This window comes from Mytilus galloprovincialis, chromosome 3 (genome assembly GCF_965363235.1).
Source record: "Mytilus galloprovincialis chromosome 3, xbMytGall1.hap1.1, whole genome shotgun sequence".
NCBI lineage: Eukaryota > Metazoa > Mollusca > Bivalvia > Mytilida > Mytilidae > Mytilus > Mytilus galloprovincialis.
In genome coordinates this window covers 2110939-2183027 of record NC_134840.1, presented here as the reverse complement: position 1 = coordinate 2183027, position 72089 = coordinate 2110939, and the positions used below count along the sequence as shown (strand labels likewise).

The following is a 72089-nucleotide window of genomic DNA, read 5'->3' as shown; positions in this document are numbered from 1 at the left end:
ACAGGTATCCCAATGCACGACAAAAATGAACTGTCAGATGACACTGAAAAAATCATTCAAAATTTTATGACAACTGAATTGAAAATGTCAACCTTACCAGAGTTTCATAGGGCTCATCGTTTTGGAAAGGAGTACACCGAAAAACATCCTGACGGGTCAATTAAGTTTATTACTAAACCTATAGTGTGTAGATTTGTGAATTACAAACAGAGAGAACTAGTACGAAAAGCCGCTCGTGAACTTAAAGATACGAAATACGGCATAAACGAACAGTTCCCAAAGGAGATAAACGAGCGCAGGAAGGCTCTGTGGCCCCACTTTCAAGAGGCACGCCGACAAAAGAAAAAGGCTTTCTTTAAGAGAGACCGGCTATTCATTGACGGGAACGAGTTTTTACCGAAAAACAACACACACGTTATGGATACAGACGAAAGACAGACGCGTGCAAGCTATCCACAAAAAGACCAAGGTGCTAGACCAAAAGAATTCAACCGGCCGAAAAATTCACAACCCCGTAGAGGACCCCGAAAAGGCCCGCACTAGGTATACCGTGGAGGATTAAACAGTACCGTTAGAAATGACCAGTGTAAACAAACTAGCGACCTTCACTCTTGTTCATTACCTGTAAATAAAGATATTGATGTTCACAATAAAACTATTGAAATCCCTTCATTAAATGTATGTGGTATTAAAACGAAACTTTTGTATCCGGAATTTAAGTCATTATTAGATAAACATGACGTTTTAAGAAATATTTAGACAAGTATATTAAATATATTCAGTCAGATTGCCAATTTGTACTTTGGTTTAGTATAGACAAAAAAGTTTTAAATTTACCAAAAGATGCTATTTTTGGAATTATATATATCCCACCGATAAATACTTCATATACATCAGAAGATGCATTTACTGAAATTGAATTTGAATTACAAAATTTTTGTAGTAAAACAAACTATATTACTATGCTTGGCGATTTTAATAGTCGCACGGGAAATTTGTCTGATTTTTATAACATTGATAAAGATAGTTCTTTTGAAAATTAAGTGATGTTGATGTTTTAGATGAACTTGGTATACCAAGGCTTAGAAATAGTATAGATACTGTAGTAAATGGGTATGGAAGAAAATTTATTGATTTTTGTAAAAATAACAGAATGTTCATTCTTAACGGTAGACTGGAAGAAAACAAAACAGGTAGTCCAACTAGTACAAATTCTAGCGTAATTGACTATGCGTTGAGTTCTACTCATTTTCTATACAACATTTGTAAACTTGAAGTGTTAAATTTTTGTAAACTATTTTCAGATGTACACTCTCCTTTGTCTCTTCAATTGTATACAAAAAATGAAGTAAATGACAAATTGTTAACAGAAACATTTTGTTGTGGTGACGAAAGAGTTAATAAATGGAAAAATGAAAAAAATGTAATGAGTATAAGAACAATATAGATAGAAATAAAGTTGATGATATATGTAATAGATTGTCTGCATATGTAAATGATGTAAATAATGTTACTAAATATGATATGAATAACATTGTTACTGATATTTGTGATACTTTAACCGAATCTGCCAAGGCAACATTCGGAACTTCGACATTTAATAAAACTATGTTTAAGTGCTCAAAGAACCAGTTTAGTAAAGACTGGTACAATAAAGATTGTAAAAAAGCGCAACGAGAATTTAGAAAATCTAAGAGGTTATACAAACATTATGGGTCGAACATTTTTAAAGAACGACTTAGACAAAGTGAATTATATTATAAAAAAGTTATGGATGTTAATATTAAGAATCATAATACTGAAATGAGTAAAAAGATGAAGGAATTAAAAACAAAAAAATCCAAAAGAATTTTGGAAATTGTTCAATAGAGGTAGAAAAAGAGAGAAAAGCAATATTTCACTGCAAAACTTATTTGATTTTTTCAAGGACTTAAACAAAAATAATGAGTTTTTGATAGAAAACGATGTAAATTCTGATACAGTAAATGACAATTTGAATTGTCCAATAACCCGGGATGAAATTTTGAAAGCTGTAAAAAAAGCTAAAAATAATAAATCACCGGGTGAAGACCAAGTTATTAATGAATATATTGCTTCTTCTCTTGATTGTATGGTTGATATTTATGTACATTTATTTAATATTGTATTTGATACGGGAATCCTGCCTGAGGCTTGGCTTATTGGAAATGTTATACCTATTTTCAAAAACAAGGGGAGTAAATTAGACGCAAAAAATTATAGGCCGATTACACTTGTTTAGTTTTCTGTAATTAGTTAATACTTTAGTTTCTTTGTGTATATCTCTTTCATATTCATTTGATAAAATTTACTGTTTGCAATAGCATGAATTGTTCTATATAATAAGAATGTTCTTATCCCGGGCATAAAAACAATGCCGTATTTTGCGAAACCTTTTCAACTTTTGATCTTCAGTGCTGTACAACTTTGTACTTTTTTCACTTTCGATCTTTTATATCTGGGCGTCACTGGTGAGTCTTGTGTGGGCAAGGCGCGTTTTTGGCGTATTGAATTTTAAACCTGATGCTTTTTGTTATCTATTAATCATGTTTTTCTGTGTCTTATATGTTCTCCTATTTATTTGTATTGTAGTCCTGTAATATTATGTTGTCATTTCAATGTTATATTTAACTTTGCCATTAAAGTGCGAGGTTTGGCATGCCTTAAAACCAGGTTCAACCCACCACTTTTATTCCCCTTTAAAAGTGTCCTGTACCAAGTCAGGAAGATGGTCATTGTTATATATTGTTCGTTTCTCTTTGTGTTGCATTTTAACGTTGAGTCGTTTGTGTTTTCTCTTATTTTTGAGATATTGAGATAAGACGTGGCACGGTACTTGTCTATCCCAAATTCATGTATTTGGTTTTCATGTTACATTTGTTATTCTCGTGGTGTTTTGTCTGATGATTGGTCTGTTTCTGTGTGTGTTGCGTTTCGATGTTGTGTCGTTGTTCTCCTCTTATATTTAATGCGTTTCGCTCGGTTTTGGTTTGTTACCCCGATTTTGTTTTTTGTCCATGGATTTATGAGTTTTGAACAGCGGTATACTACTGTTGCCTTTATTTGTCATGTCTAGGGAAAGTTTTCACGTCAATTCTTAACGACAGACTTGGGGATTTTGTTGAAAATTATAACACCTTAAATGAAAACCAAGCAGGTTTCCGGCAAGGTTATTCCACAACGGATAATGTTTTTTCATTATATGCTTTATTTGAATTATTACGGGTGAAAAAGAAGAAATTATTTTGTGTATTTGTCGACTTCGAAAAAGCTTTTGATTTTATTCATCGAAACTCATTATTTTTCAAACTGATATTAAACCATGTGAACGGAAAATTTCTAAGAATTATTAAAAATATGTATGATGATGTCAAATCTAGAATTGTTCATAATTCAGAAGTTTCTGATGTCTTTGCTTGTGAAACAGGAGTGAGACAAGGGGAAAACCTTTCTCCTTTACTTTTCTCCTTGTATCTAAACGATTTACAAGAATTTTTAGAAAATTCTAATATTGAAGGAATTCAGTCTGTAACAAAAGATATTGAAAATGAACTTTTTGTATATTTTAAATTTTTTCTGTTATTGTATGCTGATTATACAATACTACTTGCTGAATCTAGCCATGATTTACAATGTATGTTGGACAAATTTTCAGAATATTGTAAACAATGTAAATTGAAAATAAATATAAATAAAACGAAAATTATGATATTTTCAAAAGGTAGAATACCTAGAAATTTGTTATTTAATATAGATGGAAATGAAATTGAGATAGTCAGTAGCTATAAATATCTTGGTATTATTTTTTCTAGAAGTGGCTCATTTCTTTCCACCAGAAAATATCTACGTGACCAGGCGATTAAAGCAATGTATGCTGTAATAAAAAAATCCAGATTAAATAACTTGTCGATCGAGTGCCAACTCGATATGTTTGATAAGGCTGTTGTTCCTATACTAACTTATGGGTGTGAGATATGGGGATTTGAAAATTTAGATATTCTTGAGAGAGTTCATTTGCGTTTTTGCAAACATATATTGAGGTTAAAAAATTCAACCCCCAATTTTATGGTCTATGGGGAATTGGGAAGATACCCTATTTCAGTTACCGTCAAGTCACGTATGATTAATTTCTGGTGTCGTTTACAAGAAGGGAAAGAGAGCAAACTATCATGTTTATTATATAAGCTGTTATATGTAAATCTCAATAACTATGGTTATGATAGTAAATGGATATTATATATAAAGAAAATTTTTGATGACTGTGGAATGTCAAATATATGGCAAAGTCACAACCTATTTGAGAAAAGTTGGGTTGTATTGAGTGTTCAGCAAAGATTAAGAGATCAGTTCATTCAAGAATGGTCAACAGAAATGAACAATTCGCCCAAGGGGCTGTGTTATAGATTGTACAAAAATATTTTTAAATTTGAACACTATTTATCAGTACTACCATTTAATCTATTAATAACCTTATGTAAATTTAGATGTGGGAATAACCGTTTGCCCATTGAGACGGGAAGGTGGCGCAACATCCCAAGATCTGAAAGATTGTGTCACCTTTGCGCCTCAGCTGACATTGGTGATGAATACCATTATATCATGTCATGTAATTATTTCAAAGATGAAAGATGCAAATACTTACCACAATATTGTAATAAAAATATAAATGTTATCAAATTCAAACAAGTATATTCAACCCAAAATATTGTTGAGCTTGAGAAACTTTGTAAATTTATTAAATCTATTTCTGTGAAAGTCTATCCTCCTGGTTAATACAACTATGTGTTTATTTATCATTTGTGTAAATATTTATCATATTAATTTGTATTTCACACATGCTATATCTTATATATGTAATATATATTATTGTAATATCTTCTCTGTAACTATGTATTTGGTTTATGCAGAGACATATATACATATGTCTCTGGTTTATGAGAATAAAGATCATTCATTCATTCAGAAAGGTTATATATATAGTGCTATAACGTACGTGTTTGTAAATTAAGACCCTATTTACTCCAACAATAAACAGATAAATCAGTTAAATTGATTTAACGATACGATGAATTACATTGATAATCATTTCTGTCAAAACAAAATTTGACGGAGGAGTTACATTTCTTATCCCAGTTAGGGGTCATGCATCCATAATTGTCAACCATTTTCCAAAGTGTACAAAACGTACACTTGGGGGGAGGGGGTTAAAAAATCAACATTTTTACCGTACGCTTTTTTTTTCTTTTCCAGAATTTATTTCGTTTCCGTAGGGAAGGTCGATGTATAAAATCGAGAATTGGCTTGGGTGTGTTTCTCTTCTCATTTCTTCTTTATTATTTTCACTTGATGATATTTTTTTCGAGAAAACTAAATCTTTCAAAAATGTAAACTTGTAAATTTTTTAAACAAAAAGTTTGCAAGCATTTCTCAGTACCCCGATTGTCAATTTCACCTGCTTTATTATAGATCGTTATCGTTTCACTCTGTTTAATTAACAAAACTGATGGAAACATTAAATTCTTTGAATGTTTTGATTTTGACAAGACGCCATTTTGTGAAAAGATTTTAAACTGGTCCTTCGATTAATTTCCTTGTAATGTATTCCAAAACAGTAAACCAGTAAACCGGAAGTAAACTTATTTTTCTTAGTATAAGCCTCCTTTAATTAGGAGCACCTCCATATGAAGTTTAACCTTAACCTTAAAAATTATCCAATATAACACGTTACAGTATACATACACAAACGATAATAGTGCCTTGAATGGCATATTTACAGGGACTTTTTAAATAGAAATACAGGCGGGAAATTTAAAAACTGAAAATGTTTTAAAACATTACACTTTTATTGATTGCTGTCTCAAGCTCTGATTCCATCAACAACTGTCAGTCCATACTTTACCAATGCAATATAACCATGCATTTCCCTTTCTTTGATTCTCAGCATAGTTTATGTGCCCTTTTGTTAATCTTTTGCATGCTCTAGGTGCCCTTTTTCATTGGAGTTCCCACTGTGTGATAGGGGAAACACTAATCTTTGGAGTCTTTATTCTAACAAAAAACAAGCATCACAGAAAGATGTCATCAAATAAAACAGTCAGATATGTTTAATTTATTTTCAATGCAAATTTCTATATTAAACTAAAATATAATAAACATGATCTTCTTTTTATTAAGAATGATTGATTGATTGATTGCTCTCTTGAAATCTGAAAATGGTTGATGTACACTTATTGAGGGAGGGTGGGCGGGGGGAGGGGTCTGAAAAAGTGTACGTTTTGTACACTTTGGAAAATGGTTGACAATTATGGATAACCCCTTAGATAGTGGGAACCAAATTTTAAATTGGAATAATTTATACTATCTTATCAAATTAACCAAAGACTTGTTTCTTCACACAATACACTAATAACACATTTTTATTAACCTCTAGTCCAGTTCTAGATATGTTTTGCATGGTTTATTTCTCTAAACTTTACAGATTATATTAGTAAGCACATACAGACACATGATAGATTGTTGTTTGCTTCAAGTCCAGTAACGAATAGTTCAATACATATTTTGGAAAAAATTTAAAATGACCTAGTCAATTACTAACAAATGATGATTTATTGGATAGGGAAGGCGAACTTTGGCTTTGTAACAAGGAACATAAGGAGCTATTACACCCTACACATGTCTTCGATTTTAACTCTCATTCCGACAGAACGTTGCTTCGTCTTTATACATCCCTCACAGTCAACTAGACGCTCATTTATAGAAGAATTGGAATTCTTTATATTTAGATATACTAAGACCCCGTTCACACTAGGACATTTTTATCGATTTAAACTAGACCGGTTCACTTTAAATCGGTTTAAGGGCTAATGTGAACGCATTGAATCGATCTTCAATCGGTCTAAACTAAAACACCAAAAGAGGTAGTTTAGTTTGAATCGATTTAAAGTAAATCGATCTTACTTTAGATGTGAACGCAGAGATCGGTTTAAACTAGTACGATTGAATCGAAAATAAAGTATGCGCATTTATAGCGGCAAAACTATCTCAGAGGTTCGTTGTTTAACCCATATTTCTCTGTTAAAAGACCTTTAAAACAAATTGTAAACATGTTGTCTTCGCTATAGCATAGATTTGCAAAATCTGTGTCTTCTTTTCTTATGATTATATCTTATGTTGATTTTTTTTCTTTACAGGAATCGCAGTATTTCCGGCGTCGTGTTGTAACTTCGATGCTACAGTTATTTTTTTTCAAAATTAAAGAATACTGCAATAACACCAGTATCAAAATTTTAAATTGTGATTCAAGAGAAACAATAACTTTATCCAATTTTTTTTTTCCAAGTGTGTGTATCAGTGTATCAGCACATGAATTTGATAAATCAGTTCTATTTATACACAGCGTTTACAGTTTTACGGGCAAAAAGGTCTAAAATTTAGAAACAAATTTCCTTTTGTAATAAGCTCTGACCCTATTCTATTTTGTGGTTTAGCGACTGCATAGAATAAGGTATAGTTTTTTTGTCATTGGTATTCAGCTAGTTCATTTATATGATTTTTAATTTAAAAATTAAAAAATAATTACACCATTACTAATTCAATTCTATATTAATATCTACTAAACTATATATAAAATATTAATTTTCGCGAACCATTTAGGTCACGGAAATTCCAAAATATGGCATCAGTAAGGAGAGTTGTGCAAATAATGTAAATACACAGAACCCCATCCAAAATTTCTTTAGCTAAAAGTATTCATCATTTTCTATTTTATATGTACTAACAACATTCCATTTTTCTATAATTTCGATTAAAAAATTCCAAAATCTGAGTTAAAATAGGTCGAATACCCAAAATAAACATTTTCTGATTGGTTGAAGTACTGTGGCGTCGATGATAAGCATAGCAAGCCTCGATATAAAGCACACGCTTCACAGGAATAAGGAGAGTTTTACAAATAATGTGAATACACAGATCCTCCATCCTATTTATGTTTTGCTGAAAATGTTGCAGTGTTCATCATTTCTGTTTTGATTCTGCTAACAACATTCCATTTTTTCTATAATTCTGATTTAAAGATGTGGAAACCCGTAATAAAAATAGATGGCCTCAATGATTTAAAAGCAACGTAAAAAAATCCGTTAATAGAAACATGTTGAACTTCGACCCTGAGTTCAACCGGGGTTAATAAACCGATTCACAAATAAAGATCTCCTTGCGCTTAAATGTAATTCTTAGTGAAGTATACGGGTAAATTCGTTTACGGAAATTTATACACACTTTATCATTAATATATTACCAGGCTTTTGCATATTCACGTTTTTTTATGTTCAACTTTAGTCAAATACAATTCTATACATTTTTTTTTACGTAAAGCAATAGGAGTAAGAATATTATTTCGCGCCAATTTAACCAGCATCATCACCATTATCAAAATTATTTACCGTTATCTTTGTGAAATTTCAGTTATATAGTTTATTAATTAGAGAAATTTTGGTAAGTATTACTTATTAATGTTAAGGTTCTACTGATGTGCTTCTCTAGACCTTTTTGACGGTCAGTTTTATCCCATTTATCTCAATATTATCCCCGATGAAAGAAATGTCAACCCGACCTATTCGTGTCAAAAGTGAAAATCGATTTATTTGATGAACTAATTTCTTCATAAACTGTACATGCATTATTTCTGTATTATTTGATAACCAATCACATTCACGTTGCATGTTTGCATGATAATGGGTTATGTAATTATGTATTAGTGGATTGTAAGGGCGTTGCAACATGTGAGGTCTGCGCGTGATCACGTGACATTATTTGTAAACACACATGCTCCCCGTGTAACACGTGTCTGTATTATCCTTTCAAAGTGTTATGAATATTTCAATCACTTTTTAAGGTCTTTCCTCTCCGCGAGGAAAGACCTTATTGTTTTTCTCCTGTTTTTTTTTTCATCCAGCATTTGTTTAACATGGCCTCCCCTTGTTTCTATTGGAGTTATCAAGACCAAATATGGACCATCGGTAGACCTCATCATAAAGTATTACCAGATGAGGCTGTGTAGGATTTTTCATCATCCCCTTTAGAAGTTATCTCCCTTTTATTGGTTTTTTTTCGACATGGACCCCCTCGTTGTTTTTGAAGATATCATGACCTTATTTGGACAATAGTTAGATCTCATCATGATGTGTTACCATATGAGGCTGCTAAGGATTTCATCATTCCCTATGAGAGTTATGTCCCCTTGAAGCAATTTCTTTCTTTTACATTTTTCTCAAAAAGTATTCAAGATAGAATCGATTTGAAAACGGCAACATGTACAGGACCAGATGGCAATGTTAATTAACATATACAATCATTTTGTTGTTAACCCTTATAAGGAGTTATTTCCCTTGAAAAAATATAAACAATTTTTGAAAAATTGTATCTCGAGAACCGGAAGTCGTAAAGACTTGGGACCTACACCAATAATCTTCAGTTCATGTGACCTTTAATTTGCACCCAAGGTCAAAGGTCACCGAGTGCAAAAAAAAATTAAGCTGCAATTTCAAGCTTTCATATTAAGAAAACGATAAGAGTTTGCTGCATACTTACAGTGTATAAAATGTTCATCTCGACGAGCTCTACATTTTATACACTGACCTCAAAAGAGTCCGACTATCTGTTCAAAAGTTACGACGGGATGATTCTTAAAAGTATAGTATTGTGTGTATATCTTTTTAAAGGTAACAGATATCAATCTACTATAAACTGCAAAGATGATCAGTAGTTCAAGACCTTCAATTTGAGGTCAATGTCAGGTCATGATGAAATTTCACCTTGACCTTCACATTTTACTATGACCATGACCTTGTAATATTTGAAAGGTCAAGTGGTCCTGAGTTGAATGGTGATAGTCCCATGTCTCTACGACTTCCGGTTCTCAAGTTTTGTATTGCATCATATATTTGATGATTAATTGTGACCTTGGTGAACTTTGAAATTGTCCCAATTCTTTTTCTATAATGTTGTCCTTCAACTGTAGATCATTTATCATTTAACAGATTTGAGATATCTATTGTCGTTTTAGAGATAATGCAGTTTGGAGTTTTCGAGCGGAGGCATGTATTTCTGAATCATCAAGAGCTTACCACTTCAAATGTTTTATAAATTGAAGAGGTTGACATAGTTATATGTTTGACCAAATACCAAAAACATTCCATGGAAAAAAAACACCAAAAAATCAATTTGAAATTTTCAAGTTTTGCATTGACTATTTAAGTTTCATAACTTCTATTTATGAGGGGCCTAATGGGGGGGGGGGGGGGGTCTCATCACGATTCACGAGTCACAGAAAATAAATTTCCATGATCACGGATCACGAAAATATAAAAAGAGTATCACCAATCAATCTCGATAATAGAGATTCAGAAGCTGGTTGTTTGGTGCAATTAAGCTACAATCAAATACATTACTGGCTCATTACTTGTTTAAATGTTGAATTCTCCCAGGTTCTAAATTAAATCGTTAAAAACAGTCACATTCTGACTTTTTTTATTGTATAATAATAATATTTCATAGAAATGTTTTACTGGCGTAAATACCATGGAACCACATCTGTGTTTTATCTTGAGGCTTAACTAAGAGATTATAAAGTATATATATTTATTTTGTCAATAAAATTTACTGCTGAGCCTGATTGTTCTCCCACTCCTGCTGGTTGTCCCTTGAAGAAAACTAAGACATTCTGGGGTGTCAATAACATTGTCCGTTTCTTCAGTGTAGTCCACATCTGATTCTGAATCATATTCAGAAACTTGATCATAGTCCGTGTTACTCAGAAACTTGATCATAGTCCGTGTTACCTCTTCGGCTATTGAAGGAAATGTGATTTTTTCACTTGTGGTACTGTAAGTTGCATTTTTGTACATATTAAGTGGTAATGTGCCAGTGTTGTACATTGTCGTTTGCTGTCGTACTGATCTTTGTCGAACACACTTTCCGAAGTCCTGGGCCCATTCACGCATTTCTCGTTCCTGGTCCTTTGACAGCAGGGCTTTTGGTTTCAAGTGCTCCATAGCACTCAGGGACGACAATGGCATGTCATTTTCAGGAATAGGGTAATAAGAGGAGCGATGCGTAAAGTAGTAGGCAGCCCACAGGACACTCCTTTTTATTCCCTCATACACCGTATTGCTTAAGTTCCGGGCATGTTCTAACATAGTTGGTAATTGGCATTTGAAATGTCCAAGAGCATGTAAGTTTTCAACGCATACAGTGAGACAAGACAACATGTTAATGGGAATTGACGAATTAATTGACGTTATTTGACTTTGCAAATAACTCAGTTCACTATGGATCATGTCTACGGACTTCAAAGTTTTCGATGATATGGTTCCATCTGGCCCATTAAGTTGTCTGTCTGTGTCTAGAATAACTTGAACGCTTCGTACAGTTTCATGGAGATAGTCCGATAACCGTCGAACCAGGTCTTTTGCTTCCTCAAGATTAGCCCTTTCGACATTCTGATGTTTGAAATGTACCCCAAAAGCTTGATACAGCAATTTCAAATGTGTCAAAAACCTGACAGAACCTTTCATGTCTGTAATAACCTTCACACAACCGGTTTGGGCATCGCAAACAAATATGTTTTTCATTTCAGTACAGAGGGAGAAAAGCTGAGAAAATGAAGCTTTGTCACAAGGTCCATTATCATTACCTATTTGTCCAGTACCAGCTACAACTCTAACACTCATTGCGGCACACTCATACCACTAAAATTATAGGAAGTAGCCCCCCCCCCCCGGGATATATATATGGCATATAACATATATTTATATATTTAATATAGATATTCATAGATGTGGCAGGGTCAGATAAACAGTGGGGTCGGATCAACTGGGGCCGGCGGATGGACTAAGGGCTGAATCGACCTTATAAATAAATACATACATTATTATAGCAGTGACAATTTTTAATACCTTGTAAACTACACCCTTTTTCTATTTCGGGAAGCTCCAACTCCCATGTCGCCTGCGTGGAAATGCCGTATGTTTTGACACCTTCTTTGGTCTTCTCCAATCTACTTATTTTCACTTCCACTTCTTTGCTCAAACCTCTTTGGAGAGCTTCCTCCACAAGTCCAGTCTGTTCTTTTAAAATTGAACAAAAAGTTCTGAAAACGTTCACATCCGTTTTTTTAACACTGACCCTCTTTCTCTCTTTTCCTCCAAAAAATTTATTTTCCTGTCCAAAACAGGTTGGATCTACATAAAATATCACAACCTCGACAATGTTATTGCTGTGGCTCTCAGCCATGGGGGCTGCCATAGCTTGCACTAATAAATGACCTAATTGCACTTTTAAAACTATCGCGCCACTTCAACTTTTTAAGCCAAGAAAGACAACTCAATGGAACTATTTATTTCCGTAATGAAAAAAAAATCACGAGAACGAAAAATATGTCTCAATCACGAAGAACGAACATAAAATTCCAATGAAAACGATTCACGAACAATGGTTTCATCACGAATCACGAAAAATAAATCTGTAGAAAAACGGATCACGATAGCGAAAATGCGCCGATAACGAAGAACGGAAATAACCCATCAGCCCCCTCATTTATATAATTGATATTGCATCATTATTTGCACTTTGTCAAATGTGGTCATCTGATATATCAAATTGAAGGTCTTAATAAACTCTACTTAAAAATGAAAATTTTAAACCCCCTTTTCATCCCAGGAGGACGGGTGGGGTCATTTAGTGCAAAAATTCAAATTTCTCAGATGGTAAGGTTGTCGCATATCAAATGAAAGAACATAAAGCGTACATTTCAAATTTCAAATTGACGTCTCCCAAAAATGGGTTGGATGGGGTCATTGAGTGCAAAAAATAAATGTTCTTTTAAGGTAGGGTTGTTGTATATCAAATGAAAGGTCATGATGTGTACATTTGTAATATCAAATTCCCGACCTCCAAAAATTTGTTGGATAGGGTTATTAAGTGCAAAAATTAAACTTTCAAGAACATGGTGTTGTCTCATATCAAACGAAAGCTCATCTACTCTGTTCCATATATCATAATTCCGATCTCAAAAATGTAGACGGATGAGGTCATTAAGTGTAAAAAGCGAAAAGTTTCAGAAGGTGTGCTTGTCGTATATCAAACGAAAGGTCGTACAAAGTACAATACGAAAACATCACTTTTACAGGAAAGACCTTTCAATTGTTTTACAAACAATTGAGATACTAGTTTATGATACATTTTCTGTTTTTAAGTTTGCATATCAGTAGTCAAAGTGAATTAGACATAGTTCTGAGTTGTGTGGGTTTTTTTAGCATTAGAAGGTACATGTAAGTCTAAATAACTTCATAAGTCATTATTTAACTGAAGTCTAAACAGATGACTCAACTTTCCCTCTAATTCTCCCTCTATTTTTGAAACCTGCATACCAAATTAAAGGGCATTTGCTCCCCTTGAACACTATTTGGCCCCGTCCCTGTCATTTCCCTTTGTCAATAAAATTTACTGCTGAGCCTGATTGTTCTCCCACTCCTGCTGGTTGTCCCTTGAAGAAAACTAAGACATTCTGGGGTGTCAATAACATTGTCCGTTTCTTCAGTGTAGTCCACATCTGATTCTGAATCATATTCAGAAACTTGATCATAGTCCGTGTTACTCAGAAACTTGATCATAGTCCGTGTTACCTCTTCGGCTATTGAAGGAAATGTGATTTTTTCACTTGTGGTACTGTAAGTTGCATTTTTGTACATATTAAGTGGTAATGTGCCAGTGTTGTACATTGTCGTTTGCTGTCGTACTGATCTTTGTCGAACACACTTTCCGAAGTCCTGGGCCCATTCACGCATTTCTCGTTCCTGGTCCTTTGACAGCAGGGCTTTTGGTTTCAAGTGCTCCATAGCACTCAGGGACGACAATGGCATGTCATTTTCAGGAATAGGGTAATAAGAGGAGCGATGCGTAAAGTAGTAGGCAGCCCACAGGACACTCCTTTTTATTCCCTCATTCACCGTATTGCTTAAGTTCCGGGCATGTTCTAACATAGTTGGTAATTGGCATTTGAAATGTCCAAGAGCATGTAAGTTTTCAACGCATACAGTGAGACAAGACAACATGTTAATGGGAATTGACGAATTAATTGACGTTATTTGACTTTGCAAATAACTCAGTTCACTATGGATCATGTCTACGGACTTCAAAGTTTTCGATGATATGGTTCCATCTGGCCCATTAAGTTGTCTGTCTGTGTCTAGAATAACTTGAACGCTTCGTACAGTTTCATGGAGATAGTCCGATAACCGTCGAACCAGGTCTTTTGCTTCCTCAAGATTAGCCCTTTCGACATTCTGATGTTTGAAATGTACCCCAAAAGCTTGATACAGCAATTTCAAATGTGTCAAAAACCTGACAGAACCTTTCATGTCTGTAATAACCTTCACACAACCGGTTTGGGCATCGCAAACAAATATGTTTTTCATTTCAGTACAGAGGGAGAAAAGCTGAGAAAATGAAGCTTTGTCACAAGGTCCATTATCATTACCTATTTGTCCAGTACCAGCTACAACTCTAACACTCATTGCGGCACACTCATACCACTAAAATTATAGGAAGTAGCCCCCCCCCCCCCCCCGGGATATATATATGGCATATAACATATATTTATATATTTAATATAGATATTCATAGATGTGGCAGGGTCAGATAAACAGTGGGGTTGGATCAACTGGGGCCGGCGGATGGACTAAGGGCTGAATCGACCTTATAAATAAATACATACATTATTATAGCAGTGACAATTTTTAATACCTTGTAAACTACACCCTTTTTCTATTTCGGGAAGCTCCAACTCCCATGTCGCCTGCGTGGAAATGCCGTATGTTTTGACACCTTCTTTGGTCTTCTCCAATCTACTTATTTTCACTTCCACTTCTTTGCTCAAACCTCTTTGGAGAGCTTCCTCCACAAGTCCGGTCTGTTCTTTTAAAATTGAACAAAAATTTCTGAAAACGTTCACATCCGTTTTTTTAACACTGACCCTCTTTCTCTCTTTTCCTCCAAAAAATTTATTTTCCTGTCCAAAACAGGTTGGATCTACATAAAATATCACAACCTCGACAATGTTATTGCTGTGGCTCTCAGCCATGGGGGCTGCCATAGCTTGCACTAATAAATGACCTAATTGCACTTTTAAAACTATCGCGCCACTTCAACTTTTTAAGCCAAGAAAGACAACTCAATGGAACTCTTTATTTCCGTAATGAAAAAAAAATCACGAGAACGAAAAATATGTCTCAATCACGAAGAACGAACATAAAATTCCAATGAAAACGATTCACGAACAATGGTTTCATCACGAATCACGAAAAATAAATCTGTAGAAAAACGGATCACGATAGCGAAAATGCGCCGTTAACGAAGAACGGAAATAACCCATCAGCCCCCTCATTTATATAATTGATATTGCATCATTATTTGCACTTTGTCAAATGTGGTCATCTGATATATCAAATTGAAGGTCTTAATAAACTCTACTTAAAAATGAAAATTTTAAACCCCCTTTTCATCCCAGGAGGACGGGTGGGGTCATTTAGTGCAAAAATTCAAATTTCTCAGATGGTAAGGTTGTCGCATATCAAATGAAAGAACATAAAGCGTACATTTCAAATTTCAAATTGACGTCTCCCAAAAATGGGTTGGATGGGGTCATTGAGTGCAAAAAATAAATGTTCTTTTAAGGTAGGGTTGTTGTATATCAAATGAAAGGTCATGATGTGTACATTTGTAATATCAAATTCCCGACCTCCAAAAATTTGTTGGATAGGGTTATTAAGTGCAAAAATTAAACTTTCAAGAACATGGTGTTGTCTCATATCAAACGAAAGCTCATCTACTCTGTTCCATATATCATAATTCCGATCTCAAAAATGTAGACGGATGAGGTCATTCAGTGTAAAAAGCGAAAAGTTTCAGAAGGTGTGCTTGTCGTATATCAAACGAAAGGTCGTACAAAGTACAATACGAAAACATCACTTTTACAGGAAAGACCTTTCAATTGTTTTACAAACAATTGAGATACTAGTTTATGATACATTTTCTGTTTTTAAGTTTGCATATCAGTAGTCAAAGTGAATTAGACATAGTTCTGAGTAGTGTGGGTTTTTTTTAGCATTAGAAGGTACATGTAAGTCTAAATAACTTCATAAGTCATTATTTAACTGAAGTCTAAACAGATGACTCAACTTTTCCTCTAATTTTTCCTCTATTTTTGAAACCTGCATACCAAATTAAAGGGCATTTGCTCCCCTTGAACACTATTTGGCCCCGTCCCTGTCATTTCCCTTTAAATTTGCTCAAAAGTCATATTTTTAGTCCATTTACAGTAACGGCTGATTTGTAATTTTACCATCTTAACTGTAATTTTCATATTTCATATTGAACACATTTGACCATTCAGTATGAGTTCCTATGTATTTTTGTCTTATATGAAGGAGGTTTTAGGTAATGTTTCCCTAAACACCTTATTGCTATTTGTCTGTATGGATTGTTAAAACCACAAAATCAAATATCGATGAATATGCAAGTTTTCAACAATCCAGGAGAATTGACATCCACGAAAAATATAGGAATCCTCAGTAAGATAACTCCCCTTTAGGTTTTGATAAATTTTGTATATGACATTAGGAAGTTATAAAACTTTATTCTTTGAATATGTTTCAAGCATATTACATGCATGCTCAGCACCGCGTTTTATCAGGAATTTTATAATTTATGTCTTAAAATTCGGGTTTTATCCATTCTAATAGGTGGATTTTCAAGTTAATGAGAAAAATGCTATGTTCACTAATTCAGCAATGCTTTAACTGTTGTGAATGTGAGCTCCCTTCAGCTATTATTAGAATCTTGATTTACATCGTTCCTTTTCAATGTAAGAGTTCTCCTTTCATTCAAAAGGTAGATTTCCATGTTTGCTGGTCACTTGACTAGAAACTGCATTCAGTGATATTTTTTGTATCAATTTACACCTGAATTTCAGATTTTTCCTTATTACCAATCACTAAAATAAATGTCATTTAATACGTAATAAATACATGTAGTATTGTATGTAACTATCATATTCATGTTTTTTATTTGACATTATGAAAGTACTATTGAGATCCAGGATTCTGACTTGAATAAACAGTGTTTGTAACACACATGGTTTTATCCGTTTCTTTCCCTTCCCTTAAAAAATATAAAACAACACGTATAATAATTTATTGCGTCCGAAGCGCTTTTCTGGATTTACATTCATCAGGAACGCTCAAAGCCAAACATTTGAAATCCGAAGATGTATAAGTACCGACAATCGTTGAAGAGCTATATGTAAAAGTATCTTTCAGTTTGAAACTACCTGACAATCATACTGAGTTCACACCTAATTTGAATTGGATTGACATTAACTAATTTGAATTAGTTTAATTCACATTTGAAACAGTTTACATTAACAAACACATAGTTCAAATGCGAATCGAATGCAAGTGAATTGTTTGTCTATCTATGGTCAACATGTTGGGGTATGACTATAAACCACTTTTAAGAAACATTGTTGAATTTTATTTATGGAAGCTTACTTTTCATTTATATAAATTTAAGATTAATATTTCTGAGATGTAGGTTATGGATTGTCTCTACTATAAAGGGGGAGGATTCCCAGTTATTTAATATATTTAATTATTTAATTAATTTGTATTCAGGCGCGTAGCTCCCTATACGCCAACACGCAGTTGCGTGCACATCAATTCAGCATGCAAAAAAAATATGTCAAAATTAAATTTATAGCATTCGGCATGCAAAAAAAAAAATGTCAAAATAAAAATTTAAAGGAAACACAAATATGTTGTTTATAATAAACGAATCGTTTAAAAATTGTATGTTTTCGAATATCATAAATACAGCTGTGAAAATGAATAATCAATCCCTTGCTTTAATGAAAATGAAAAATCTTGCTTCAATAGTGCAGAAAATGAATAATTTGTCCTCTTAGATTACAAAAATAAATAAGCGATCAAAAACAAATCCTCCTGCCCCCTCCAGAATATCAAATGGCCGACCCCTAAGTTTATATATAGGATTTTTTTTCTGCGACAAGTGACTCAAACCATGTATTAAGATTTTGGATAAAGGACCACAATAGGTAAAAGTCCAATTTAAAATTAAATGTTTTAAGTTCTTAGACTACATTTATTCTGTTTCAGAAACCTATTCTGTTTTGACTATTTGATCACAATCCAAATTCAGAGCTGTATCAGGCTTTAATGTTGTGTCCATACTTGCCCCAACTGTTCAGGGTTCGGCCTCTGCTGTAGTATCAAGCTGCGCCCTGTGGAGCATCTGGTTTATTTGAAGGGTAGATGTTCCCGACCTGTTTATTAGTGGAATTGTGAATCAGGCCATTACTCTTCTCAATTGTATTAATGCATTAGAGCATAAAGATTTGGAAAAATAGCCACTGCCTTTGAATTATTACTTTGTTTAGCAAATCGATTTTGGAAAATGTAAAAAAAGGATTCATTGAACCATTTGAATGAATTATATTTCATTTTCACAGGTGACTATATAATTTCATGCACTTTATGTACAAATAGAGAGCAGTACTATTTATACTGCACTCGTTCTATTTGAGCAGCCAAAATGCGTTGACTTTATATTTCTATGTCATATACAGTTACTGACCCGATATCCCTTTTCCTCATGAATAATTAAATAGAAGTTGCCGAAATAATATTTAATTATTCGTACGACCTCTTCAACCTGTTCTTGTTTCCAATGCATACAACGATGCGTGGAACGACTTAGCCTTGTTGCTTTTGCCATTACTGGAAAAACATATTTCATTTGTTAATATTTTTTGTTTGCAACCTATAAATCATTATGCGTTATGCTTATGGCTGATATTTAAGTCCATACTCAAACAATTTCGTTCACCATCGAGTGTGGGTTTCAACAGGTAAATGTACTTTTCATTGTGTTGTATATTTCTCCGCGAGCATGATATGAGGCCTTTTAAAAGGGGCAAATAAATAACCTTAACGCATTAAACAACAATTAGAAATGTTTTTTTAGATTGCAGTATAAAGACAATAATGGTCCCGAAACACAGCCTCGCATTTCCCCGTGTCTAAGCCTCATCCTTATATCGTTGATATGTCAAGTCAATGCACTATTATTGCTATATATAATGTACGTAATATATGAATGGCAGTATTTAAAGAAACTAGCGTTCATTCAAATGTTTAATTCTAAATATTGATTTGAGAGTAAATATGAAAAAAAAGATTCGGTATGATAGCCAATAAGACAAATCTCCTCATGAGACCAAATATCACAGAAATTAACAGCTACAGGTCACTGTACGGCCTTCAACAGTGAGCAAAGTGTATACCGCATAGTCGGCTATAAAAAGCCACGAAATGACAAATACAAAACAATTAAAACGAGAAAAATTACGGTCTAATTTATGTATATAACAATGAACGAAAAACAAATACGTAACACAGCAATCATGCATGTATTCTTCCGGAATGAAAATGATTTTCATGAGTGCATATTTGGTTCTTGTGTCTGATGACTTTTATACAAATGTAATGTGTTCTCTGATTATGAAGTACACGTAATGCTATGTACTGTCTATACACATTGTTTTCTTTACTGTATTTTTATTTTTTACTTCTTTACTAGAAAATGCATTTTTTTCTGTGTAAGTAAATCACAGGTTTTCTTTTCATATAATTACATTAGATGTATGTTTCATTATCATATTTTATTCTGATTGGCTAACTGCACATCACGTGTTATTCCGTAAGCAGTTGCATTGCTCAATACAACTTTTCACTCATGATAACACGTGCTCCAACAATAAAGTGCACAGGTGAATTAAATAATAAAATATATAAAATTCGTGTTTTCATGATCATAGCTAAAAAATGTAATTATAAGTATTGAATGCTTCTTTTTGTAACTTTATAGGGTTGTAAAAGCGTTGACCGTGCGTACATTTTTAGAATGAAGCGCTTCCGCGCTTCATACAAAATGTACTTCGGTCAACGCTTTTACACCCCAATAAATTTACAAAAAGAAGCATTCAATTCTTAAATAAAACATAAGATGATGTGGTGTGATCAACTATCTTCATACATCTTTACGACTGTACATTGCTCGCCAAGATATTTTACAGCTTTCAATCTAAATTCCTTCTGACCAAAAAATCATTTATGACTTTAATTTAACTTAGTCTATGCTATACAATTATGTTTGGTTACGTAGTCTGCTTATTTATATTTTGTGAATATCAATTAATATTAGTAAGTTTCTGTTAATAAAGTTTAAAAACAAAACAATAAATATGAACGAGATGCAAGGAATATTTTGCAAGAATAAAATCTTTTGGTGTAATTATTTTAAAAGTACTAGAACGTTAACGTTATAGAAAACTATTTTAACGTTACGCGAAAAATGGCTAAAATACCATTGTACCTTAGTCTTTTCTGACGCCCTGGAAAATTATGCAAACAGAGTTACAGGTCTAATGGTTATCATTTTATGAACTACACTAGTAAGGGATCATTTTTAGTAATTTCGTAAATTTCTGAGACAGGGCCGTTTTTAACCCGTCGTGGCCATACTCCTTTGAAAACCTAATCTTTTATATCTATGGAAGAATTTAGTAAATTTTTTTAAAGTAATTCATGGTACCGGAAACTTACCAGTAATACATGGATAACGTTCGTTAAAATAAAAAAAAACGTCACAACAGACACGGGCATAGCGAAAGAGTTGTGATATATAAACACCGTAAGATGGTGCAAATGGAACATCAACATCCAAAAGGGGAAATTAACAATAGGGAACGAAAAGTTGACCCTTTTATCGTAAATTTTAGTGTGGAGTTTTCCACGTAAATATAACCAGGAAGATTTGGACAATTAGGACTTAGATATAAATCAAGTTCAGACAATATATTTTAAGTGCTATAGTGACAATTTATTAATCCTTTTATCAAACCTTTTACATTTCTTTGTGTCTAATTAATTCTATTGTTAAATATATGTTTGTCGTGATGGAAATCACTCTGACCATGACAAGTTAATCCGTTGGACACTAATCCTTTTCTATAGTAACTGTTTTTATATATGCTTTTGTATGTTATTTTGTAGTCAGTTTAGGTCTTAGGTCTGGTACTGTCCGGACCTTGCTAATAAAGTTTAAAGTATTGGTATTCCGTCTTTGAATCACTATAACACGGAAAACGCCCGGTTATATAAAACCGAAATATCTTAACCTAGAAAAGGACAGTTATTACCGTTTAAATTTGATTTATTTAAGGTACGTTCCTTTGGTTAAATTTCAGCAGTATATTCAGTAAATTCTTGATTAATTAATGAAAAAAAATCATCAAGATAACGGCCAGTGCAATTTGGACGGTTCTTTACTGAGTTTGGTCAAACACTGATTCATAACAGTACAAAAACAAGGCTGCTATTAAAGGGATGCAATTAGTCGGTCCATTGGAATGCCTTCAACCTGCGGATAAACTTTGTTGCCGAAAAGTACATTACTATTATCAACTTAAAGGAGAAAATTAACAACTTCTATCATCTCATCAAACCTCTTAAATCCATTTCTCGGATACTGCCTGCAATTTTTTTAATACGTTTGGTGTATGGAATGATTATAAGTTGATGATGTTGGGTTCTTATAAAATTGATTCAATATCAGCAAGTTTGCCGTGGAACTCAAGACAATGAAAAGTATAGTTGGACAAATATAACATGTAATTGATTCATTTAAAAAATCATTCCATTACATTGTTTAGAAATAAGTAGAATATATGTTATCTTTAAGATAACAGAATGTGCACATGACAAACTGTACCCTTACGTTTAGAACTTTGACAACGATTTAACAGGTAAGACGAACATTTTATCTCTAGACATACTGTAACCTGATGTGTGGAAACATTAATACATATATCGTAAATAACGATATATACAAAAACTTGCTATACGATTTTAATTTATTAAAAAAGTTAAAAAAAATATTAAGATAAACATTGAAAACAATTAATTAATCTGAAGAGGTTAAAATCAGTTAAAGTAAAATCACAAAAATTCTAAACTCCGAGGAAAATTCAAAAAGGAAAAAGGAAAGTCCCTAATCTAATGGCAAAATGAAAAGCTCAAAGTCAAACTCATCACGTATGGATAACAACTGTCATATTCCTTTCTATGTAGAAAATGGTGGATTAAACCTGGTGTTAAAGCTTGCAAAAAAAAAAACCCCAACCCCACACTAAACCTCTCACTTGTATGATAGTCGCATCAAATTCCATAATATTGACAACGATGTGTTAACAAAACAAACAGACATGATTGAAAATGTTAAATGTAAGGGCACAGCAGTCTATATTGTGTTATAATCTTAATCACTATAAAACAATCAAATATGTAACAAAGAATATCAAAATGGCATATATACCACGCATATTAGCAAAAATTAAAGACAAGAATACACAATTTACCATACTACAATAACATAAATACGGGATGTATAAGTACAGAGCCACGTCACATATGTATCAAAGAAACATAAAAAGGCATATAGACAAAGCACATTAGCAAAATTGAAAGACAAGAATACAAAAATGTTTTACAATAGCACAATAATGGGATGTATAGGTACAAAGCCATGTCATATGTACATGTACCAACTTACTTACTTACTTAGTCCTTGCTATGCCTTATGGAACAGAGGGTAAAGACAAGTTTCCTCCACTCTTCTCGGATGTTTGATTTTCTTTCCACATTGCCCCAGGTATATCCTCTTTCCTTAAGTTCATTTTCTATGGTGCGTCTCCATGTTGTTCCATATGTATAAAAAAAACCCATAAAAGGCATATAGACAAAGCACATTAGCAAAAATAAAGACAAGAACACGAACACGAGAGTTATTTTCGAACAATAACACAAGGACGGGATGTGGAAGTACCGAGCCACGTCAAATGGATATCAATAAAATCAGATTAAACAATAAAATGTTTTATCTTCGATCAAATAGTAAAAGGAAACCCCTTTGTTACCTTCTACATTTTACACAGTGTAAATGAGCATTTTCAAAAAAGATGCAGACACAATTATGGTTATAAATTCTGCTATACTGATCGCTATGTCAGTTCAGTAATTATTTATATTAAACATTTTGTTTCAGATGTTGCTGTTATTGGTATTAGTGTTTTCGAGTAACACGGTGGGTGTGGAAGGAGCGTGTAAAACGATTGGAACTGTGTACGATTGCTCAAACTCAGGACTTACTTTACTACCAGATTTTACATCCATCCCAAATCCTGGTTTAATTACAACTGTAAATCTCAACAACAATAACTTAAGAAACATTTCAGCTCATGCATTTAACGGATTAACACACAAAGATTTAGAGATAAATTTAGGTCAAAATCAGATAGCATCTATTCAGGATGGCGCTTTTGATGCTGTTTACGATACACTTGTAAAACTTACACTTAGATCTAATAAGTTGAGGGATTTGTCACAGGCCCAGGATATTGGTAAATTAAATAAGCTGTCGTATTTAGATTTGAAGGAGAACGATTTTCCAGATGGAACAAGTTTGGATAGAGGTATTACTGATAACGTTTTCCGTCTTATTGGGGACACTATAACGGAATTTCACTTTGGAGGAAGAAATATTGCCACTTGGCCGAGAGTTGCCTTAACCCATTTTCCAAAATTAAATACCTTGAACTATGAAGGAGGATATCTAGCCAATATACCCTATGATGGATTTCATGGGTTTGAACACACGTTAGAAAAGTTGCACATATCTGCCACACAACTTAGACAAATACCACTGGCAATATCACAACTTACACAGCTCCAAGAACTATATTTTGATGACAATATCAAGGTTCATGACAGTGGAATTTTTGCGCAAGCTTTTGCCACATTAACTCATACAACTAGTCCACTTCGCGTGTTAAGTCTTCAAAATGACGGATTATCGCGATTCCCTGCAGTTTTGAGAAATCTTGTCAATCTTAAAGACTTGAATATGGGTAGGAACAGCTTATGGTACGTCGCCGATGATGCGCTGTCACTTTTGATTAATGCTTCTATTACAAAAATGGGGTTAAGTGGATGCCATCTTGACAGAATTCCACAAGCTTTACTTAAACTACCCAGCATGGCAGAGCTTGATGTATCGAAAAACAATATACAAAGTATTGAGCGGTATGATATGAGTAACCAGACGACTATAACGAAATTGAACGTCTCTCACAACCCTCTGGCATACATTTCTACGGAAGCATTCCAGTCATTGCCGAAATTAGGAGTTATTGATTTCTCATCCACAGCCATGACTCAAATTCCGAGAGCAATCTTAAACACCCCCGCGCTTACGACTTTAGACTTGTCTCATTGCCTTATCGAATGCACCTGTGATTTGACGTGGATATCGGTGTCCCGTCTTCCCGCAAAGACATTTATTGGGACTTGTGAAACTATTGAACAACCTGTTGAAACTTATATAAAGTCACGAGTACCAACCTGTCCTGCGAGGCGTTAATAAATATATTTGAATATTTAGTTTGATTATTTATCATTGGATGACATAGTATCATCCCGTAAAATTGATTAGATACCTACTGTGGTATATTTCGCTATTCATGATTGTTTGTTCATGGTAAATTGGTAGGAAAATCATTTTCGGTTAATATGATTCAATACACGGTTATATTATTAGTTACACAGCCAAAGACAAACAAAAATGGAAAACCTTTGTTGTTTCTACATGCCGATGGCATACCGGACAGTAAGTAAGTAGTGCTAGTAACCTTACACGGGGTCGGTAAATTCCATATGGAGTTCGAGCGATTATAATGACCCCGTATATATAGTATTAAAGGCCACTAGCATACTGTGTAGCGTATTCATCTTAATGACTATCTTAATATCTGGAAATTAATCTTTTGACCTTTTACAGTGATCTTGTCTTCGACCTGTAGAACATGCCTCCATTGGTCTATACAAATACAAATGCCCACAATAACAATTTGTTAGCTATAATATGTTTTCTGCATTTAGATTCAATCGTTTATCATCAATCTAAAATTGTTTTCATCTGTTGTCTGTGCAAAACATTTCAGATTTTCCGTAAATGAAAACTCATCATAGATACCAGAATTAAATTTTGTATTTAAAGTCATATTTTGTTGGTAAAGGGACGTAACACTGCCACTTACCAAATAACAAAATAAATAACACTCACTGACCAAGTATTAAAGATACAGAGTCCACGAATTCACATATAACCAATGACATTTCAATTAGTGTATATGACGAAGTTGAATATCTCTTCATTGTAGTATCAGAGATATTATATGTCTCTGCTATTACCAAAATAAAGCAAAATAACTAAAATAGTGAACTCCAAGGAAAATTCAAAACAGAAAGTCCCAAATCAAATAGCAAAATGAAAAGCCCAAAGCCATCGAACGAATGGACAACAACTGTCATATCCCTGACTTGGAACATGCATTTTCTGATGTAGAAAATGGTGGATTAAACCTGGTTTTATAGCTAGCTGAATCTCTGACGTATATGATAGTCGCATAAAATTCCATTATAAGGACAACAATGTTTAAACAACACAAGCTCTGTGTATAATATTTAGTACGCTATGCCTTTCTGCTTATAAGATTATGTACTCAAGGGGCATATTGTTTATAATATTTTTAAATTTAAAGCCTTTCTGTCTATACTTTTTAGAAACCAAAGCCTTTCTGCCCATACTTTTTAGTTCACACAGGCATTCTATCAATAAAATTAAGTCCTCAAAGACATTCAAAGACATTCTGTTTATAATATTAATTTCTCAAGGGCATTATGTCTTTAATATTAAGTTCTCAATGACATTCTGTCTATAATATTAAGTTCTCAAGGGCATTCTGCCTATAGAATTAAGTCCTCAAGGACATTCTGTCTATAAAATTAAGTACCCAAGGGCGTTCTGTCTATATTATTAGGTCTTCAAGGGCATTCTGTTTATAATATTTAGTCTTCAAGTGCATTCCGTCTATGATATTAAGTCCTCAAGGACATTCTGTCTATAATATTGAGTCTTCAAGGGCATTATGTCTATAATATTGTCTTCAAGGGCATTCTGTCTATAATATTGAGTACTCAATGGCATTTTGCCTATAGTATAAAGTACCCAAGGGCGTTCTGTCTATAAAATAAAGTCCTCAATGACATTCTGTCTATAATATTGAGTACTCAAGGGCATATTGTCTAAAATAATAAGTTCTCAAGAGCATTCTGTCTATAATATTAAGTCCTCAATGACATTCTGTCTATAATATTGAGTACTCAAGGGCATTCTGTCTAAAATATTAAGTTCTCAAGGGCATTCTGTTTATAATATTAAGTACCAAAGGGCGTTCTGTCTATAATATTAAATTCTCAAGGGCATTCTGTCTATAATATTAAGTCCTTAATGACATTTTGTCTATAATATTGAGTACCCAAGGGCATTCTGTCTAAAATATTAAGTACTCAAGGGCATTCTGTCTATAAAATTAAGTTCTCAAGGGCATTCTGTCTATAATATTAAGTACCCAAGGGCGTTCTGTCTATAGTATTAAGTCTTCAAGGGCATTCTGTCTATAATATTTAGTCTTTAAGGGCATTCTGTCTATTATATTGAGTACGCAAGGGCATTCCGTCTATGATATTAAGTCCTCAAGGACATTCTGTCTATAATATTAAGTCTTCAAGGGCATTCTGTCTATAATATTGAGTACTCAAGGGCATTTTGCCTATAGTATAAAGTACCCAAGGGCGTTCTGTCTATAATATTAAGTCCTCAATGACATTCTGTCTATAATATTGAGTACTCAAGGGCATATTGTCTAAAATAATAAGTTCTCAAGAGCATTCTTTCTATATTATTAAGTCCTCAATGACATTCTGTCTATAATATTGAGTACTCAAGGGCATTCTGTCTAAAATATTAAGTTCTCAAGGGCATTCTGTCTATAATATTAAGTACCAAAGGGCGTTCTGTCTATAATATTAAGTTCTCAAGGGCATTCTGTCTATAATATTAAGTCCTCAATGACATTTTGTCTATAATATTGAGTACCCAAGGGCATTCTGTCTAAAATATTAAGTACTCAAGGGCATTTTGCCTATAGTATTAAGTACCCAAGGGCGTTCTGTCTATAAATTTAAGTACTCAATGACATTCTGTCTATAATATTAAGTCCTCAAGGACATTCTGGCTATGATACTAAGTACTCAAGAGCAGTCTGTCTATAATAATAAGTTCTCAAGGGCATTCTTTCTATAGTATTAGGTTCTCAAGGGCATTCTGTCTGTAGTATTAAGTACTCAAGGGCATTCTGTTTATAATTGTAAGACCTCAAGGGCATTCTGTCTATAATATTAAGTATTTAATGACATTCCGTCTATAATATTAAGTACTCAATGATATTCTGTCTATAATATTAAGTATACAAGGACATTCTGTCTATAATATTAAATCCGCAAGGACATTCTGTCTATAATATTAAGTCTTCAAGGGCATGCTGTCTATAATATTAAGTACTCAAGGACATTCTGTCTATAAAATTAAGTACCCAAGGGCGTTCTGTCTATATTATTAGGTCTTCAAGGGCATTCTGTTTATAATATTTAGTCTTCAAGTGCATTCCGTCTATGATATTAAGTCCTCAAGGACATTCTGTCTATAATATTGAGTCTTCAAGGGCATTATGTCTATAATATTGTCTTCAAGGGCATTCTGTCTATAATATTGAGTACTCAATGGCATTTTGCCTATAGTATAAAGTACCCAAGGGCGTTCTGTCTATAAAATAAAGTCCTCAATGACATTCTGTCTATAATATTGAGTACTCAAGGGCATATTGTCTAAAATAATAAGTTCTCAAGAGCATTCTGTCTATAATATTAAGTCCTCAATGACATTCTGTCTATAATATTGAGTACTCAAGGGCATTCTGTCTAAAATATTAAGTTCTCAAGGGCATTCTGTTTATAATATTAAGTACCAAAGGGCGTTCTGTCTATAATATTAAATTCTCAAGGGCATTCTGTCTATAATATTAAGTCCTTAATGACATTTTGTCTATAATATTGAGTACCCAAGGGCATTCTGTCTAAAATATTAAGTACTCAAGGGCATTCTGTCTATAAAATTAAGTTCTCAAGGGCATTCTGTCTATAATATTAAGTACCCAAGGGCGTTCTGTCTATAGTATTAAGTCTTCAAGGGCATTCTGTCTATAATATTTAGTCTTTAAGGGCATTCTGTCTATTATATTGAGTACGCAAGGGCATTCCGTCTATGATATTAAGTCCTCAAGGACATTCTGTCTATAATATTAAGTCTTCAAGGGCATTCTGTCTATAATATTGAGTACTCAAGGGCATTTTGCCTATAGTATAAAGTACCCAAGGGCGTTCTGTCTATAATATTAAGTCCTCAATGACATTCTGTCTATAATATTGAGTACTCAAGGGCATATTGTCTAAAATAATAAGTTCTCAAGAGCATTCTTTCTATATTATTAAGTCCTCAATGACATTCTGTCTATAATATTGAGTACTCAAGGGCATTCTGTCTAAAATATTAAGTTCTCAAGGGCATTCTGTCTATAATATTAAGTACCAAAGGGCGTTCTGTCTATAATATTAAGTTCTCAAGGGCATTCTGTCTATAATATTAAGTCCTCAATGACATTTTGTCTATAATATTGAGTACCCAAGGGCATTCTGTCTAAAATATTAAGTACTCAAGGGCATTTTGCCTATAGTATTAAGTACCCAAGGGCGTTCTGTCTATAAATTTAAGTACTCAATGACATTCTGTCTATAATATTAAGTCCTCAAGGACATTCTGGCTATGATATTAAGTACTCAAGAGCAGTCTGTCTATAATAATAAGTTCTCAAGGGCATTCTTTCTATAGTATTAGGTTCTCAAGGGCATTCTGTCTGTAGTATTAAGTACTCAAGGGCATTCTGTTTATAATTGTAAGACCTCAAGGGCATTCTGTCTATAATATTAAGTATTTAATGACATTCCGTCTATAATATTAAGTACTCAATGATATTCTGTCTATAATATTAAGTATACAAGGACATTCTGTCTATAATATTAAATCCGCAAGGACATTCTGTCTATAATATTAAGTCTTCAAGGGCATGCTGTCTATAATATTAAGTACTCAAGGACATTCTGTCTATAAAATTAAGTACCCAAGGGCGTTCTGTCTATATTATTAGGTCTTCAAGGGCATTCTGTTTATAATATTTAGTCTTCAAGTGCATTCCGTCTATGATATTAAGTCCTCAAGGACATTCTGTCTATAATATTGAGTCTTCAAGGGCATTATGTCTATAATATTGTCTTCAAGGGCATTCTGTCTATAATATTGAGTACTCAATGGCATTTTGCCTATAGTATAAAGTACCCAAGGGCGTTCTGTCTATAAAATAAAGTCCTCAATGACATTCTGTCTATAATATTGAGTACTCAAGGGCATATTGTCTAAAATAATAAGTTCTCAAGAGCATTCTGTCTATAATATTAAGTCCTCAATGACATTCTGTCTATAATATTGAGTACTCAAGGGCATTCTGTCTAAAATATTAAGTTCTCAAGGGCATTCTGTTTATAATATTAAGTACCAAAGGGCGTTCTGTCTATAATATTAAATTCTCAAGGGCATTCTGTCTATAATATTAAGTCCTTAATGACATTTTGTCTATAATATTGAGTACCCAAGGGCATTCTGTCTAAAATATTAAGTACTCAAGGGCATTCTGTCTATAAAATTAAGTTCTCAAGGGCATTCTGTCTATAATATTAAGTACCCAAGGGCGTTCTGTCTATAGTATTAAGTCTTCAAGGGCATTCTGTCTATAATATTTAGTCTTTAAGGGCATTCTGTCTATTATATTGAGTACGCAAGGGCATTCCGTCTATGATATTAAGTCCTCAAGGACATTCTGTCTATAATATTAAGTCTTCAAGGGCATTCTGTCTATAATATTGAGTACTCAAGGGCATTTTGCCTATAGTATAAAGTACCCAAGGGCGTTCTGTCTATAATATTAAGTCCTCAATGACATTCTGTCTATAATATTGAGTACTCAAGGGCATATTGTCTAAAATAATAAGTTCTCAAGAGCATTCTTTCTATATTATTAAGTCCTCAATGACATTCTGTCTATAATATTGAGTACTCAAGGGCATTCTGTCTAAAATATTAAGTTCTCAAGGGCATTCTGTCTATAATATTAAGTACCAAAGGGCGTTCTGTCTATAATATTAAGTTCTCAAGGGCATTCTGTCTATAATATTAAGTCCTCAATGACATTTTGTCTATAATATTGAGTACCCAAGGGCATTCTGTCTAAAATATTAAGTACTCAAGGGCATTTTGCCTATAGTATTAAGTACCCAAGGGCGTTCTGTCTATAAATTTAAGTACTCAATGACATTCTGTCTATAATATTAAGTCCTCAAGGACATTCTGGCTATGATATTAAGTACTCAAGAGCAGTCTGTCTATAATAATAAGTTCTCAAGGGCATTCTTTCTATAGTATTAGGTTCTCAAGGGCATTCTGTCTGTAGTATTAAGTACTCAAGGGCATTCTGTTTATAATTGTAAGACCTCAAGGGCATTCTGTCTATAATATTAAGTATTTAATGACATTCCGTCTATAATATTAAGTACTCAATGATATTCTGTCTATAATATTAAGTATACAAGGACATTCTGTCTATAATATTAAATCCGCAAGGACATTCTGTCTATAATATTAAGTCTTCAAGGGCATGCTGTCTATAATATTAAGTACTCAAGGACATTCTGTCTATAATTTTGAGTCCTCAAGGACAGTCTTTCTATAGTATTAAGTACTCAAGGGCATTCTGTCTATAATTTTAAGACCTCAAGGACATTCCGTCTATGATATTTAGTACTCAAGAGCAGTCTGTTTATAATATTAAGTTCTTAAGGGTATTATGTCTATAGAATTAAGTACTCAAGGGCGTTCTGTCTATAATATTAAGTACTCAATGGATTACTGTCTATGATATTATAAAAGTACCCAAGGGCGTTTGATCTATATGAAGGTCATTCTGTCTATAATATGTAGTATTAACGGGCTTTTTGTCTACTTTTTTAAGTACACAAGATCTCTTTGTCTTTAATATTTAGTACTCAAAGGCATTTTGTCTAGGGTGCATGATTTCTAATTCCCTACCTTCTGTCTATATTATTAAGTACTCAAGGGCATTATGTCTATAATAATATGTACTCTATCAATACTATTTAGTACTCAAGGGCATTCGGTCTATAATATTAAGTCCTCAAGGACATACCGTCTATAATGTTAAGTCCTCAAGGACATTTCGTCTATGATATTAAGTTCTCAAGTGCATTTTGTCTAAAATATTAAGTACTCATCGGCATTCTGTCTATATTATTAAGTCATCAAGGAAATTCTGTCTATGATATCAAGTCCTCAAGGACATTCTGTCTACAATATTAAGTCTTCAAGGACATTTCGTCTATGATTATAAGTCTTCAAGGACATTCTGTCTATATTATTAAGTCCTCAAGGAAATTCTGTCTACAATATTAAGTACTCAAGGGTATTCTGTCTATAATATTAAGTACTCAAGGTCAATTTGTCTATAATATTAAGTTCTCAAGGGCATTCTGTCTTTAATATTAAGTACTCAAGGGTATTCTGTCTAAAATATTAAGTACTCAAGGTCAATTTGTCTTTAATATGAAATACCCAAGTGCAAATTGTCTATAATATTAAGTTCTCAAGGGTATTTTGCTTATAATAGGTCCTCCAGGACATTCTGTCTATAATATTTAACACTCAAGGGTATTCTGTCTATAATGAGTAATGGAAGTCATTCTGTCTATAATATGTAGTATTAACGGGCTTTTTGTCCACAATTTTAAGTATACAAAATCTTTCTGTCTATAATATGTAGTACTCAAAGGCATTTTGTCTAGGGTGCATGATTTCTAATTCCCTCCCTTCTATTTCAACCTCCCTACTCTTACGTCCCCTTTCGTTACTCCCAGATGAAAATTTTCATTTTTGTCGAAGGATATCTCTCATTTTACTCACTCTGTTCCCCCAGATCTCGCCCCTTGACTTGCGCTACCCCTAGCTACTACTTTCTGTCCCTCATTCCCATGTTACCATACCAATGTTTACCCCCTCATGAATGGCACAAGGTAATCCAAAGCTACCAAAGTCTCTGTGTTTTCTGTTGCTTTACTTCACTGGTTTACATTGTAATATTGTTAATTAAATAATTCCTTAATATAAATGGGAAAAAAATTAAGAACAAAAAATTAACATTAGTTAATGTAGATCTTTTATACACAAAATATATTTTCCCTGTAAACACTGTAAACTAGATATTCCCAATGTTTGTCCCATTTAGCAAGGTCGCTATCAATTATGGATTCACGGAAATAGTGAAAATGGAAATACTAGTAAGCTGAAACAAAATCAAAACTTCCATTCTCAATTTTATTTCACTCAATGTTATCATTTTCCTCTTGATACAACAAGTACAGCAGGATGTAGAAGCTTGGTGTAAAATTGGTTTAAAAAAGTATTGCTATGCGAATAAGTTACTGGGATACCAACTTTAATTATTATTTTTTTTAAATCTGTATATCTCTCTAGAACATACTTATCATTCGTATATATAAACAGCTAGATCAGAAAAAGTCAGGGATTTATTGAAAAGGAATCGATTAATATGCAGCAAAAATATGCAATTATCGGTCGGGTTGTGGTCTCTTTGACACATTCGCCATTTCCATTCACAATTTTAATTATGTAATTAAGTTACCAAGGACAATCAAAACGACTTTATCTCGATGGAAACATTGAATAAGAATAGATCGAGAAGACCGCAAATACTTGTACAAAACTCGAGACGACCTTTTCTTAAATTGTACCCAAAATAGAAGAAATATATCTCCTCTATAAAATAGTTATCTTTAATTTTTAAACCTGCACCGACGGACTTTTAAATTTCTTTTTTCACGAGAAGACAGTACTTATCTATTCAGTGTACATGTGACAAGAACAGACCTATGACCTTTTAACATTTGAAAGACTTTTTGAAACACTCCGAAAATTAGTGACCCGAAATATCATTTATGACTAATTTGTGGGCATTATGTTTTCTGGTCTGTGCGTCTGTACGTTTGTCCGTCCGTTCGTCATGTTCCCTATGATATGATCATTCTAATTCTAACGCCAAATTATAGTTTTGATCCGAATTTCACGGTCCATTGAACATAGAAAATGCGATTGTGGCATCCGTGTACAATAGAAACATTCTTGTTTTCAATTTTTTTATTAATATGCAGCAAAGATGGATATTTTTAAACTCAAGTTTTACAATCTTCTAAAGCAATTACCTTGATAAATACTGAACATAAAAACCTTATCGTATTTGAATGTATATTTCTAATAACACAGTTTCAAAAATAATGTCAAATCATAGATACAGAAAAAAAAAACTGTAAAAGGTCTTATTACCAGAAAGCAACATAATGTTATAATAGTTGTGTGTGTGTAAATGCAAGATTAACAGATGTTGTCGAATTGTCAAAACAAGTCTACCGAATTTCAATATAAATCTAATATGTGATGCAAAGCAGTGTCAAGAAATACGACCAATCGTCACCAGAAAGATTATTCTAAAATAATATCTTGGATTTTCCTTGTCGCCTTTCGTATGCAGTGCTTTGCGCAATGCATTATCAAAGTTCCAAAACTTTATCTGAGACGTGACCAAGGGCATTAAAGTCATGCTACGAAGTCTGTCTTTCTCTCAACAGATTTTGTATTTTGATATGATTGGATGAAATCTGACCAATGATTATGTCAGCTTATTTCCTGGTTAGATGTCTGAGAACTGACATGTTGTTAAAGTGACCCCGATTTATTCCTTGTCTGTGTTCAAAGTGTACCGAAGATTTTGTTTATTTGTTATAAAGTACACTTGTCAAACAGGAAGATACTGTTCGGCTGATCTGAAAGTCACTATATCTTCCACCTTACAATTCCTCATAACATGTTTCTGCACTGAATAAATAATTATTCTTATATGCAGAAAAATTCATATCTCATCACAAGCTCAAATATAATTATGCAATCATAATAGGTATTGTCCTTTACTAAATTTGGATATATTACTCTCACACGGGAAAATGTATTCGAATAGTTATCAAAAGTACCAGGATTATAATTTTATACGCCAGACGCGCGTTTCGTCTACATAAGACTCATCAGTGACGCTCAGATCGAAATAGTTAAAAAGCCAAATAAATACAAAGTTGAAGAGCATTGAGGATAAAAAATTCCTAAAAGTTGTGCGAAAATTGATGGCAACAGAGACGATCCCCTCCCCCTATTGTTAGTTTTAATTTTAAATGGCCACTGCTTAGCATGTATATATTCCATCAACTCGTTAGCTTTTCCGGTCGTGTGTGTTGCGTCCTTTTAGTTTTTAGTGATTGTCATATGTAAAACTAGTAAATGATTGATTAAAGGGCACTAGCAACGAGATAAATGAAAAATCTAAAATATGATGTTTTTTTTTGTTCAATCATTAATGAAAGTTGATAAGGGAAACAATAACTCGCTTTTAGCACCCAGTATGGTTCAATTTGGTCAAATTGAGCTAAACAATATGATGATGGATTATTCCCTTGCAAGTGAATAATTCGACCTCATTAATCCGTATTCATGTGAACTCTGATTTCACCCCTTAGCTAGAGATGGATAACGCATAAATTGCGCGTGTTCGTTTATTTAAAGGAAAATAATTTCAACATTGAAAGTGAAAAAAAGGTAATCATTTGATTGACTGATTCTATCCACAACAAAATCATTCTTATGGAGGTAAAACGGCGATTCACATATGTTTTCAATTTATAATATAAGTAAACAGACCTAGAAAAATCCGGTTTCACGACTTCGCTTTCTTTTTATATCTATATTTATGTTTATATCGCTTATATGACCATCGGAGGTCTTCGGAGGTCAACTCAATAGTTTTTAAATGGCATCAAGACTAAAATACGCACGAAACGGAGCTTCATATTATGCCCTGTAAATTGTTTATTATAGACTTTTTATAATTTGGATAAATGTTTTACTCGGTTATAAATCAAATATGATAATTTGAGTCCAATCAGTGAACAGGAATTTGACAGATAGTGCCCCTTCAAGACTGGGCCTCCGTTATAATAATTATCTCAAAACCTTTGCTTAATTCATTTATAGATACAAAGGTATATCGATTTGACTTGAACAATGATAAAACAGCATATCGTTCATGGTTTTTTTTAGTTCGAACTTTATTAACAGAATAATTTTGAAATAGTAAGTCATTGTTAGCAGTCAGTTTGGTTCAATTTTGAACAAGATGAGATAAAAAAAAAATATCGCTGATATATTATAAATTTATATCTTGCAAGACATTTATGTAAAATCGTATGGGTCCGTACGTACATGTATTCCACTTTTGATATACATGTAACGCTTAGGAAGTTGAAGATGGATTGTGTATACGCTCAAACATTTTCTGTTAACTAAAAGTAAAGACTGTAAAATTTGAAATAAAAAAAAGAGCCAACACGAAAAGCCATTTAGTTGACTTATTGGGCTAACACTTAATACATCGTATACAGGTATACTGAAGATTTACATAGTGTTTGTTCGATGACTTACAATCAAACAGACCTGACAGACACCTTTAATCCGTGGTTGTCCTTTCCAATAATACACGATGGTCTTGAAGTATAGATTCTGGGTATTGACGATGTTTATTATCTTAAAAACGTGTTATATATATAAACGCCTAAAAAGTGTACACCAATGATATAAAAAGGAACTATAAATGTAATTATTTATAAATATTTCGGATAACAGATATCCTTCGTCAGTCAGATTCTGATGTTAAATGAATCATCTTTAAGTCTTCTTAGATTAAACTTTTACTAAATCTTGAAATTTATACAATAAAAAAGGCAAACCGAACATCAGTTAAGACGCTTGCACCATTCTAAAAATTTGTTGAATATGACATAGGTTATATGACTAATTACATCAGAGAGTTCACATATATGCTTTAAATAAAAATAATAATGTGCGATGTGAACTAGCACAATTTTAAAGCTTTAACGGTGTCGATATTATGTTGTTACAAGAAAGATTGCGTCAATAAGAATTCCAAATAAACAGCACTGAACGGTCTAAATTTCTAAATATTTCAGATTTGACAACTGTAGTGTAGTTACATTAGAGTCTGCGATGTTTAAAACAAACGGCCGTTAAAATATAATAACAAATTTTGACTAAAGTAAAATAGTTGGACGTGGCTTGGTACTTATACATCCCTCAAAAAATTAAGCAATTTAAATTGTTATATTCAACAGATTTATTTTAGAGATGAGTAAGGTAAAGAAATAGAAACGGAGACTGTAATAATAAGCAATTTAACCCAGATGTGAAGCACTGCATGGTTTCGAACTACATCTTTTCATTTATCCCATTTGGTGCCAAAGTTGTTAATTTTCTAATCCAAAATATTTTTATAAAAATTAATATACCGAGTATTCTTTTATTTGTCTTTATGAGCTTTGTTTACTAGTATATGCCTTTTTGTGTTTCTATAGAACCAGGTTTAATCCACCATTTTCTACATTTGAAAATGCCTGTACCAAGTCAGGAATATGACAGTCCTTGTCCATTCGTTTTTGATGCGTTTTGTATTTTAATTTTGCCATATCATTATGGACTTTCCGAATTAATTTTCCTCTAAGTTCAGTATTAATGTGATTTTACTTTTTGATACACATGACGTGGCTCTGTACTTATACATCCCGTCAGTGTGTTGTTGTTCTATTATATTTCTTTGTATTTTTGTCTTATTGCCTTTTTGTGCTTCTTTGTTACATAATTATTTGTGTTCATAGAGATTAAGATTATAACACAATGTTGGCTGCTGCACCCCTTTTTGTGACATTTTTATCTATTATGTCTGTTTGTTTTGTTGTCAATATACTAGTAAACTATTATATTATTGAATGAGTTGCGACTGTCATACAAGTGAGAAGTTTAACTAGCTATGAAACCAGGTTTAATCCGCCATTTTCTACATACGAAATATTTAAAAATTGTGTCATGTCGTATCCTTTTAAAGCTTATTATACAGTATGAATCTCAATGCTAAATGCCTTACATCGATCTAAAGATTTTTACATCTGTGCGATTCTGGTGGTTGGTTGTCAATCATAACATATCTTCTTATTCTTAAATTATAAAAACTGAATAACATACATGCATTACCTTTAGTTTGCATTGTTTATACGTTTACCGGTGATAATGGAATATAGGATTTTGACGCAATGATGTAAGGTGACTGATTAAATGAAATACAAATTAGTATAAATGCAAAACATCGGTTTTATATCTCATATCTCCCTTTTTAGGAGCGATCATTTTAATATTAACGGATCAACAAAATTTGTATAATTTTGTGGAGGGAGAAGGAAATGCAGGCAGAAGAGCTAACAAAAAAAAAAGTGTAATAAAAAAATAGAACAGTATACTAATTGAACACATGTATTTGGTGGTTTATTCAATTGAAAAAAAAAATAACTAAAGAAAAACACTGATAAAATTTCAAAATACTGGAGACAATTGCACAAACGAAACACTGAGAAAGCAATTATATTCTATCAACCATCAAAACACATATAAAACAAGTCATAAAGTACACTGTATTATTCACAATTACCTATTGCGTTGAGCTTTGACATATATTAACGATGAACGTTTAAGTTTTTGAAGTGTTTTTTACGTACAATTATTTTTGACATAAGTGTCATCTACTATCGTTTATGTTTTCCAACTAAATACTGCTATTCATTATAATATACGGACTAGTGTAAACATGGTAAAGTACAACGGATAAATCATTCAAAATTTAAAAAAAATGACTTTCATCTTCAAGTTGTGTACGTTCTACTTATGTTGTGTAGTTTTCTTACAAGGTAAGACTGGTTAAATTTACACTACTTTGTATAGTGATGTACATTATATATATTTATAATATGATCTGTTATAAACAAAATAAAGAACTTTTAACAATGACAATTGTATGTGATAGTTCTATGACCTACGTCTCAGAAATAGTTGAAGTCTAAAGAATAGACTTAATCAGATTGAGTAACATTGATGGGCAAAGACTCTACCGCCATACTAAATATTTAGGTCTTAGTCATTTTCCTGTTGATCCCAGGTGGTGATCCCAAAAAATTCCCAATTCAATTTGGTGGGATATTTAATGATTTTATTTTATTTATCTTATGTCCGGTTCAACGTATGCAGTCAGACAACAATTAATTTTAACATTTGCGTGCTATGTTTGGGATATCTTACAAATGTGTGTAGTCATCTAAATACACCTCGTTTTACATGGCCTTTGGTCGGGTAACCATCAGTGGTAGAACAATTTACATTACATTATGAAAACAACGTTATTTAAAAACGACAACACATGCCAAAACGTGCTGGACACGCTTTCTGTATTGATAACCACATGTACTGAATATCTAGAAACTTTGAAAAAAATAATCAGTTATGACCACGGGAAATCAAATGCTCAAACACATCTAACGAATGGATAACAACTGTCATGATACATGCATAAAGAAAGTTTGAAAAACAAATAACGATGCCAACTGTCCTATTTTCCCAGAAATCAAATTTGAATTGAGTGTTGTGGTAGTCGGTCTGCAACGCTATAAGCAATGCCAATCGTTAAATTGGTGGAAAAAGGAACAAAATAATGAAACATGTGACTCATTGCAAATTGTACAAACACGAATTGGTACTTAACCTAAACAACAAAACGTAAAAATTAACGACTTATAAAAATATTACTTTGCTGTTCACTATATTATCAGGAACAGCGAACAATAAAGTGGAGTATAAAATTCCTTTAAATGGAACAACTAATATTCATTAATGCTTTTTTATATTTCTTTTTAACAGGATCAACTTTTGAGTACTATGGATGTTACATGAGTGTAGAAGAAAATATCTCGTATGTGAATAAAACATTTATGTCCAGGTCCATTTGTATAGAATATTGTCAAATAGGTCACTATAGCCTAGCTGCGTTGTCTGTAAGTTATCATTTACCAATTAGTCGATTTGATGACACTTTTGAAACAGTCTTAAGACCGGATAGTCATTAAATTTGTCAATAAAATGATACAACCACTGTATCAGTTTTAAAAATATTCATGAATTGTAGAAAGATAAATGTTTTCTGTGCCATATATAATTGTATGAGAATCTTTGATATGATGTTTTTCTCTTTTTAAATTGTATAAATTCATACATAATACAAGTTCAGTATGATTATTTGTATTGCTGGTATAACCAAACGTCTTCAATATAATTCTATTTTATGTTTTGTTCTTCTTAATATCTAGGTTATAACCTTTAACAGATATATTCACTTTTTATTTTTTTATTTTATATAACAGATACATTTATATCACTTCATAACATATTAGTAATCTGTTTTGAATTAATTTTAGGTCAAGATAACTGGCGCCCTTTTTCTGACAAATGCTTATGAGGCATATAGCATTTGTAGTTGTAGTAATGAAACTCTTATTAATAAAGTGAACGAAAGTTTATGCAGTTTTCCTTGTCCAAAAAGTCCGGATGAAATATGCGGTGGCTACAACAAAACAATTTTCTCTGTTTATGGTATAGTTATGCGTGGTATGTACATTAATATTTATTGTCATAAATGGTGTCGAATTACGTTGGAAGCAGTTGACTACGTGTTTCAATTTGGGTGATTAGAAAATTTCCGAACAAAACATATTCATTCACATGTATAGAGAAAAATGTCTGCGTTAATCCCTTCACGAGTAAAGTTTATCTGTGTGTTAAGGGACCAGCGTTTACGAAGGCGGTTGAAAATAATTTTTGAGTATTTTCAAAATACTCGTTGAATATATATATATATATAGCTAAACCTTCTTCCTGTCTTCCTTGTAAGCAACATTCTGCAGGATAGAAACTGCATTGTTTGACACAAATCAAAATAAAATTGAGAAAAGAAATGGGGAATGTGTCGAAGCGACAACAACCCGACCATAGAGCAGACAACAGCAGAAGGCCATCAATGGGTCTTCAATGTAGCGTGAAACTCCCGCACTCTTCAGCGTCCTTCAACTGGCTCCTTAAAAAATATGTATACTAGTACAGTGATAAAAGACGTCATACTAAACTCCGAATTATACACAAGAAACTAAAATTAAAATTATACAAGACTAACAAAGGCAAGAGGCTCCTCCTGACTTGGGACAGGCGCAAAATTGCGGCGGGGTTAAACATGTTTATGAGATCTCAACCCTCCCCCTATACCTTTAGCCAATGTAGAAAAGTAAACGCATTACAATACGCACATTAAAATTCAGTTCAAGAGTAGTCCGAGTCCGATGTCAGAAGATGTAACAAAAGAAAATAAATAAAATGACAATAATACGTATATAACAACAGACTACTGGCAGTTAACTGACATGTCAGCTCCAGACCTCAATTAAATGTGATTAAAAATCACGAATGTGACCTACCGAATTAGACTATTTACCGGATTTGTAATCACATAAGCAACCCGACGGGTGCCACATGTGGAGCAGGATCTGCTTACCCTTCCGGAGCACCTGAGATCACCCCTAGTTTTTGGTGGGGTTCGTGTTGTTTATTCTTTAGTTTTCTATGTTGTGTCATGTGTACTATTGTTTTTCTGTTTGTCTTTTTCATTTTTAGCCATGGCGTTGTCAGTTTGTTTTAGATTTATGAGTTTGACTGTCCCTTTGGTATCTTTCGTCCCTCTTTTAAACTGATTGAAAGATTATGTCTTCATCATATGAATATCAGGCACAATCCCTCCCGTTAGGGGTTTAGTATCATACTATCATAAAATATATGAGAAAAACATAACCCGTTTCATGCCAACAACTGTTTTTTTTTTAAATAAATGTGTTTAGTTCCGATGCAAAGACCCTATAAGTGAATCAATATTAAAGCCAAAATATGCAATCTTTAATGATCTGACAACAGTATCGTAACTATATCCCTTCTTAATAAAAACAAAAGCATATACCTAAACAGTTCAACTTTTGGATTAGATTATTTAGTAGAAGTGAAGCTGTGTCGTAGATACATGTAGCATATAGGTATTATCTTTTTATTTATAGTCTTATTTATTTATTTTTTGTGCGAAATTTTCAAGCATTAAAGTAACACACTAGTGACACCATTTGCTTTAAAGCAACTTATGTTTTTTTGGAAACTGATTTGTTTTCATATCAAAGATTACTGAAGAAAATGTCTCTTTTGTGTAGTGTGAAGAGAAGAATATAGAGTTTAAAGGGAAATATAACCATTCTAATAATTATGTTTTATAGGTTACAAGAACGCAGGACATAATAATCGTAAGTGATGTTTAATGATAATATCCTGTTTATAAGTATGCACGGAAAACATTAATTTAAAGTTATAAGTCATAGCACGTGTTCATTGAACGATGTCATAAAGCATTTTGTAGAAAAAACAATTTTACAAAAATATCGAATTCCAAGGTACATTTAAACAGGGTAAAGTTCATAAAAACTGATGAAATAAAACTTTTTATGAAATTTATCAACCAAGCAAACGAATTGACAACAACTGTACTAAGTACAGGCATTTCCCGAATCTTGTTTTCGGATTTCAATCTACACTTTTAGTTTTTTTTTTTTCAAAAAAGGCATATTTTTGACCAATTGTTCAAATAAAGACAACAGAAGTATACTGCTGTTCGAAACTCATAAATCAATAGAAAAAAAAATCCGGGTAAAACTAAAACTGAGGGAAACACATTAAATATAAGAGAACAACGACACAACATTAAAATGCAACACACACAGAAACGAACTAAGCATTAGACAAAATCCGATGAGAAAAAACAAATATAACATCAAAACTGAATACATGAACTTGGGATAGAAAAGTACCGTGACACGTCTTATAGTAATGTGAATTTACACTCAAATAACAGAGGAAACGAACGACCCAGCAGAAACACAACGTTAAAATGTAACACACACATAAACGAACTATAATATAACAATGGCCGTATTCCTGACTTGGTACAGGACATTTTTTAAAGAAAAAAATGGTGGGTTGAACCTGGTTTTGTGGCATGGCAAACCTAAATTAAAATTTATTACGCGAGAAGTGCGTTTCGTCCACACAAGACTAACTAGCGACGCCCAGATACAAAAGTTTGAAAGCAAAACAAAGTACAAAGTTGAACAGCACCGAGGACCAAAAGTTAAAAAAAATGTCGCGCCCAATACGGCCAGGGTTTTCTACCTGGGACGAGAACATCCTTATTATTTAGAATAATTTATACTTTTGCAAACAGTAAATTTCATAAAATGACTATATAATATGGGGACGGAGTCCCCAATAACAGTAGAAAATTCAATAAAAAAAAAAAAAATACGGGAAAATTTCCCGAATTTTTCATTGTACTAATGAACTCAAAATCGTTCAAATTTTTTTTGTCGTGTTTTGAAATCCCGGACCTGCGCAGAAATGTACAATGTACTTCCTTTTCCCGGTCTCTATGAAACTTTGAGTAAAATATATATATATCAGTCTAGTATAAAATAGGAAGGAACGCGCAATACCAATTTCATTTTTAATAATTCCTTGATATGAAAAAACGTTACCTGATGATAGCGTTTCTTTGTTTACATTGCATATGACGTCATAATTTAAATAACGTCACAAGTAAATCCCTAACAACAGAACCAAAATCGGAAACGTTACGGTATTTCCGTTTCTTTTTTTTTAAACAAATATTTAAGTTACAAAAAAATAATTCATACAGACTTCGTCCCCATTTACAGGTAATGCCTGCCTCATATTAGATATACATGATAAAACTTATGTATTAACTAATTGCAACCCCCACCCCCCACTAATACTTAAAATAAACCAACATAGTCCAACACAAAAAAACAACACCCGAGTTAGTCAAAGCTTCAACGCAAAATGTGACGTCACATTTGAAATTGTAAATAAGCACAACAAATTACGTCACATTTGAAATTGTAAATAAGCACACAAATGACGTCACATTCGAAATTCTAAAACAGCACACAAAAAAATGACGTCACATATTCTTGAATGACTAAAACTGCTTCTCAAAAATAAATTAGAAATAGGATTGATTTAAGATTATATTTGTACTAAATACTGATATTACATTTAATAACAATGAAAATTGCACTACTTATTAATATTAAACTGAGGAAGCAATTAGACAATTAACTTTATCCCCGGCTTAGTATATATCTAGGATTTTGATTGGTTAACGCACGTCGTTACAAAACCCATAGTCCCTGGGTGTTGCTAACCCATATCCCCGGACGTTGCTAACCATTATCCCGGGGAACTTCACGCAAGTTTTCCTTAGTTCCATGATTGCTCCTTCTGAAAGATTGAATTCTGTAGATGATCCATGATGTATGTAATTAAATATTTAATTCATTAACGATTGTGTCCTATTATGCCGATCATTTACACTCATTTCATTAAATGCACCACTTGACTGTTTCATTTTCAAGGAATGGGACTATTGACCTAGCTATGTAAATGACCCACGTTGACGTCACACCATCTATGACGTATCTCTCACAACATTGAGCGCCAAATTTGACTCAATCCAGTTTCTCTGTCTCCGTATTAAAAACGTCTTATATTTGACTACCTGTAGGGTTCTACCAAAGATAGTACCCTTCACTCAGTAAAAAATATGTAAAATTTCCAAATTTCAATAAAAGTGTTTTAGATAATGAAAAAAAAACGTTGTTTTCACGTTACACTTTGTACCCGAATTTCCATACAACTCGCCCGATTCGGACTAAGACCGGGGATAAATTTCGTAGATATGGATATTTTAACACCCTGAAGTACCCCAGTACACCATGAGGCGTACAAACGTAGATAACTTATAATATTATATAGCTATAGCTATGTCCAGTTCAAACAGAGTTCTTCAGCAATCTCAACATTTTGTTGGAAGTAATTTCAAATCTTGTTTTCGGATACCCATCAACACTTTAGGTTTAAAATGTTCCTTCAATATAAAATTTGTAATATTGTATTAAGTTTCTCCAAAAATGAAAAAAAAAATATATCGATTTTTATATAAAATGTAGATTCATCAATATTGTGCATAAAAATTCCAGGATACAAAAATAAGAAAAATCGTATTTTGACTATAAGAAAATTGTAAACCAGACAAAAAAATGCCTTCAACAATGAAGAAAACACAAACAGTATAGTAAGTTATAAAGGGCTTCGGAATGACAAATGTTATAGCGGTCATAATTATATACAAAAAAAAAATAACAAAAAAACTCAAGCAATAGCCTTTCTTAGAATGTACTGAGCATATAAGCTTCATGAATAGATTTACGCAAAAAATGGAACAATGAAAAGTAATATCACAAAAATACTGAACTCCGAGAAAAATTCAAAAACAGTAAAAGTAATGATAAAAGGTTACTTTAACACATCAAGATGAAAAAAAACGTCAGTACCCAGAATCTATACTTCAAGGCATTCGTGTATTATTTGTGAAATCGATACGGATTTATCAACAGGGTCTCGGTACCTTCCGATGAACTTTCTTTAGAAAAAGGACGAGACATTCTTTGGTATACCACTGGCTCATCAATCTCTGTTCAGACAAGTGACGTTTTACAAAGTCAGAGTAGTAGCTGCAGCAACTTGAACACCGAATAAGCTGGGAAATGTATATCTCATATGCAATTGAAGTTAGTATAGTGTTACTAATATGGGGGAAGTCGATAATTTTAAAATTAAAATCATCTCGTTTGTCATAGATTCTGGTACTGAGATAACTGTGTATGTCAAATTCGAGGTATAAGTCTAAAACTGAGGCGAAAGAAGCCGTATATGTTGTTTATTAATATTTGAAGTAATCATATGTTCTTCAGGCAATACTATTGGTATAGTGGTAGGAGCAATCTTTGCAGTTATTTGTGTCATGGTGGTAGCCGTTGTTATTCTGATTCTTTGCAGAAAGTAAGAAAACATGATTTAAGATAATTAGAAATTTAAAATTATTTATCGCTCGAACACTGTCTAGGTCGCTGTCACAGTGCAAGGATGTCAAAGAAACCTGGGTTATTTGTTACTGGAAAATTACAAAACTGGCAAAATTATATATGAGTTTTATAATATATAACATATATATAAGAAAAAACGACAATATTTCCCTCATTTTAAAGCATATCAAAAGAGAGTTCTTTACATCACAAAATATTAGAAAACTTAGTTTACCGCTGTTCAAAAGTTATAAATCTGTTCAGCGAAAACAAAACTGGGTTACAACTGAACATCAGAAACACTAAACTGCAACAAAAGAAAATTTCAACATACTTAGAAACGGACTATGCCATATTCCTGACTGGATACAGGACATTTTAAGAAAAAAAAATAGTGGATTGAACCTTGGTTTCATGGCTAGTCAAACCTTCTGCTTATATGACCATGTAATAATTAAATATTATAGTGCATTATAATATAAAAATATGAAATCAAAATCAAATAAAAATCAAACACATGTTTAGCATCTGCTATTCAAATACTTCTGGACTGGATTATGTAAATTTCGAAAGAAGCAGAGGAAGAAAATAAAAAAGATATATGAATAAGCGTGAACGTTCTGTTTCAGTACCTTATTTATTTTCAGTCTCTGCTCTTCGTTTTCTCACTTTCTTTCAGATATCAAACATGTTCTACATCATCTAACATTAAATGTAAGAGTTTGATATTAAACAAAAACAATGAAATGAAGTCACGTGGCATGAAACCAGAAAATAAAGGAAAGCTTAATTATTATGTCGATACTGATCGCAGTAATAGTAATATCAGCGAAAGGGAACTTTATGAGACTGTTGGCTTTCAGAACAAAAGTAAAACTAATCAGTCAATCAACAAATGTACTGATGAATCAGGGATGAAGATTGAAACTGAGGACGCAGACGACGTCAAATATGAAACCTTGGAGGAAACCGAGAGGGATAGAGCCACCAGAAATATACATATGAACGAAAGTTACCAGCAATATATAAATATTAATGAAAACTCTAATAAAGTCGGAAGAAATTTAAATCGGAAGTCAAATGACAATGGTGAGCTGTATTACAACATTGATGAACAAAGCTCTCAGGAATATGAAATTCCCATGAGAACAGAAAGCGCACCACATCTTTATTCAACGCTTAATGCTAACTCTGAGAAAGATAACATCAAAAGTGATACACAAGTTTTTGAAAAGACGGAAGAAGAATATGAATTTATGATGTCACAGTAAACATTGAAAAAGAACTGAAATAAGCATCATGATATCGTTTTTCTTACGATTATATGCCAATGCAATTCATTGAATATCTGATTTAAACCAAAAACAAATTCATTCCCTTAAAAATATCAATAATAACGATAGACAAATCATTTAGAAGTGTGTTAAATAGCGGGTAGAAATAGAGCTTTCCTATTATGTAAACAAGGAGTCATAAACGGACAAATCAAAAACAACGAGACAAACATAAAAAAAATGCATTTAAGTTCAGTGTGATATTTGAAAGGCACATCAATTGATAGGGTTGAGCCTATAGACACAATTAAGCTTCAAGTTTTCCTAAAACATTTACAAAATGTAATGTTGTAAACGGATTTAAGACTGTTTGAAATGAACTTTTCCACAACATTTAGAAAAAATGTTGCTTCTTTTGACAAAGTTGAGTTACTAGAAGGAAACCATTGTCCTTGTGTTTAACGCTATCGGGTTTGATTGGTTTATAATGAATGTGTTTCTTTATTTGAAGTACGTCCTTGGTATGGCGAAAAGTGAAAGAAAATAAAAAAAAATGTGGTACTTTGCCTTAGATGTGTTTTATATAAAAGAAACATTTTAACTTACACAATGACAGTATTCATCCAAACAATCGTTTATCATAGGTTTCGATCGCTGCATCGAGCAATAAATCAAGACTATTGGTACTAAACATTCAACAGGAATAACTATTTCAATGCTGAACTCCGCTCCCCAATCAAATTAGAATACACAAAAGTTCCTGCATTCCACGCAGAAACACACAATATGTACACAACTTTTTAATAACTCCATTTAGGAACGTATCAAACGTCAATCATGTTTCTGGTCATTCATGGGATTTCTATGCAACATCTTTCTCGTGGAGGAAAACGGTTTAAAAATAAATTAAAAAAATGACAACGGGGGAATCTCTATATGTTCCTGTCTATGATTTGACCTCTGTAGCATACTTACGTAGACACAGCATAATATATCTCTTGTTTAGAAGCTTTCATTTTCAGATCTGAAAAAAAAAACAACATTTTTTTAGTCGTAATTAAAAGAGGAACGAAAGATACCAGAGGGACAGTCGAACTCATAAATCGAAAATAAACTGACAACGCCATGGCTAAAAATGAAAAGGACAAACAGACAAAAAAGGTACACACGACACAACATAGAAAACTAAAGAATTAGCAACACGAACCTCACCAAAAACTAGGGGTGATCTCAGGTCCTCCGGAAGGGTAAGCAGATCCTGCTCCACATGTGGCATCCGTCATGTTGCTTATGGGATAACAAATCCGGTAAATAGTCGAATTCGGTAGGTCACATTTATGAAAGGGAAGGGGATTGTGGCTATACAAGAAAAAAACTAAAATTGCTCAAATGGAAACTAAAACGAATTTAGGGCATGTGTCTTTCTATGTTGTAATGTTGCATTTCTAGGCGAGTTTAGGTTGGACGTTGGCGCTTGTTAAAACGTGAAAACCCGCTGCATTTGGTTCCACCTGTCCTAAGTATAGTTCAGTGGTTGTCGTTTGTTGATGTGCTTCATAAGCGTTTCTCGTTTCTCGTTTTACAAAAATTAGATCGTTGTTTTTCCTATTTGAATGGTTTTACACATTTTTAAGCCATTTATAGATTGCTGTTCGATGTGAGTCAAGGATCAGTGTTGGGGGCAGTACTTTGACCTATGATTGTTTACTTTTAACACAGTGTGACTTGGAAGAAGAGTTGTCTCATTGGTATTCATACTCAAATTAAGTGGATGTAAGCAGTTATAGGCAATCGTACGACTTTATAAAACAACAACAACAACAAAACATACCGTATCGACTATATAAGGACCGACGTGCTAATACTAAGCAATTCAATTAAAAAAACTTACCGCATATTTTATGACAACACAATTCACTAAAATCAAATATGACTGACATGAATCAACTACAACCTCTGAACTACTGGCTCATGATTTAGGACAGGCCAATATATAAAGCGGGAGGTTTGGCATGCCACAAAAACAGGTTCAACCCACCAAATTTTCCTTTAAAAATGTCCTGTACCAAGTCAGGAATATGGCCATTGTTATATTATAGTTCGTTTCTGTGTGTGTTACATTTTGACGTTGTATTTCCGTTGTGTCGTTTGTTTTCTTTTAGTTTTTAGCGTAAATTCACATTACTGAAAGACGTGTCACGGTACTTATCTATCCCAAATTCATGTATTTGGTTTTGATGTTTTATTTGTTATTCTCATAGGATTTTGTCTAATGCTTAGTCCGTTTCTGTGTGCGTTACATTTTAATGCTGTGTCGTTGTTCTCTTCTTATATTTAATGCGTTTCCCTCAGTTTTAGTTTGTTACCCCGATTTTGTTTTTTGTCCATGGATTTAGTTTTGAACAGCGGTATACCACTGTTGCCTTTATTTGTCATGGTTAAACATTTTCAATCCTCAAAGTTGTTATAAGACACAATAAGAACAAACTATAAAAATCATTTGAAAAAGGCTTCACTCATCAGATTAATACAAAGCAGTCTCGGTAAACGACATCACAGTAAAGAGACAGCATTCCTGTGAGAATTTAAATTATCTACATCAACATTTCAATTGCAAAGATGATGATACTGGTGCTTAATCAGAAACTACAAATGAATTAGTGCACATATATGAGGAATATTGACACTCTAACAGGAACTACAGATAAAGTAGTGCATACATATGAGGAATACTGACACTCTAATAGAAACTTCAAATTAATTAGTGGCCACATATGAGGAATATTGACTCTCTAACAGGAACTACAAATAAAGTTGTGCATACGTATGAGGAATATTGACAATCTAAGAGAAACTACAAATAAAGTAGTGCACACATATGAGGAATATTGACACTTGAACATAAACTACAAATACAGTAGTGCACACATATGATGAATTCTGACACTATATCAGGAACTACAAATAAATTAGTGTCCACATATGAGGAATATTGACTCTCTAACACAAAACTAAATATGACATAGTAGTCTAATGTCAACGTTCTTTTGTACATAGTGTTATTGACCTTTTGGTCAACGAAAACCAAACATCATTGACACATCAATCTATATTATGTATTAGAGAGGTTACATACTTTATATATCAGAAATGTTAAACTACACAATTCATTTGACGCGTTTTTTCTTTATACATAAATTCAATTTAAAAAAAAAATAAATTGTATGGTTAAATGGGCTTTATAAAGATCTGCAATAATTACCTGACCATAGAGAGACACACCCAAAGTTAAGAGGATCCGTAGTAGTTTTGACAAGATATACATTATATATCATTTATAATGAACAAACGAAAATATATCATTAATTAATAAAACCTCCAATTCTCCAAAACTTTCTTAAATTGACCGGATAACATACCAGTATCGTTAGCGTTTTACCATTTTACCTTTTATACACAACCCACACGCAATAGGTGAAATATATCAAATTTTTGTGAATAGGTTATTTTTAAAACACTCCAAAAGGAAGACGATATTGGTGTGTTTTGACGACTTTAAACTGACAAAACTCGATTGTGATAATTATGGAAAGGAATGGTTATGTCGTTGCTTTAATATTATTATTTTTTTACACGGGACAGTCCAAATGTGAGTATAGTAGTGTATTTAGGGTTCATATCGTTTAATAGTGAATACAAAACAACAGCCTCTCATAAAATACTTTAAAAACGTCATAGTTATCACTGTCAGTTCAAAAGAAAGAATGAAAACGTAGATTACGTGTTGTCCCTAATTACTGTAGCCGCCGAAAGGAACGATTCCTGGCACTATTCCTTTAAAATGAAAAAGTCTTGGTTAGGTATAGATATAATGTCTTCACTGGATAGTCTCATCTGGGAATAAAACTGTCTAAAGAGAAACGTCTTGGTTGTACAGGATGTATAAAAACGCAGCCACGTCTTGTCAGAATATGAAAACGTTTAATGCAATGTCTCGTGTATTGTGAATTCCACGCTCTCTGTGCATTTAGGAACTGTTGCAACCGCTCTTTAATAGGTCTACATGGGTGCCAAGTTGCAAGAGCAATTCCAGTCCATGTTTTCATTTTCCTTTGGTAATCCAAATCTCCACTTTTTATCCTGGTCAATTCACTTTGAAGCAACTATAATTTTGATTTTTTCTCGTCCTACATATTCTTAAAATATATAGTTCACTGTAATGCAAAAATCAATCAATCAATCTATCAGCCTTTTTTACAATTAAGGTGTGAAAGATCAAAGGAAGTCCTATTTTTACTAGATTTGTTTGAATTATTTAACTTTGAAAATTAAGTAAAGAGAAAGATAATTCCCCTTCGAATTGTTTTCTTCAGTCTGTCAAATGTAAAATCACGGACTACGGAATATAAATAGAATTTGCCTTTATGTCAGGCTATGCATAATAATAGGGAAAAATCCAATCCAAAAAAATAGACTATTTATTATAAATACTACATATATGACCTATTTCACGGATTTGAATGACATTTTTCTTTCAACTAGAGCTTAACAAACTGATTGTTATATCTGGAAATGGATATATGTAACCTTCAAACTTCCTGATGTAAAGCATATTAAATATCCAGAAAAAAAAGATAAATCGAAAAACTTTAGGGATATAAACCGAGGTGCACCTGAGATCACCCCAAGTTTTTGTGGGGTTCGTGTTGCTTAGTCTTTAGTTTTCTATGTTGTGTCTTTTTTACTATTTTTTGTCTGTTTGTCTTTTTAATTTTTAGACATGGCTTTGTCAGTTTATTTTCGATTTATAAGTCTGGCTGATATCTTTTGCCCCTCTTTTGTTTCAAGCTTGATGGATAGGAGTTTGAGGGATAAAAGAGGGACGAAAGATACCAAAGGGACAGTCAAACTCATAAATCTAAAACAAACTGAAGGATGCAGTCACTTTTCGGGAAAAAATAAATTGGAACAAAAATTGAAAATGATGGACCACCCGGCTAACTTTTAGCCTATATTTGTTTATTTGGCTTATATCTTTAATCCTTCAGAAGTGTGTTCCTTTAGCAGCCTGCTGAAAGGTCACACTGTCAATTTCCGCCATTGTATTAATTTCTATTTTGCTTGCGTGTAAATATCGTTTTACGCGAAACCTCCCTATTGCGTACTATTCTTGAAAGGAGAAAACATTCATTGCAATATTGGTGAAAATGCAACCGTTTTAACAATACACCCGACCACTTACTCGACCATGTCCACGCCCCAGCATGCAACTTATGAAACGTTTACTAACCAACTCCCCCTACTGATAAAAGGAGGGCAATACCGCGAAATGCAAAGTAGCAAGTGTAATAAAAAAGAGTTTTTATTCCACGAAAACTAACCTGTAAACTAGGTCCTATCCTGAGCAGCAGATTAATCATGATAAATAAAGACCTTAAACTGACCAAATCATAAAACGAAGTTCAATTCCACTGATGTATAACTTGCAAACTGAACCACTGAGAAAAAGAAATCGAGCAATCCCAATGGAACAAATCGTTCAATCTCGTTCTACTGATAAACAGGAGTCCAATCTAGCTATATATAATATAGATAGTACGATTTACAATATTAGTTTTATGTACATATAAGGATTTTTTTTAAAAAGTCCAGAAAAAACGTAATGCCTTTAATGATAATAACTTTGAAAATCTCAACATTCTCATTCCAAAAAAAAAAAAAAATGCTACTCTCGACCTCATTTTTTTTGTAAAACTCCTTATAAAAATGATATATCTGTTCCAAACTAAAGAATTAAAAAGATGATTACAAAATCTTTTTTTGTTTTGTTTTGTTACTACAGGTTTGCTAACTCTATTTCATGGATGCTTCACTGGTTTTGATTCTAACATTTCCTTTATGAGCAGCTATATGTCGATTGAAATGTGTTCTAAATTTTGTGATGAACAACATTATACCTGGGCAGCAACTTCGGTAGGTCATTTTATTTTAATTTGCTCTCACGCTTCTCTCTATCCATATGTCTCTCACGATCACCTCCACATCCATATAGATCTAGATATCAATCAATAAATGTACACATGTGGGTATAAGTAAAAAGAGACAGAAAAAATAAAATCGACACACAATTCAAACAGTTTTTTGAGGTCAACATACGATATTTATTAACAGACTATAAAGTCAAATATCAAAATCATGTGAATGGAGTCTCATGGAAAGAAACCTATAACATATATACCAGGCTTTAATTGGCATTTAACAGAGATAATATTTTTTCTGATATTTGATTACATCTTTATACTAAATCCATTAGAAGTTGGATGTGTAATGATTAAGAAATAATTCATGGAAGCCATAGATTTGTTGGATATTTACACATGGCCTAACCCAGCCATGTGTAAATTTCCAACAAATCTATGACTTCCATTAATTATTTCGATTCTAATAGGACAAATAAGTTCATTCAAAAATGAAACGAGAATGGGTATGGACGTGTGTGTAGCTGTTCTTTTTACCCCTTGTTATATAAAGCTCAAATATTCTCAAAATTCTTTAGCTTGCATTGATTATTTCGTTAATAACCGCTAGAAAATATATGTTTAATTATCAAACTCAATATTTGCGATTTTTAATTTACATGTTTTCTCGTAAGCTACCGTTAAAACCAAAATTGACATTTCGTAACGAAGGAGCTGAAATCATTATTTACAACCACTGGGTCGATGCCACTGCTGGTGGAGATTTATTTCCCCGAGGGTATCACAAGCACTTTTTGTGCTGACATGAATTGTCATTGATATGGTTATATTTATAAATTTACTGTTTACAAATTTTTCAATTTTTTGAAATACTAAGGCTTTTCTACCTCAGGCATAGATTACCTTAGCTGTATTTGGCAAAACTTTTAGGAATTTTAGTTCTAAGTGCTCGTCAACTTCGTACTTTATTTGGCCTTTTTAATTTTTTTTGGATTCGAGCGTCACTGATGAGTCTTTTTGTAGACGAAACACGCGTCTGGCGTTTATACTAAATTTAGTCCTGGTATCTATGATGAGTTTATTTGATATGCAAATATTGCAATAGAATAGAAAATAAAACAAAACCTACCTCAGAAGTCCATTTTAAAACATTATTATACGAACTTCGATGGTTACAAAAAAATAATAAAAAAATATACTGCAACTTAAATTAGTTTATGATTGATAGCATTTAAAATCGTAACATAAATATCAAGCGTATTATCATCCCTTAATGAACCCCTGTTTGTGGAGAAAGTGTTCCATTATGAAATTGACATTGCACAAAATATAACAATTTTACTATATTAAGGAAATAAACACAACAAGTTATATATTATATATATATATATATTTATTCTTTTTATAATCCATCCAAATAAGAATAAAAGTTCTATTGTCTCTTGTTTTATTACAATTTCTAATACAATAAAATCGGCAATGCGTTTGCAAATAGGTTCAAATACATGCGGATTTACGTGGGAGGTATATTGTAACATCCATTATTATGTATATTTTTGAGTCTGCGCTAAGTATAGATATATCGAGAATTTTCACACGGTGTTCTTTACAAAGAAGCACGTCATATTAGAATTGATATTATTCAGATTCATGGCTTTTATATTAGTTGCTAAAGGCTTTGAACTAGCTTTCAGTAACGCTCGAATAGGAAAAAAGATTAAAAGGCCACAGAGTATTGAGGACCTAAAATTTTACTTAATACAAATAAGGTTATCGATTCCTTGGAGATATATACTTTACATACAGGCGCTGTTTGAGTGTTGCTACTAAGAAAAGGGAAGTTCAAGAGAAGAGTGACGAAAGATACCAAAGGGACAGTCAAACTCATAAATCTAAAACAAACTGACAACGCCATGGCTAAAAATGAAAAAGACAAACAGAAAAACAATAGTACACATGCCACAACATAGAAAACTAAAGAATAAACAACACGAACCCCACCAAAAACTAGGGTAGATCTCAGGTGCTCCGGAAGGGTAAGCAGATCCTGCTCCACATGTGGCACCCGTCGTGTTGCTTATGTTATTACAAATCCGGTAAATAGTCTAATTCGGTAGGTCACATTCATGAAAGGGAAGGGGATTGTAGTTACGACGTGAGGAACATATCTGATATCATAAATTTGGAAGTTTTCAAGGTATCTATTCTTAGGAGTAATATAAGTAAGTTTAGAAATCAGGAGGTGTGGTATTACTGCCAAAGCGACTTTTCATCCAAAACAAAAGGACATAGACGTAAAAATTAATGATCACCATACGAACTACGGTTGGACATTTTGATACTACATTTGAGTAAAGTACATTTAATTGTTTTTTTTTCTGTTAATTTTACATGAAATGCATCAAATCGGAATAGCAAGGGCATAGATTCAAAATATGATATGTATAGGAAGTAATTTAAAGCCAGTCTATATTATTTGATTTATTTTTAATTGAGTTATATACAAGAAATATGACAGAAAGAAAGAAGGCACTCAAAATATTTGTTTAAATTTATTGTGTCGAAGGGTCAAGTTGATGGAGATATTTTGGACTCACATACTGTCGCTAAGTGCAGCTGCAGTAAAGAACCAGCACATACTGAAATCAACGGAACAGTCTGTAATTCTCCTTGTCCAGGAAATGGAAATGAAACATGCGGGGGTCAAAATACAACATTTGTGTCAATGTACAGCATTGTTCAAGACGGTCAGTGTACTTTCCATATACACAAATAAATTTATTTTTAATCTGTAACGTTTATTTAGATTTTTATATGATCTGAAAATTTGAACAATGGATTATGCATTCATGTTCAGCTTTTCAGGCAATTTTCAAACTTCAGTACTGTTCAGTTTGCTTGCAGTCAATTCAGTTTTATTAAGCAGCATCTCAGACGGATGAGTATGATGTTGATCGGAACAGGTACATAGAATCAACATAGAAAAGTCTGAATAGATCTTAATTGACTGTAAGATTGATAATTAAACAAATTATTATGCAACAAAATTTATTTCACAGCATTCACTGCAACCTCTATTTCTAAAGCTGATTAAGATAGAAGTGTAAGCCCATATATATATATTTTCAACGGCTGAAATGAAATGAATTTCGCGCAAGTAAGAAATCAACCAACCACCTTCAAAGGAAAATCGGTATAAAATCAGGACACTCATTTGTTTATTAGTTTTTCATTTTAAGTTTGCCAGTGATATAGACGTTTGATTTTGATACATTATTGGATTAACTATGTTTCCGTGTATTCCTGGAAATATCCATGTTGGGAATTATGGGTAATAATATTTTTATCCTTGTTCCCCAACCACATTGTCTTTGTAAATGATATAAAATGTCATCCAGATAATGAATATATGAAATGGCAAAATCCAAAAAGCCAAAGGTAAATTTAAAACAGATGCTTGTGGAACTAAAAAAAAACCCAACAAATTATGTATTGCGTTTATGAGACAACCACATAACAACAATAATAACTGTATCTAAAGAGCACCACACAGTCCATGATACACGTCAGGACAATATAGCTCTTTTAAAGTTGTGAATAAGCAGATTTCGAATAAGTATCAATTTTACAAAAAAATCTTAATAATTTTTGGTTGTATATAATTTTATTATTTTTACTATTCTACGCAGACAGCAATCATAACGACACAATAAACAGTAAGTACAACGTTATGAATAAACGAAATAATCAGCTAAATCAATAAACAGTAAGTACAACGTTATGGATAAACAAAATAATCAGCAATAAACAGTAAGTACAACGTTATGGATAAACAAAATAATCAGTTAAATCAATAAACAGTAAGCACAACGTTATGGATAAACAAAATAAGCAGTTAAATCAATAAACAGTAAGTACAACGTTATGGATAAACAAAATAATCAGTTAAATCAATAAACAGTAAGTACAACGTTATGGATAAACAAAATAATCAGTTAAATCAATAAACAGTAAGTACAACGTTATGGATAAACAAAATAATCAGTTAAATCAATAAACAGTAAGTACAACGTTATGGATAAACAAAATAATCAGTTCTAAATCAATAAACAGTAAGTACAACGTTATGGATAAACAAAATAATCAGCTAAATTACGCTTTCGATTTAGCACGCCTGACTGATGAGCAGGTGACAAAGGAGTGTATGTAGTCCTCGACGTTAACAGATGAACATGTTAAAGAAGTTTTGACTAAAAAACTCAGCAATTTTTTTCCCACAAAAAATGAAACAATGACATCATACATCGAACTATATCGCGGTGTCATGGAACACACAAACACGATGGAAAACTTTCGTTAATTGCATAAAACTAAAACCGATTGTATTTACACGTCAGGACAGGTATCTCATGCTCTATCAACATACGGAGATGTGGCAAAGCGACAACTGTCACCAAGGTAGAAATGAAGTAGATCTAAGTTAGGCAACCGTACGGCCTTCATCAATTAGAAATAACGTATTGTCGGCTATAGAGTTAGTACAAACGTACGTGTCAATTCTATTATTTCCATGATTTATATGTGATTAATATTTTGATTTTCTCTATGTCAATGAAATAACATCCGCTTTTAGAAAGAAGGTTAATTGTAAGATCATCCACTTAAAGAAGGTTAACTGTAACTTAATTATATTCCATTTTTAGTTGCATTAGTAGCAGCAGTGGCAGGAAGTATCTTGGTTTTCATGGTTATTATAGTTACCGTGACAATAATCATCTACAAAAGGTATACACATGTATAGGATAAAAGTAATGGTAGGCTTTATGAAAACATATAAAATATAATTCGTCAGAAAAAAATCAAGTTGTAATAAAAAAAAAAATAGACAAGAATAATGAGTTTTGCTTCATATTTTCCCCAATTGGTTCACAACACAGAAACTCCACGTCACTGTTTGATTTTAAATAATGATCAAAATCCATAACGCGTAGTCAGCAATAAAAGGCCCCGACATGGAAATATGGGAAACAATTCAACCGAGAAGACCAACGGCGGGAGGAGTTGAAAAAATACTTTTTATTGAAAACTGATATAATAACAATAACAATATACAGTTTTAGGGTACCAGATCGGTGCGAAATTACTAAAATGTATATTACCAAAATTATTTCAGATTTCATAGACGAAAATTTGATCCCGTTCCATCTCACGAAGCTCTCAAAAGTGAAGAGGCGAAGGGCACTAACAAAGTTGTTTTCAAAACTGGACGGAAGTCAAAGCCAAACCATTATGAACACACTGAGCAAAACATTTGTAATATGAATGAAGAGAAATCATTGAATACAAGTACGATTTATCAAAACGAGGAGGATACAGTGAGATTAGACAATACACTTGACGCAGAGTATATGCCAATGGAAGGTCAGAGCAATATGAATAACGATAAAACTGTGGAACCTCAAATGGAGTATGTGGCGATGGAGGACGAAAAAACAAGTAAAAACACAAGTAGTTTATACAGTAATGAAGGACAGAAGGAATATGAAGATATAAATAAAAAACAACGTGTATTACACAGCAGGGATAACAGTGGAAATACGGACGCTTATCAGAATGTCAAAGAACTTGAAGTTCTAGGTTATGAAGAGCCGGTGGAACATCCAAGTAAAACACATTTATATCTAAAACTTGAAGATGAAAAAATAGCATCAGGCGAAGAATATGAGGACGTAGAGCCCAAAATTAAACCCAAGAAAGGAAAGAAGAAATAAATGATACCAGAATTCAATTTGAAAGAAAATACTGTTTTTAAGTTAGTGCCATTCAAGTAAAGAAATATATTTTAAATTGATAAGACACTTGTGATCACGAATCTTTCTGTCACAAACATGATATACACTAACAACTGGTAGAAATCTGGATGTCAAGATTTGTATCATGATAATTTTTGATTGTGCTTAGTTTCCAGTACTTACGATTTTGAGTATTACCAAACTGTACCTAATATGATTGTATATCGTACTGAGGTTGTTTCGTAGTGGATAAGTAGGAAAGCAAAATCAATGAAAGACAAATAACATGAACTTCCAGGATTAGAATAATGAGATGGGGCATCATTATACAAATGTACTTATTACATGTTAAAGAAATGCGTCTTTGCTTTAAACCGTAAATGCCACAGGTTAAGGAAAAAGGTACCATTGCAAAAACCAATTTTAAATGACCACGTGACAACCGAGGATGAATTAAGTTCAGGGATATCATCTCCATGGTAGTAAATTTTTACCCGTATTTGACCCTTCAACCATGTTTAAGTTTAAAACCCTGTTGCAATAAATTTGGCGAGATTCGATTCCTTCTGATGGCCGAATCTACAAAAGGCTTTTCTGAGACACTTTACTGATGTTGAATCCAATGATCGTGTTAATTTCATTGTTTAAGGAAAATTTGCAACTACTCTCACTCACACAAAATTGTGTTAAGAACAAATTAAACTTTACTGTAACCATGACCTCAACGTTAACTCTTGAAACTAACCATATAAGCCTTACCTTGAAGGAATGCAGATGATTTATTATTATTATTTTCCCAATTTTTTTAAACAAGAAATTAAAATGTTAAAACTGCTATTTCAGTTTTAGATTTTTTTTATCATAATAATCCATTTACAAATATATGTTCATGCAGTTCAATCCAGGATCCTCTAATAGTAGAAATATGTATACCCCAATTGATGATATAAACATTCTGATTTTTACTAGTAAGTATAGGTAAGAATTCGAATTCAATACATCAGAAACAATTTCAGTACATGTATATAGGAGGAGTATAATGGTTACTAATGAATTCCAATTTGTACAGTAACATATGCATAGCTTTCTTTTTTTGTCTCTTTGACACATTTCCTATTTTCATTCTTAATTTTATTTAAATGTGTATTTAATTTAATTTGCTGTTTATTTTGTGAAATCTTCTGCCAGATAAAGACCACAATCAACAACCAACTGTGGATAATATGGACCACGAACAATGTGACAAGTGTTCTCAGACTACTGTTTTACTTACACATTTTTAAACTAAACATGCATTTAATTTTATATTCCATGTTTACAAAAACATGTGATTGAGTATGCTCTCAACTTTGTACTTGCTTAGCTTAATAACGTTTTTGATCGGAGCTGCACTGATGAGTCTAAGAAGACGAAACGCGCGTCTGGCGTATTAAATTATAATCCTGGTACATTTGATAACTAATTATGCTTGACAATCATTCAAATAACTTTGCAAATTATTTTGTTTCAAACATATTATTAAGGTTTATGTTTTGTTTTAATTACTGTATCATTTGTTGAATAGTTGCATGTAAACACATAAGACAATTAAATTTGAGTAACAGGTAACTACTATTGCCTTAAGTGTCAGGGATTTATGAGGTAACTAATAATTGCCTCAAGTTCAATATTTTAGAGGTAAACAACTGTTGCCTAAAATTCCATAGATTAATCAGGAAAATACCAAAATCTTACTGCAATAAGAATTTTCTGGTAAACTGTTGATGCCTTAAGTTCAATCTATATATGAGGTTAACCACTGTAGCCTAAAGTTTGAGAGATTCTACTGTTGCTTAAAGGTCAATAGATTTATGCTGTAAAGTTATATTGTCTTTACATGCAGTCCAATAGATCAATAAGACAAACTACTGTTGCCTAAAGTTCAATTAATGTATGAGGTAAACTACTGTTGCCCAAAGTTCAAATAATGTATGAGGTAAACTGCTTTGTCTAAAGTTCTATTAATGTATGAGGTAAACTACTGTTGCCTAAAGTTCAATTGATTCAAGGGGTAAAATAACGTTGCTTAAAGTTAAATTTTCTTGTTCATACATCTAGTCAGTCATAAACATTGTTGAAATCCTTTATGTATGTATTGCATTTTCGTAAACGATTGGTGACGTTTACTAAAACATAAGTATAAAAATACCAAATAATGTTAATCACAGACTTTTCAATTGTATAAATATTTAGACGGAAAAGATTTATTTCAGTTTTGATTTTTTATATAAAAGAACGGGTCAGATATAATCCATATATAATTGTTTTAGCCATACGGCATGATATTACAAATTTCCTTATAGCCCGGGCATCTCTGTACAAAGTTCGTCAAATATTCTTCCACAGTTGCATGAATTGTATCACATTCGCCGATGACCTGAAACCCGTGGACTCCAGTTGGGTTACACTCGACTGCCTTGTGGAATAGCCAGACCATGTTTTCACACATACAGTCAATGCGGTTATGTCCAATGCTGACGTTTTTGAGATTATCTGTGAAATTAATTGCAAGTGGTACTTCTGTAAGGGCAGTATTATTAAGCTCAAGAACTTGTAGAGAATGCAACGGCGCTAAGGAGTCACGTGAAATATATTTCAGTGGCATATTTGAAAGAGTAAGCTTTTGTATATTGGTGAAGCCTTGTAAATCTCGTTTTTCTACTGTCTCTATTGCATTAAATGAGAAGTCAATAGAGCCTAATGCTGCGATTGTGGCCAAAGCAGCCGGTATTCGCTCCAAAGAACAATTCCTTATTGTTAATTCACGAAGAGTATGTAGTCCTTCCACCGAAGTTTCGCTTAAGAAATCAAGAGGATTATTATCAATGCTAAACTTGGTCAATTTCTGGAGATATTTCAAGACAAGAGGAAAAATTGTGAGTGAGTCACCTTTTAACGACAATGTTGAAAGTTTTGAATTACTGCTTGTCGGGAATGATTGTAGAAGAATTCCACTGTCACCAGTATTTCGATTGTTGTCGTAGTTCAGCGTAAGTAAATTGCGTAACTTTGAAATACCAATTGGAACAGTTAGCAGATTTGTATCATGAATAGACAATTCAACAAGGGTTGTTTCGAAGCCATGGAAACCTGTTGGCGGAAGTATAATCAAGTTCGGATGGAGAGATGTGATCTCTAAGCGATGTAGATTTTGGAAATGGTTGAGAGTTCTCGGCCAATCCGTCTGTTTAATACTACCGAATGTAAACTCTTCCAATGTATCTCCTAAAGCCCTCATTACATTGTTTGGCAAGTTAATATCACTACTCCCTCGATAATTATTGGACACGTTTAATGATATTAAGTGATCTAGAGCCGCAAGTGCGTCTGGAAGGGTTAAAAGCTCATTATTGCTTAAGTCAATGTTCTTTATATCACTAGCAACACCTTGAAAGGTACCATTTGGTAGTGTCCGGAGTCGATTGTGGTCTAGCTTTAGTGTTTCAAAATGACTATTCGGAAAAGCATTAACTGGTAGGCTGGTAAAGTTATTGTGACTCAGGTCCAATACTCTGACACCTGACATATCGGCACTACTGAAGGATGGAACAATGGTAAGACCTCGATTATTGCATGATATTGTATCTGCAATGCATGTACACAAACTTGGACACGTGTGTACGGTAACAAAACTACAAATAACCACTAGTATCAACGGTAGGTACCTCTGAAATTATAAGAAAGGAAAGGAAGTAAATTGCACTTTTCGTACCAGTAATCATATTGACGTTTTTCATATGAAGTGTATAATAAATTATATGTGTTAGATGCAGAACAGAACGGAACAGAAATATATATAAAAAACATACCAAAAATTAAGGAAAATTGATCTGTAATGCTAGGAAAAAGCACCCCAGCATAAAATGTAACTATATATTTCAGTTTGAATGTACGAATAAAATATCAATGATATTTACCACCATGCATTTACTAAAGTATATATAAAAATGAAAATTGTTTTAACTGTCGTTCGGATCAAGAGTAGTTTATATTAGGATGAAATGCAGAGAACGACCAAAGAAGTTTCTCGGGAAGACTCAAAGAAAATGAAGGGCAATACACACATTGTAATAACTAAAACGTATAGAAATTCAATGTAAATAAATGGCGTAACATGTTGCTATGCTGTGCATATGATTTTTTCATAACAGTATATATTTTCCATGAAACTGCATAGGTTGAGGCATTACGGAAGTTTGTATTTGATTTGGATTATCTATCTCACAACAAAGAAACTTTATATGCTTTGGTCGAGATAAAAGGTACAAAAACAATATACTTTTCAAAATCATGTCTAAGCATCGGAACTCAAAGCCTCTTAGTTAAAAGGAGAAGTAACCTCAGTTTAATACAATTGAAATATGTCAATAAACCAGTAAATCACTCTATTGTGATGGTAGGGTAAAACATATACACATCTTATATATATGATACAATAAAGAAAGAGTCAAATATATCCCTTGTTCATGAATCGAAAACACTAATTTGGCAGGTAAACAGATTTGTTTTCTAATTTGTTCTTAACATCACAAGGTCATTACGGGGCCATTTATAGCTGACTATGCGGTATGGGCTTTGCTCATTGTTGATGGCCGTACAGTGACATGTAGTTATTATTATCTATATCATATTCTCACTGTGGAGAGTTGGCTCATTGACAATCATACCAAATCTTCTTTTTTATATTTTAAATAATAAAAAAAAAAAAAACAAAAAAAACAACATTTTTTCGTGCCCATCTTAATAGAAAAATAAACGATAACTTTCCCTCGCGGAAACTGTTTCGTTTTTACAACTTAATACTTCACAATGGATCTGTCAGCGGTAAACAGTTATCAACAAACAGCCAAGTTGAGTGTTAACAATAATTTAACTTTTATTTTTTTTTTTATATTATCCGATTTTCATTTGCTGTGTAACACTGATGTTAGTATTTTAAATACCACAATTCATATTTATGACGACTTTTGTAAAGATTTACTACAGATTATGGTTAAGCATCAGAAACATTTTTATTAATTAACAACAATAATAAGTCACAGAAAAAACGTTGACACAATACACTTACCATTGTAATTGTCTCTTGTTCTCTTAAAATCCAACAGAAGTCTGTCAGACTATGCTCAATTTTATCTCCATTCTCAATTTTATCTGTTATCGTGAGCTATCTTAATGATAGGTGGTGTTTATGTCGTCATATTCTGAAAATATCTTTGGCCTTATCCTTTATGAATTGACAAATATTCAGAATTTGAACCCTAAGCATTACCATTTTTACGAAAGTATTTTGGTTCATTTTTACCAAGTATTGTTTTAATCTATGTTAACCAGGTTTTGTTTTTGTTTTTGTTCATGTTTCTATGTTTGTCTTAGACAACGCCCACCTTAGTAGTTTTATTTTGATTAATTTTTCCAAGGTTTTGTTTTTATACATATTAAAGTTTTGTCTGAGTTTATGTTTGTTTGGTTTGTTTCGGTAATAAATTATGAGTTGGTTACTGTTAACTAAATAAACTCATCCTAGATATCATGACTGAAATTTACACCAGGCGCGCGTTTCGTCTACAAAATACTCATCAGTGACGGTCGAATAAAAAAATGTTAAAAAAGCACAAATAAAGTACCAAGTAGAATTAAGGATAAAAAATTCCTAAAAGTTTTGCCAAATACAGCTAACGTAATCTATTTCTGAGGTAGAAAAGCCTTAGTATTTCAAAAATTCAAAGTTTTGTTTTGGTTAATAGTTACTAATTCAATTAAATCTTGAAATACTGTTCCTATAGGTTATAAGTATTGATAAACAATTAAAAATAGTAATTTGAAATGAGACAACAATAAGACAAATAGAAGAAAACAGGACACGGGCACCAATGGGTCAACTGATTTATTTAATTAGAATAAAACCATACTAAATATTACAGTTATACACATATGCACAGTCATGGTACAACAATCTGTCGATACTTAGGTTTTGGCTTGCACAGTGTCATATTTGTCACTATCCGTTTATGCACTCAGGTCTGTATGTTGTGTCTTTCTTGTTGTATTGATGAATACACACCCTATCATGTCAGGTCAGAGTTTTTTGTGAGAGGTGTTTCTGCATGTATTGATCTAATAATATAAAAATGAAGAAGAGGTATGATTGCCAATCAGAAGAATCTTTAACAAGAGACCAAAAGGACACTATTGTCCTATGGATTGGCGCCACTTCAAAATAGTTAACCCCGTCACATTCTGAATGAGCCTGTTCAAAATCAGGAGCCTGTAGTTTAGTGGTTGTCGTTAGTACATGTCTCTCATACTTGTTTAATAAGGCCGTGTATCAGCAGGGAAGACAATGTTCAGCAGTATACTCTTCAGGGATACAATGCAAGTTGTGGGGCACATCTCATAAAACACTCTTCTAGAAGGAGCTGAAACCATATATCGTGGTTATCTCTGTTGACATTGTAGGTCGACATGAAACGAGCTAAAGCAGAACGGATAAAGATCAAATAAAAATTAAAAACAAAAGCAATTAATGTGAAATGTGAATTGTACCTGCTGTGCAAGTTAGACATGCAGCCCAGACCAGATTACATTGACCGGATTATCTCTGTAGTTTCCCTGTGTACGTGCTGGGAAGACTATCAAATGTTATACTTATCATGTTTTGATTAATAACTCCCTCCATATCTTACAGGAAGTCCGAACTGGCAGATTGGACAGATCTATGAAAGGTAGGGAAGCAATTCTAGAAATTAATACAAAAATGGACTATTTGATTGTCCTCGATATTTTTTTTATGGAAAAAAAATCATCTGAGTGAAAGATATAAAACGCATGCGATCATTTAAAAACTTAAAAAAAAAAAAAAAAAAAAAAAGCATGCTAGCAAATGTCAGTTAATCAAACTTTTAAATATATATATTTTTTAAATTCAATTCAACAAATAATTTTCGAATAAAAGACATTATATTTTAACAGTTAAAATTATATATTCAGTCTAAAGAAAGGTTATCGACATAGCATCAATTCTAAAAAACGAATCAGATCGAGAGGCTAATTACATAAGATTTTAGAAATATTATAAACGATGCTTTATTTATATCGACAACGAATTAATTATAGCGTTTAACTCTGCTGTTTGAAAAGAATGTGTACAACAAACGCATTAAGGTATATTTTCGTGTATTTTCAGAAACAGAATGAAGACTGTTATTGTGGTAAGAGACATATAGCTAGTCTAAGATTAATATGTATAAGTCTAGTCTAACCAAAAGAGACATATGTTTATACTCAGAGACATGAGTATAAATAGTATTGAAAGGCAATAATGTCGTTTCACTTAATTTAAAAAAAAGAGAAATATGTGTCTTTGATTTCAGCATTTAAATTTTATACAATAAACTCATATAAGATACCAGGATTGAGATTTTGTACACAAGACACGCGTTATGTCTGCAAAAAGACTCATTAGTGACATTCGAAAAAATCAAGTTAAAAACTCTAAATAAAGAAGGAAATTGTAGACCATCGAGGACACAAAATTCTTAAAAGGATTTGCCAAATACAGGTAAGGTAGGCGTTGGTGTATATCATTATCAAGTCATGTCAAAAGTCATACTCCAAAAAAACATAAACCAAATTTTTCATCGGTACAAGGACATCATTCTTGAATATAAATCTCACAATAAGCAGATGATACAACGCTTTTTCTTAAAGTCTACAAATGGAATAAAGCATGCACATAATATTATTGAAACCTCGATAGAAACAAAATATAAGGTATTTTTCTAGGTAAACTTAAACAGTGCAAGGACAAATTTGAAAACTTTAATTGGAAATATAACGTAAAAAGCCTCGGTATTGTTTTTGGCTCTGACAAGAAAAAATGTCAAACACTTAATATAGAAAACAGTTGGAAAAATAATAGAAAAAAAATAATGATGGGAAAAAAGGAAAATAAGCAACTATCATCAAAACACTTATTATACCTAATACAATATATATTGCATCACTAAAATCTGTGTAAAGAAACTATAACTAAGTTTAAATATATATTTTTTTTATGGGAGGGTGGTAGTGAGAAAGTTAACGCTCAGTTCTAAGAAAAGATTATTTAGAAGCGGGGTTAAAAATGACAGATCTTAATTCTTACATTCAAGCATTGAAATTAAATTGGGTTAAAAGACTTAGGCCGTGCATAATCCTATAATGGTTTACTTTTTTAAATTGTTATTTGGATGGAGAGTTGTCTCATTGGCACTCACACCACATCTTCCTATATCTAATTACAGATGAAATTTGGGCAGACTGAAAAATTATTCCAACCTACTACTTCAGTGAGTTTTGGGTTAAAATCTAATATCTGAAATGAATCTGGGTTCTCATAAATCATTAGAAAAAAAAGAAAAAAAAACTGCCCATTTTTTACCTAGAAATTTTAAAAGGCTGGAATAAAATGGAGGCGGGAAGACAAAAACAAAAACCCTGAAAACTATAGAGATATAAGGACACAAGTTATATGGGGTTTGTATTTTAAACATTGGGTAGAAGAAGATTTAATTTTTAAAAACGACATAAATAACGATAAAGGAGAAATTTCTTAAAGAAGCTCAGATAAACTAAAATAGAAACAAAATTGGACAGCACAGACATGTACTTTTACGTAAAGCTGTACCAAAATCGTGGAAAGAAAAATTAAAGAGTAAAACATCAATAAATACTAAAATTCCTATTCAACAAGATTTAAAGATGAATTGCCATTCATTGCATTAGAATCTGGACAAAATTTCGTTCAAAAAAATAAATGATATTATAATTAAATCTAATAAAGAGTAGGATTCTATGTATGGAAGCAATATTTCACTTTTGAAAACGTTGTTTATTTTATAAAGAAGAACCTTACTTTTACATTCCATTTTTTAAAAGATAATGGAATAAAAATGTTAAGATGGAAATTACTGCATGACATTATAGCAATTAATCATAACTTGTACCATTGCAAAATATCTGATAATCCAAATTGTGTGATGTGTTCAAAAAGTGATAACTTTATTCATTTTTTCTTTTATTTATGTATTTTAATATTGATCAACATGTATTTTGTCTTAAAAATCTTGTACTTAGATATAAAATTGAAGATATTGAATAATAATGATTTGTTTTGTGAGTTATAAATGTTTTTATTTATCAGAAAAAAGAACTAAATTTGTGAATATGTTGTCGGTTCTAAAAAAATTAATTCAAACACAAATGTTATATCATCTAGATAGTCTATGTTTGAGAAACTTTGATTTTATGTATTGTTTTATGAGAATTATACCTTGAATAAATACTAAAGTATTTAAATAACAAAGATTCAATCAATAATTTAACAAATCAATAAAGACAAGGTGTCAATAGCTCCTTCCTTGATCTCTTTTATATTTTTAATTTTTCACTTACCTGAAATATTCGATTATTCTATGTTTAAACATGTACCCTTTTGATAAGTGACTTGATGACTGTAATAAACTACTCATCATTTCAAGAAATTATGTGTCAAGCAATGTGGCCAGCCATGCTTGTTTGGTAAATTCTACATTCCGTGTAAATTAGATTTATTTTCCATATCAAAACAAATGATGGACAAAAATCCGTTTTTTTCTTTCTTATATGATAGTTTATATATAGGATTACTGCATAATGTATATGTATTGAGTGCTCGTATGAATACTTTGTAAAATGCAACTAACACAAAATATACATATAAGATCCATTTTGCTCATCAAATCCTCTGGTTTCATTAGCAATTAATAACGCAGGGAGAAACTTTAGCGTTATTGTTGTAGCGCTAAGAGAAATTGTTCACAACCAGAAGTTGAAAAAAATAAATAAATGTGCAGACAAAATATACGTTCAGGTATTTCACATCCAACCTCTTACGGAAATATTCTTTAAACACAAAAATGTCTACATTCACATCAAAGACTAACCAAACCTTTGAACAGACATATTCATATTCAGGAATATTGTTACGATACTGTTATCAGATCATGACAGATGCGTATTTTGGTATACAAATTGTTTTACTCATAGGGTCTTTGCATCGGAAATGAACACATTTATTCTAAAACCAGTTGTGGGCATCATACGAACTATGTTCTTCTCATATATTTTATGATGGGATGATACTAAACCCTCATCCGGAAGGAATGTGCTTGATTGTCACATGATGTAGACGTAATCTTTTAATTAGTTTAATTGAGGTCTGGAGCTAGCACCTATTATCGATGTCTTAAGACCTTCTATCATTTGTGAAGTAGACACTGAAAATTTATCTTTTATTGGTCTGGCTCATTTATTGTTGATAAGACACCGATAACGTTTAACAAAGTCTGAATAGCAGGTTCATGATTGTTTGAGTATATAAATTTACCTGCCATACACTGTTGGTATGCAGTCAGGAGTCTCCGTCGTCAAAATTATCTCCCCATTACGCCAGTTCATTTTCATAATCGTAGAAATGGAAGCCATTGTAGGGATGACGCGCTACCAATATTGCTATTGGAAACCGATAAATTTATCCACATTGCACCATTACGATCCTTATATGTCAGTTGTATTTTAAAAACAAATGTATCAACTAGCTAATGAGCATCAGTTAATAATATTGTCTGCATTGATTCAACTTAAAACTATTGTCTGATCGGTTGTCGGGTGGAATTTTCGAAAATTCATAAACATTTAAAAAAATTCTAATTAAATATTTCGTGGAAGGGCAGACTAGATTTTTTTAGTGTATGAAGACTATAAACCCTAGTAATCACACACAAATTTTTTTTCGAAGATATGCATTTTCATCATCCAACTTGAAAGACTGTCGTCAAGTACTTTCAGTAAAACATAGCTATTCGAACACACCTTCTCTGTTTTTGTGACTCATTAGATAGGTATTTCACTTGACTTATATATTTCATCTTTTAGTACTGTGATTTTTTTTGTGTTATAAAGTCAACCTGTAGCTTTAATATATAAAAATGATAGAATCTGAAGCGAGACGATGTATGAAATATTCTTACTTTGTACGATATCAAGACAAAATACTCAACTCAAACACGCCCTAACATAAAAAGGTGCACTCGATTTTCTCTTTTCGATTCAATTGTTACCCATGTTTTGGAATTTTTTCTTCAGTCACATAATGGAAGGGCAGACACGAAAATTACTGAACTAATAGATTGATATGTTTTCCGTCCGTGGTAATTTTTTCATAAAAATCGGAGGTTATGCATTTTCTTCATCCAACTTGAAAGATACCCATGTCGTCGACTTGATATCTAATTGTTCTGCTTAACTATGTACTAGATAAATTGAAAACTTTTGCAAATGGTGTTTTTAAAATAAAACACCTCGTAATTGAGAAGAAAATTGTAATTTTGTTTGTTTCTATTAACTTTTAAAAATTTTGTCACTATAGTAAACAATACAGTAAACATTTATCGCCTTCACTAACAAAGAGCTTCGATTCTTTTGTTCTATTTCAACCTGGTTTCCGACTGTATGTGAGGAACATTGATAGGTTTAAGAGGACATCTGAGTTTGTATCAAAAGTTCATCATGATTTTATATAAACATTTTGAGTAATTTACATGAGGTATTTGCGCACATTCATTAATTTTATATTATTAATAATCATTTATGCTCTCTTTTTAGGTTCTTTTACTTTCTCTGTGTCAGTTAGTATCGTCAATTACCCGTGCAACATGCTCTTTACCTGGTGCAATGCAGGGTAAATGTCAATGTCAAGGTAATATCGTCAAATGTGAAGATCTTGACTACATAGCGACACAGACTGGAGGCAGTGCTTTTCTAAGATTAGAAGTCAGGAACAGTAACTTATCAATTAACGCTTCTTCATTTAATAGTTGGGGGCTCACTGAAATTCTTCTTGAAAATTGTCAGCTTACGGATTCCAGCTTTCCTCCTGGCGATTTCCATGGTTTGGAAAATAGTTTACGGTTATTAAGTTTAAAAGATAATGAATTGACTAGACTCCCAAAATTTCTGTCAAAATTCACAAACATAGAGACACTGGACGTTTCTGGAAATCCAATTCCTCACTATAATTTTAACGAAGATATTTTACGTGATATAGGAGATTCATTATTATCATTTTCTTTTGGAACAAAAATCGGTGGAACTGAGCTTTCGCAGTGGCCATTAACGTTGAAACATCTGGTTAAATTGCAAGAGATTATCCTTACTGCTGCCGACATTACAATCATGCCAACCAACTCATTCCATGGATTTGAAGGAACATTGCTTCGACTGACATTAGCAAATACCAAACTTCGATCGGTACCGTTGGCTATATCAAGACTCCGATATCTACAAGATTTACATTTTGACCACAACCAAAACGTAGGAGATTATGGAGTTCGGATCCCTCTCATTAAAGGTTTTCTACCATTTCTCAATCAAATGTCACTCAAAGATGACAATATCACTACATTTCCAGAAGTTCTACAAAGTTTTGATCGACTTGATCAACTTAACATGGACGAAAACAACTTAAAATTCGTAAGTGACAAATCGGCAAAAGCTGTTACCCAAATTACCAGCTTAAGTCTTCAACACTCTGGAATAACCCGGATTCCGGGAGCAATCCAAGACATTACATATTTAAACATTTTAGATTTGTCAAACAACAGTATACATGCAATAGAAACAAATGACCTAAAAGAGTCGGCCGAGCTCCTTACCCTGAAACTGAATAATAATCCTATTTTATACATTTCTGATAAAGCGTTCGTTAATCAAACGAAACTTCGCCGACTTGAACTAAAAGGTATCGCGATTAAGCGTGTACCATGCGCGTTAGAGGCTATGATTCGAAGACATCAACCAGGATACGTTATTGTCGATTTGTCAAACAATAAAATTGAATGCAATTGCGGACTCAAATGGCTATTTGATGTTAAAAATGACAGACATACTCGAACACGATTCAGGATTGTAGGAAATTGTGACACTGTTGATAAAACAATTCAGGACTATTTGGATTCAGACCTAGCGACTTGTCCTAATGGCATAAACTGTACCGACTCTTAAGTATAGATTCGCTCTTCCATTTGTGTCTCTTGAAGAAAAATAACCTAAAGTGACATCATCTTAATTTAATGTATTGGCATAACATCGTGGCCACAAGTTAATTGTTTTCTGTTTAGTATTAAATTTATATTAAGATCCATTTTGTTACATCTTGTAATCAATTTTATTTGGCAATCGCCAATTGCCGTCAGCAGGGTTAAATAACATTAGTTAGACCTGATAGTCAAATGCGTTTTGTTTAAATATACTTCTTCACTTTTTTGGCCTTTTGGTAAATGTTGTTTGTGCTGTATTTAGACGTTTCTACAACGAAATTTGTTTTTCAATTTAGACTCGTTTATATATATATATATATATATATATATATATAATATATACAACTCGTCTAAACATCAACCCAACAATGTTAGATTTGTAAATTTGCTTTCGCAAATTTTTGGTTCTTCCCTCGCCGGGATTCGAACCCATGCTACTGTGATATCGTGACACCAAATCGCTTGCACTGCAGCCGTCCCGCTAGACCACACGACCACCTGAGCTATATATATATAT

General features: G+C 32.6%; 5 protein-coding genes across 5 annotated transcripts; 4 read left to right on the top strand and 1 right to left on the bottom strand.

Annotated features, from left to right (window-relative positions):
• The first annotated feature begins 21910 nt into the window (after positions 1-21910).
• LOC143066928 (uncharacterized) lies at positions 21911-24647 on the top strand. Its single transcript, XM_076239788.1, has 2 exons — positions 21911-21955; positions 23254-24647. The coding sequence occupies exon 2, from the start codon at positions 23254-23256 to the stop codon at positions 24625-24627; it is 1374 nt and encodes a 457-aa protein (XP_076095903.1). The 5' UTR covers positions 21911-21955; the 3' UTR covers positions 24628-24647.
• A 13338-nt stretch (positions 24648-37985) lies between these two features.
• LOC143066929 (uncharacterized) lies at positions 37986-46697 on the top strand. Its single transcript, XM_076239789.1, has 6 exons — positions 37986-38210; positions 39214-39347; positions 39768-39957; positions 41655-41681; positions 45264-45351; positions 46054-46697. Exons 1-6 carry the CDS (start codon positions 38153-38155, stop codon positions 46643-46645), a joined length of 1089 nt encoding a protein of 362 aa, XP_076095904.1. The 5' UTR covers positions 37986-38152; the 3' UTR covers positions 46646-46697.
• Positions 46698-50145: 3448 nt separating this feature from the next.
• On the top strand, positions 50146-59255 carry LOC143066930 (uncharacterized). The gene is made up of 6 exons (XM_076239790.1): positions 50146-50297; positions 52491-52621; positions 55193-55373; positions 56316-56342; positions 57330-57411; positions 57800-59255. Exons 1-6 carry the CDS (start codon positions 50234-50236, stop codon positions 58395-58397), a joined length of 1083 nt encoding a protein of 360 aa, XP_076095905.1. The 5' UTR covers positions 50146-50233; the 3' UTR covers positions 58398-59255.
• Positions 59256-60645: 1390 nt separating this feature from the next.
• Positions 60646-63658, bottom strand: LOC143066927 (uncharacterized). Its single transcript, XM_076239787.1, has 2 exons — positions 63526-63658; positions 60646-62124 (listed from the first exon to the last, which is right to left on the bottom strand). The coding sequence occupies exons 1-2, from the start codon at positions 63526-63528 to the stop codon at positions 60724-60726; spliced, it is 1404 nt and encodes a 467-aa protein (XP_076095902.1). The 5' UTR covers positions 63529-63658; the 3' UTR covers positions 60646-60723.
• A 1394-nt stretch (positions 63659-65052) lies between these two features.
• On the top strand, positions 65053-71676 carry LOC143066926 (uncharacterized). The gene is made up of 3 exons (XM_076239786.1): positions 65053-65179; positions 65641-65665; positions 70140-71676. The coding sequence occupies exons 2-3, from the start codon at positions 65648-65650 to the stop codon at positions 71535-71537; spliced, it is 1416 nt and encodes a 471-aa protein (XP_076095901.1). The 5' UTR covers positions 65053-65179; positions 65641-65647; the 3' UTR covers positions 71538-71676.
• The last annotated feature ends 413 nt before the right edge of the window (positions 71677-72089 follow it).

Coding starts and splice junctions, on each gene's coding strand:
- LOC143066928 (XM_076239788.1), top strand. CDS start 23,254: ATGTTGCTGTTATTGGTATTAGTGTTTTCGAGTAACACGGTGGGTGTG.
- LOC143066929 (XM_076239789.1), top strand. CDS start 38,153: ATGACTTTCATCTTCAAGTTGTGTACGTTCTACTTATGTTGTGTAGTT. Junction 41,682..45,263: donor GAACGCAGGACATAATAATC/GTAAGTGATGTT, acceptor TATGTTCTTCAG/GCAATACTATTGGTATAGTG. Junction 45,352..46,053: donor ATTCTGATTCTTTGCAGAAA/GTAAGAAAACAT, acceptor ACTTTCTTTCAG/ATATCAAACATGTTCTACAT.
- LOC143066930 (XM_076239790.1), top strand. CDS start 50,234: ATGGAAAGGAATGGTTATGTCGTTGCTTTAATATTATTATTTTTTTAC. Junction 50,298..52,490: donor TTACACGGGACAGTCCAAAT/GTGAGTATAGTA, acceptor TTGTTACTACAG/GTTTGCTAACTCTATTTCAT. Junction 55,374..56,315: donor GTACAGCATTGTTCAAGACG/GTCAGTGTACTT, acceptor TATTCTACGCAG/ACAGCAATCATAACGACACA.